Source organism: Ammospiza caudacuta, chromosome 5 (genome assembly GCF_027887145.1).
Source record: "Ammospiza caudacuta isolate bAmmCau1 chromosome 5, bAmmCau1.pri, whole genome shotgun sequence".
NCBI lineage: Eukaryota > Metazoa > Chordata > Aves > Passeriformes > Passerellidae > Ammospiza > Ammospiza caudacuta.
The window spans coordinates 12172132-12244220 of NC_080597.1; the positions used below are offsets into that span (position 1 = coordinate 12172132).

The window sequence follows — 72089 nt, forward strand, 5'->3', positions numbered from 1 at the left end:
CGAATGCAGCATGGACTACAAGCTCATGGGAAGGAAGGAGAGGATTTTTGGGACTCTCCTTGTGGCTGGGGGCTGGAGGAGCACCTGGTGGGTTCAGAGGAGTGATGCTGCAGTCCTGCTGCCCGGGGTGGTGGGCGCTGGGCAGAGCAGGGCAAGCAGGAGATGCCATCTGGCTCCCATCCCAGCCAGCGGGGCTGTGCTGCCATGGAGGGAGCTGAGGTTAACAGGTTCATATTGTTAACACTATATTTCACATGGTTTTCTCAACAACCACCCTCGTGATCTCCCCCAGAAGGTGGAGAAAGCACAAGTCAGAAGTGCCTCTCCAAATCAGCTTGCCAACTTCTAGGATATACAACAACCCATATCCCATCCTTAGACATGTGCATTTAAGTCCAACATATCCTACAGAAACCTAAATAGAGAAGCATAGAAAGAATTTAGACCTACACTTGGAAGAAAAAGAAACAAGGGACAATACTAAATATATATCTAGGCTTTTTCCTTCTATTGAGAAATAGTTTTCTATTTATTTAACAAAATTAAACTTTGTTCAATATTTTTTTCCATAGAAATATAGACTGAAAAGAAGTGCTTTATATCTGATGTGCAACAGGACTATCTAAAAATTAAAAATTCCATATCAAAGTTTACTCTATACACACACCCTCTGAGCTTCAGAACAAAATGGCATTTTGTGGAAACCTGCAGGCCACCATTAAATTAAAAATCTGTAAAAACACATCACCTCCATGTCTGACTACATACAGCAGACATTTTTATTTACCAAGTCAGGCAGCTGAGGCTCATCTTTCCTACCTGTATTAGTAAAATCAGCATTTGCAATACTAGCTCATACCCCAGGGATGTGCTGAAGACTTCTAAAATAGTCTGAGCTGTCAGAAAGTGACAAAAATCCATGGTGGATGTAAGAGAAATCATTCTGCTTGCCTTGAGACTGGGCTCATTTCTTTGGATGCTTTGGCACATCCTCACATGTGACCTGATGCGGAGTGCACCAAAATCAACAGCAGTGGTCCTGCTGGATTTCAGTGTTGGGCTGGCCAAGTACAGAGTGCTCTCAGAGGAAATTACGTATTAAAAAGACCTACAGAGTGACTTTGCTGGATCCATTTAATGCTCTATTGTCATGATATTAAGAAAATATTTTTGTTTTAATCAATACAAGAACTATTGGCGTATAAAGTAGCAAGTGATTAGCCCAAAAGAAAGCTCCTTTTGAAAGCATGCTAGAATTCTTGTATATTTGGAATAGGGTGATAAATAGATTTTTTAGCAATCCAAAATATATAAATAAATGTGTATTGTTAACACTTACACCTTAAGAGGATGAATTAAATCACTTTTATTGTGCTATATTATTCCAATAACTATTAAAACTACATTAGATACATTTACCATTTTGTGTTTTTCTTCAGCCCAAAAATGGAGGTGGAATATTCTAATTCTAGTCAGAAAAAGTCACATATAAGGGAATATGCCTTTTTGGCAGCATTTTTGTGTTTTGCTGCCACAGATATTTTTTGCTGAAAGGCTTTTTTACTTCTTTTTTTTGCATCAGCATTATTTTCAGTGCATGAGTAGATAGGTACTCTAGTACCATTTTTTATTTTTTGCCCTGCTAGAGATTAAATAAGAATGTTCTATCTTGAGAGAAAAAGTCAATTTTTAACAACAGTACATGAAAAAAAAAAGGGAAAGAAAAATTTAAAAACTATGTTGATATAATTTGAATGAAATCTCTTTTCTCAGCACAGATTGCTCATCATCAAGCCCTCTTTGGGTAGAACTGCTCTTTGACTTCATGGACTGCCCTGTGCCTGGTGGGCAGGCAGAATAAGAGCCAGGATTTGAGGGGTTAATCCTCAGAGCTTCTCTGAAACCTGGCTGTGACCTACAACTGTTTGTCTGCTACTGGCAAGTAGCTAAAGTGCAGTAGTGCCAGGCTCCCTTCCAGAGGAACACAGGAAAGGTCCAGCTGCGCAGATTTCGGCTGCTGGCTGAGATAAAGCTACACTTTCTCATTAGTGACTCTGATTCCATAGCCCAAAGTTACCTTTGTGGACTAAGAACTGAAAAGGTTGTAGCTTTAAATAAATTAATCAGGTTCTTGTGCTATAAGGGTAATTAAGATCATTAAACACTTATAATACATGAGGCTTGAAAGGAGTAGATGTAAGAGTGTGACATGCTCTTTGGAGAGTCCCCAAAGTCTCCTTTTTCATTTTCTTTGGTAGCCAAATCTCCATTTACATGGAGAAGAAAGACACACCCATCCACACATACCCATTTGACAAAAATAATTACAGCTGGCAATTCTCTGTCTTGTTCAGCTATGCAGTCATTTCCCTCATAGCTATTATTACACAATTAAGCCTCAGAAAACCGTGGTGAGGGAAGTAATGGTCCTCTGTTGATCACTCTGATTTTTAATAAGAGGCAGCCAATCCCAGGGTGAAATAGTCACAGTACACCCACTACTCTGTGACAATCTGGGACAAAGGAATAAGAATTCATTATTCTGCTGAACCTCCATGAATAGGAAGAACAGGAGGAGACGGAATTTGGCTGAAACCTCAGTTCCAGGACCCTATTCATGCACAAAGACCTGTGGGATATTAACGGAGAAATACACCATAATTATGACTTCATATTTTTGAGTCATCAGAGAATTAGCACCTGCGGCAGCCCAATGACTTCTCCACCATTTTGTGGTATTAGTTGAGGCTTGAGTTGAGAACAAAACCAGTACTTTGTGTACCACAGCAGCATTTCCAGAGCTGTTTCCTATTGCTTATTTAAGCACTCTTTGTCAGGAGCTTTGATCATGTGAAGAGGTGACATTATATAAAAATGTTTTTTCACCTGTTGGAGAGCTTCCAACCTATGTCAGGTGCAAATAAATAGGAGGCCCTGACAGCATCCAGAGAGGAATGTGTCAGAGCACATGTGGGAAATGTCCTTTTTTGCCTCAATTGTCCTGCTAGAAGAAGACCAGGTGGATGGGATGTGCCATGAGCAACTACCAGTGCTCTTTGCTCTGTGGATCCTCTGAGAGCAAGATCTGTGGGGCAGAGGGTTATTTTTATTTTAAAAACAGACTCAGGTTCTGAAATTGGCTCCTACTACCCTTGTGAGCTTGCAAATGGCTGTACAAGATTTGAAGTGGAGAATCACGTCAAAAATCCCTTTCTGTTTGGAATATTTGTTACTCATATATTTTTCTCTATTGAACAGACTCTTCAACCCCTTTTTATATTTTCCCCTTTGCCTTTTAACAGGTTTTTTGCTTTCTGGAGGTTTTTTTGTTTGTTTGTTTGTTTTGTTTGTTTGTTTAATTTTCCAGATAGCTCTCTTCTTACTCTATAGGCTTTTCCTGTCCTCTCTTGTCTCCTGTTATGGCTCAGATTTTAAATATCTTCTTGTTCAGTCCTCTTCACTTTTTGATCCTATTATCAGTCTCAACTCATAGCATATTGAAAAAAAGCAACTCGACCCTTTTTCTTTCTCCTCCTGCAGACTACTTTTATGGAAATGTATCTGCTTCACAAAAACATCCAACAGCCTGCAATTTCTCCTGAAATTAACCTAGAAAGTGTCCCCAAAAAAACCCAGATTCCTTTTTGTCAGTGCTAATCTTAAGTGCCTAAAATCCCTATCTGTGAGGTTGATGAATATTTGTTGGAACATTTCTGATATTTGGAATCACACAGGGCCTGGCAACTAGGAATCCTATACCTGCAGGAAAATATTGCTTTACAGTCAGAAGCACATCTTTCCTTTTTAAACTAAGAGGTCCCAGGGTATTAGGTCTTATATCTATACCATTATTCTACACAGAAAAGCAGTTTTGAGCATGCTCTAGAGCTTTATTTATTGTTCAGAAAGTTTTTATTCCCCACTCTTGTTTGAATTTTACTTTATTTTCCTCATGGATGGATGCATGGATTTACTTTACTTCAGGGTCTTGTATTTGTAAGGTATGAAAATATCCTGAACTGTTTAAAAGCAATCTCTCAAAGACACTTAAATGCTTGTATTTTGAAAGAGAGGAAATTTGTATAAAAGGCAGGTTGCTGCCATGAAAACATGTTTCTGGCACTCTTTCCTAATCAATGGCTTTGTGAACCCTAAAGTTGTGATGAAATAGCCCTGCCCTCATCCTTTCCTTGGTCTGTCTTCAGTCCTTTTTTTATGTCAGGCTTCCTGACTTCACCTCTCTAGGGGAGAGGCAGGATTTCACAATTCTTTAATTTTTGCTGGGCTTTGGGACACAGTGTCTGACTTAGCTGTGCCAACGCAGGCAGTCTGAATGGATGTGCAGCTTTTCTTTTAGAGAGCCTGTGAGTTCTCCACTTCATTAAAAATGGAATGCTATTTAAATATTTAATCTTAAATATGCAAACTTAAATATTTCAAATAAATGGAATTGAAAATAACAGTCTATATGCATATTTGTTCTGTCTCAAGCTTTCCCACCCATTCATGGGAGAGCAACCAAGCCTTTTTTCTCTGTGAACCACAGTACCATCTTGCATCCCCAGCCTGCTCAGACATAAATCTTGTGTGCTCTGATCTTTCCTGTGCCTTTTTCCCTATGCCTGCTTGGGATTTCTCCATTTTAGATGAGATGCATTTTTCAGACAGGCTATAGCATCAGCAGACTCTCCCAGGCCACCAAGATGGACATTAACATTTTATACAACTCATTTGTTCCTGAGAGACACTCTCCTGTCAAACATTTTCTGCCTGTTTTTCCCTAAAGTAGATTTTTTTGGAACTCACCTAGCTCGGGACCAATAGTCAACTCAACATATTGTATTCATAAATTATTACTGAGCAGTTCCACTTTCATCACAGCAGCTCTGTGACTACCTGCAGATCCAACTTCCAGAACATACTGCCTTGATTTATTTTTCAGGGAGCCATCATTCCTTTTCCACAGGAGGGAGCTTTGGTGTTCTGGCCACCCATTTAAGCTGTATTTATATGTATTGGTTATATTTTGACAATGTTGGTACTGAGGATCTTCAATAGCATCAGCATGGCTCAGCCACAGAGTGCTGTAAGAAATGTCCTCCCTTGGATCAGCAAGGCACAAACACTTGTCTTTAATACCAGCAAAGTGACTAGTCCCCATGATGGCACAGTCCCAAATTGATTTTTCCTGTTCTGCAAATTTAACATGCTTTGTGCCCTTCCAGGGACTGGGCCCCATGGAACACAAGAATCACAGTCTACACTTGGGTGGAAAAAAAAATTCACGTGGCAATAGCAGAGGCATTCTCCTCTCTGAGCCTGCAAAGAGGTTTCCCAGCAACAGCAACATTGTAGAGGTGCTATCAGATAAAACATCAAATCACAGCCCTGAGCACCTGCTATCATCAAGCATCCCTTAGCACTCAGCACAAGATTGAAGGTGTTAGTTCCATTTTCCTGACCAGATTGCCCTGTGAAATTCAAATCCCACCTGCAGATTCACTTTCTCTTAGATTTCTAGCTCCTGGTTTCCTTCATGCTGTTAAAAAACCTGCCATTTTCCAGGGTTAAGGAAAAGTGCCTTGTGCAGGAGATATTTGTTCATCTAAACGAGTAAACAAAAGACATTTAGAAGTTAAGGTATTATTTGCCTTGGAAAAGGCAAATGGCTGTGATCAGCACCTCAATAAATTCCTATGCTTAATGCTGATGCTTCTTCAGGAATGTGCTTATTTTGTCCTGTTTTACAGCAGAGAAAGAAAGTACAAGTGGTAAAACTACTGGAATTATTTCAGTTTCAGGAGGAAGGTTTCAATTTCAGGGCATTTGCAGATGCATGGAACAGCTTTGTGTCTACTGCCACATTTTCCTTCATCATTTCCTAGCTCTTGGTCTGCTCTGTGCCATAATTTAGCTGTTTTCAGAGAGCTCAGCTTAGTCTGGCAAGACTCAGAAGCTAAATGAAAGTGAATCTTGAGCTAAACTGAGTGTCTGCTGTGGTGAGAATGAAAGAGAAAATGTCCCATCAAAACCTGCATTAATATTTCTCATATATATGGTATATTTTATCCATATTTTGGATGGTCCAACACATATTGCATGAGCTTTGCCCAGAAGTCACCTCACTGGTTAACATATACATCATATTTTAGCAGCTGTCAAATTTTCAAGCCTGTTCATTTGTAGAAATAATGTCATATGAACTTCTCAGGTCAAGGAACTGTCACTCAGTACAGATTTGTCAAGTGTTTATCATGAACTGAAATGTATTTCTGATTAGCTGTGAGGGTTCTGTTGTAACAGAAGTGCTAAATAACAGTGATTGTACATCCAGCAAGTGCAAGTACTTGTATGTGCAAACCTAGGTTTTTGCATGCTCAAATAAGGTGATTTTCAAATTTGGCAGGCACATTTATGGATTTCTGAAAAATGTAACATTTTCAGCAGCAGAAGAAATCTATTACTGAATTCTGAAATTTTGAATGTTTTCTCACTCAAAAAATACAGACAAATGATTTCAGATGTATAAAGCCTGTTAAATCAATGGAGTATAATAAAAAGTTAGTACATACAAAAGTTTATAAAAAAGAGATAGCAAAATAATCTTGTAACTAGACTATGATGTACATGTTGTACATCATCATGTTAAAAATTTTAAAAGGGATTGCATTGAATCCAATTGAAAAGCTGAGAAAAAGGAGAAAAAGATGGTTCAAATGAGTCTTGTAACTAAACTTTTTTCTTAATATTGCTCCAAAAATGCATCCACAAAAAGAAATTAGCTAGCTTCTTTTTCCCTGGAAAAAAAAAAATCAATCCAATGAAAACATTTATTGGTAGATCAAGATTTTCTTCAAAAATATTGGAAGTGGTGGTGATTCTTTAAGAAAAATGTATAATTTTGTTACTTAAGAATAAGTAGTCCAAAGAATTTCATTTATTGAAGAAAAAATTTTGCAGGGGATGTTGCTGTCCACTTTATCTCTGACCAATATTCTTATCCCTAAGACCAGCATAGACAAAAGATGGTGAGGAAGGAGCTGCTGGGAGGGTGAGGGGAAGGGCCATGTCAGCAGGACTGTAAAATGCTGGAATCCAAAGTTGAGGTCATGGAAGCAGAACATGACTTAAATCTTTCTGAGCTTGTGCTCAGCTGTGAAGTGTGAGAATATAAAGAAATCCAGGCCATGCAAACACAGTTCTTAAGTATGGTGCTATTTCCAGTAAACTGCTTCAAGCAAAATAACTTAGGTCTTTAGGAAAGGAAGATTTACTAACTGTTGTAAAAGTACTGCAATATATTTTAAGCCAGCCTTTTGCCACATTTGTTTTATCCCAAATCAGGGTAATGGATAAGATATGGGAGAAATGCGGATAAGCAGGGAAAAAAATCAGGATGGGAGAGAGAACTTCCAACCTCTCCAATTTTCCAAATTCAAATATTTAGAATTCTTTAATAAAGATATGCATCAAGCAACACATTCTTTGACTTAAACTGTGTAAGCTCTTCCTTGGTGCTTTTGTGATGTCACTGGGAGTAACTTGTGAACCAGGCTCTAAATCCAATAGATGGGTTATGCTAAGTACATATCCTGTCTTTTGAGATGGCTAAGGAAACAATGGAGAAAAAAATATCTTTTTCACTAGTTCTATTAATTACTGCTAGGAGAATAAAGATAAATACTTAAGGGATCATTTTTGAAGCTAGATGCCCAGACAATTTTGCAGCCTGATTTCTCCTAGATGCAGAGCACCCATCAATCAGGTTTAGACACAGAAGTCATTCACTGTTGTTATTAACAATACCAAAAATAACACAACAAGGGGGCACAAGCTGAGCCTTTGGTATTTGACAACAATTAAAATTTAAGAAAATGAATCTTGAAATACCTTACTACCTATGATGAAACACACAGGATACTCAGAGAACAGTAAAATAGGTAAAAAGATGTTGCTCATTGCTGAACACTTATGCTACATTTGATCGTGAATTTGTTCGCTTTTTGGATATTAGGTGCAAAAAAGTGCAAAGAATATTTAATTAACTGTTACAGTACCACATTACAAAAAGTATTCTCTAGGCCACAAAGGGCACTGTTGATATAATTTATATTAAGATAAATGTATACATAAAATAGTTTTTCAATCTCCATACATATATATATACACATATATATCTGTTTCTATATCAGCCTTGCAGAATCATGTTGAAAATTATCTAGGCCACAGAATTTTGTTAGCATAACAACAATGGGAGGGGAAAAAACCTCACAGAGGAGAGTTTGTTGTCCTATTAAAAAAATTACTCATCCAGAGCAAAAGGAGGAATGAAATTCTGCAAGGCTGCTCTGTATTTATGGTGATGAAAATACAATCTTAAGCAGGGAGGATCAGAGTTCAGCATTACCAATCCTCTCTGGGAGAAAACATTTCTGCCTAGAGGCCATGAAAAACAACCTGAAACAGGGATTAAAAAACTTGGGCTGGAGCCTTTGCTTTTTTCCCTTTTTTATTTCTTTTATTTTCTTTTTTCCCCCTTATTTGTAAAGACTGTCTGAGAGGTTGTTTTTTATGTTTATTCACTTGCTTGCTGTGTCCATAGGCACAGGAGGCAAGGTATAAAAGTGCCTCCTTCTTTGACTTAGATACACCTGTAATGTTAAGACCAGCCCTGCTTTTCTGGAGCAGTTTAAGACACTTAAAGGTATTTTTATCTGTCTTAGAGATCACTCAGTGGCATGGAGGAACTGGATCTTCAGGAACGTATTTTGTGTCAGCCAGGCTAAACCAACTCCAAATGATTCTTCAGAAGTTTGCCAAAACGACCTTTTCCCTTCATATCCAGATGAATTCTCAAAATACCTTTCATTATCATAAATCAATCTCTCTGTGTAGTTTTTCTCCTGCATGGCACTTCTGTAAAATGCTTCTTTTGGAAAACACTGTCTCCTCTGTTTTCTTCATATATATTGCAAAGATACAAAAAGTGCCACCTCCTAGCTTTTTCTAATTACAGTCCAGCTTTCAAAACCTCAGACCCAATCATACTGTCTGTGCTACACTCTTCACAGAAAGAAAGAAAAAAAAATAAAGTAATTATCTTATTTATCTGATTGAGGTAAACTGCAGTGTTTGGAGATAAATCCACAAAATAATATGTAGTTCTCTTTTAGATTTAAAGTATCCGACTACAGCAAATAGATTTTTGCATTTGCTGTCACTGTGTATTCTAATAAATGAGTTTGCTTGCTTGTAAAATAGTCACATTTCGATTTCCCTCTCCATAGACTGACAGAAAACACATCTCAAATTCATATTTAGCATATGTGTCTAGAGGCATCCAGCCAGCAACCAGAAACTAAATTCCATGTGTGCTGTGCACTCAGTCAAAATAACTTCAAAGAAATCTAAGTCTGTCACATTAAATCAAGAATCACAGAAATGTCGTGAGGAACTGCAATATTTGGTCAATTTTGTGAAGAGATAAATCACATTAAATCAATTCCTTTACATCTGAGCCTTCTCTCCTCTGCAGTTTGACTTGTGTGGAGATGCAGCTGTCATCATGAGTGCTGGAAGGTTATAACTGCATAGATCCAGTTCTCATACCTGTTTCAGAAGGGCTGCACTAAAACCCACTGAAGTCAGTAGATCTGCCTCATTGGCTCCAGAGGGCTTTAAATCAGCCCTGCCTCCCTGCCCAAGGAATGAACTGATCTTCCAGCTACTCAAAACATGACAACAGTTGGTTTTTTTCGTGCAACGTTCAGTTTGAAGTGCTATCTTGCAAAGTCATAGAGATTTTAGCGCAATTTAGAAGGAATTTACTACATGAGCTGTATATGACTATTTACTCAAAAGAATTAGGTGTTAAAATGTGCAGTAACTTTGAATTACTTAAGGGATCTTTTTGTCTGGTTTCTTTGCCTCTGAAAAGATACAGGCCCCATCAAATCACTGCTTGAATATGACTCTGGATACATGCCAGAGATAAAACAGGTGAATGGATTTGCACAAGGAAGGGTTATATTTGACTCGAGTCAACTTCATTCACACTTTAACAAATTATTATAAACTGTCATATAAGACTTAGAATAGGAAAGATGCATTTTGATAAAAAAATATGGATACAGTTCATCTGCAGAATGCAAACCTTCCGTTGATGTAGATGTGAGCTAGGGGGGAGCTCTGGACACTGAGCAGGATGGATCCATTCTGGCTCCTAGGGCGTGAGCGGTGGTTTGGGCGAGGAACAGGATCCCTGGCTGTCAAAACTGGTTGCTCGGCCAGGTAGCTGCAAGAAAAGTGTTATTGTTACAAATGTCATCACATCTGGCTGTGCATCACACTCATTTCAGAGGATGAGAGTACTCAAAAAAGAATCCAGATCACATCCAGACCCTTTCTAGACTCTGGATCAAAGTCTCTGGTGTCAAAGTCTCCAGCAGAACTAATAATGGAAAGAAAATTTCTGAAGTGACCTTCTAAAAATGCTCTGACTCGTTTCACAGGAATGGGTTTATTTCACCAACAGGGGTGGCATCTCTCTCTCCTAACTTACATAGACTAGACAGAGCCATGAACCTCCAAAAGACACTTCCTTGACTCAGTTTTCTTGCCCCCACACTCTTCGTGGTGATTTACTGAACCCTTGATATGCTTCTGCTACCTCTCACAGGACATGCTGTGCAGCCATGCGCTACAGAGTGGGGGAATCACATGGCCTCAGGCAGCAAATCATTTTTCTACAGATTGCTTTTGTGATGGGCTAAACAGCCCCTCTGTGCCCCTGCTGCTTCCTAAGGCTTCAATATGTGTCTTTCTGAGTCCAGAGCTGTGAGGATTTTTGTGTACAGAGCACCAACAATGTGTGGCCACAGCAGATCACAGAGGGAGTCCAAGCCCAAGGACTTGTAGATATAATCATTCCTACATTTGAAAAAGCTTCCAGTAAGCATCTGTTGAATAACTCTGGAGGGAGCTGCTGGTATGTTGCCACAATTTAACCTAATTTGCAGGCCAGTTACAGATTAATGTTTTAGCAACAGCAGCTTATGCTAAAGATTTTTGAATAGGAAATGATTGCTTTTGAAATTTTTGCAAATGATCTCTTCTAAGTAGCTGTAAGCTCTTTATCTCTGGGAATTTAAAATGCCTAAATGCAATCTTACAATGCTATCAGAGCATCATGGAAACTGTTGAAATGGCCCTTTTAAATGATAGATAAACCCATACAAGTAGATTTAGGCTGTGCTAATGATCTTTTACCTGCTCTATTGGTGCTGCAATGATTTTCATGATTCTCAAAAGCCCATAAATGTGGGGGGCAAAACCATTCAATATCAAGGAGAAAATTTTGCTACTTCTTACCTCTAGTAGTGGGTGCCAGTGAGTTATTGGTTTACGTGGGTAAGCCAACATTTCATTCCAGTGATCTCTTCCAAGGCCTTCGGCATCAATTCCTGTCCGGCACACTCCAATGACCTCATTGTGCCCTACTCTGAGAATTGCAGAGTGAGAAATGATTAACTTTTAATAAAAATTAGTTTTAATAACATCTGATATACAATCCTCTTTACTGGCTTGGTGTGGCACAGAATACATGGCCAAAGTTTTCGCATCATTTATTACAGATATTAGTTGTAATGGTAGTAGAGTAATATTAAATTCTGTAATGGTAACATCAAAAACCTCCAGCCACGACCAGAGTGCTTCTAGCAGCTATAAAAATAGCAATGAAAACAATAATCCTTGCCATTAAAAGGTTGCAACCCAAAGGACACAAGGACAGAAAAGAAGCATAATACACAAAATTATCTGAAGGAAAACACGCTTGAATTTTGTGAGAGAGGAAGGTGAGGGAAAATGGTGGGCAATACATTTCCTGCTGCAAATGCTTCAGACATAATTTCATAACTATTTCTTAGCTCTAGCTGTTGTGATCTTTAGAAGTTCAGTCAAAATTGTGAAAGGTAAGAGTCATAGTCATAATAGGCTATACCTTAATACTTCGTGCTCCTCACAGTGCCACAAACTGGTTGAGGAACACCAGAAAGTAATTTTCTGTACCTTGACTCTGTGTACCTTAGAATAATGCTTTCCAATTTCCCCTTAGCAAGTTCTGGGAAGGGAGGAGCTGAGGAGGACTGGAAGTGTGCAAGCTGCTCTGCTCCTTCCCTGCTAATGGCACCACGGTGCCACTCTCACGTCTGAGTGAGAGAGTCTTCCTGGCAGAGCTTGGAGAACAACCAGAAATCTGATGGCAAGGGAAAACAATCTGAAGGGTGATGTTACTATATTGGACTTTCACTGTTTATTTGCCCTGCAATCTCAAGAGCTCATCACTAATAGCTCTTGAATGAAGCAGACTTGGCTTGGGCAGGATTCTGTCAGTCACAGTCTTGATCAACCTGCAGTCCTTGAGCCACTCTGATCAAGAGTCTTTTCCTGTCAGTTCTCAGTGAAGCCATAGATAATTAGCCTAAGACGTTATCAGTGAGTGCTGAACCCAAAGGTTCCATATTGAAGGTTACACATTGAAAGGTTATTTTACTGAATCAATCAAAGAAATAATTAACGACTTAGTTCAATAACATAATTCGCATTTAATTCCTTTTTAGTCATTGAAACTTTAGTTTCAAATACCTGCTATTTAAATAGAAATTAGAGGTGTGAGGAACTCTTTTAAACTAGAACACATACCTGATTTATAAAGTTTGTACATAGTGCAGCCCCCAGAATTGGGCAGGAATATATGTCAGGCCTAGTGGCCTGGAAGAAAATTGAGCCGTATTTCTTCCTTATCTCAGTCATTTATGACACAGATGAAAAGCCATGTGCTTTAAAAGGTGTGGAAGCTTTAAACTTCTTCATGAAAAAGCCCCAAGGTTTTATCTTTTGTGACACTGAAGCTGCTTGTAAGCTCAAGGCAGTAAGCAGTCATTTGCAGTGATCAGGAATTGTCTCTGGTCAGAAAGTGAACTGTGCTTACCTGTCATAATCCATCACTGCAATGGAGAGGCTGACCTGGTCCACGTTCTCTGGAGGGATATCAAAGATGATGGCCTCATTATAAACAGGATTCAGTGTGTTCTTCTTTGTGGTTGTTTTCCTCTTTTTCAGCCTCCGTCCCTCGCACATCAGCGACACTTTGACGTACGGATCTGAGTAACAGATAATCAGCTCATGCATTGGGACTCAAAACCATTCAAATGGTAGCATAAGGACAATATTTGTGGTAGGAATGTTATACTGCTAAGATAAGAGGTTGCAAAGATTTGAGTGACCCTGGAAAACACATCATGCTGTAAATGCAAAGGAAAGGTACAGCCATTCTGAACAGACACACTGGCTGCCAGTCCATCCAAACAGGGTCTGTGTTCATTCTCTGCTACTTCCATCCCACAGCCATGTTAGACACACAAAACCCAAGGAGCTCTTACTCATCCCCTTCCTGAAAGGACTCTGCCTTTTTTAAAAGAAATAGATTCACCTGATGCACCAGTTATATCCATTGCTTTGAGATTCCGACATTTGATGACTGTCAAAGTCATTCTCCCAGCAGTAGGCAAATAACAAAGGGAAAACATGATCTCACCCAAATCTATGCTTTCCTGAAAAAGAATAGCAATTATTAGAAACCTGATCATGCTACCCAAATTCAGTTCAGATCATGCAAAACTGTAATATTTTTTTTAACACAGAGAGAGGCTTCTTTTGCAGCCTCAGATGCTTCTGAAGAAACCACCACAAGCAATTTTCAAAAATTATTTCTGTAAAGTACAGGAGAAGTAACCACAAAATAATAGTTTAGAGACAAGATCTTCAATTACTAAACTGAGAAATTAAAACAAAATCAGAGACAAAACTTTCTGGATTCCTGATATTTTTGTGTTGAATTCACACAAATGAAAAGGTGCTGGAAGTAGAATGTCAAGTTCTGCTCTTGAAAACGCTCATAGTCCATCAGCGCAAATAGAAAGAAATCTGATGGAATATTTAGATCATGCACATTTACATGCCCTTTAGACTCTGGGATTTATGTAGGAGAATAATTTCTGCACAGATATGTGTATAGAAAGCTAGTCCTGTCAAAGTGCTTCAAAAAGAAGAACATGCTCGTAAAAGTTGCTCTCTTTACTGCTCTCAATGTGCTTTAAGAGGTTGTTCTGTTTCAGAAGAAAAGCAAAGTAAAGGAGTAGCACCTACAGCTTTTCTGGATCAACAACAACTTTTTGGAGGATAGTATATTCAGAAGGATGGATAGGTTCCATACAAATTTTAATAACAGTTTCTATATCGAGACCATGTGCTAAGTACTCATTAAATAAGATGTTGCCGTACAGTTTAGATACTACAATACTTGAGGTGAGTAACCTGAGGGAGTTTCTACCAGTTCTTATTTTTTCCTTTTCTCAGCTATGCAATTATCCTAGCACTGCAAAAGTTTAAGTTTCGAGATGTTTGTTATGTTCTAAATTTTTCCTGTTCTGAATTTTAACTACATCTACCTCCCGACCCTCCAAAAATTGCACATTAAGAACTTAGGATATGAGTTTGTAAGGGGCATGTAAGGAAGACACTCTGTAAGGCAGCCACTCTCAAGCATGCTCATGAGATCTTAAAGGACTTTTATTTTTGGACTAATACTAAAAAGCATATTTTTAGCATCTCAGCTTCAGTATTTTATCTGTCTAACCTACAGTTACCCTGAGAGCACAAATTTGTTTGAGAGCTGATGGATTTACTATACAGCTGTTCTAGCCTCAGAAGGGAAGGCAAACATAATATATTTTTAAATGAAACATATTAAAATAATGATTGCTGTGTCAATGAAAAATATATTGTTTACTGTTACAAGACAAGACTGGGCTACTTGTTCACATTCTTCAGCTGCTGTGAACAGTTTTATTGACTTCCTTCCGGCTAATACTCTGTCTAAATTGAAACAAGTATTTCACATCTTTCTTGAGTAAAGATGAACTTAATCACATGCTTCGGGGTGTGAGGTTTTTGTATTTTGTTTTGTTATTGTTTTTTTCCCCTGCATTGCAGACTAGATTGAAGAATACAGTTTTGGAATAGCTTTAAAGTCTCTGTTGCAGTGGTAATACAATATCGACTTTTGTGCAGGTTGGTCAATTCACAAGTTCAGTCGTTTTGCTGGGATTTTGTTCTGACAATTACTAGTTTGATAAGCATGTGAACATGCACTGTGGGCAAATTTCTTGCTTGTCAGAATTTCAGATTTCCCAGAATTTCAAAATGATTGGGCCCATTCAGTTCACACAGGACAAATACAGCTATTTGACCTCCACCTTTCTTTGCCAAAAAGAGTGCAGAATTTTGTGTCAGAGACTAAATTACCAAACCAAATTTTCTATTTCAGAAAACAAATAAAACTTGAACAACTGAATGGCAATTATTTCCACTCATTTGTTACAGTGGCAAGTGATGTATTAAATTTTACAGTTCTGACATATGTGAACACTGTTTCAAGCAGAGCTTCTCCTACTGGCATTGCTCTCTGAATTTAGAGTCTGGTGGTTGTTTCTCATGTCCATATATCAAACAGATCTCACTATTTTGTTTGAAAAGAAAATGGAGTCCCCTGAGTTTTAGTGCTTCAAAGTAACCTCAGGTCTGTGTAGAGAAAGGTGATGAAGATGGGTTGGATCATGAAACGCTATGGGTAGCTCATAAAAAGATCTAATTTTTTCTTCTTCAAAGAGATGGTTTGTGTAGGTGAATAGAGAAAAAATAATTTTTGAAGATAGAAGTATGAACTTGAGTGTTCTATTATTTCTTTTTGAAGAGGATTTGGGCAGACACTCAAAGGTTTGTGCGAGCTCAGCTGATATAAGCAGAACACAGCCTATGTACTAATATTTTAAAATACTTTGAAAGAAGCATTGCTCAAAATGCTTGCCAAACTCACTCTGTTGTTACTTTGCATTTTTGAGGGGCAGAGAAAAGCAGTTTCTGCCCTGAGGATCTGCCAAGACTGGTGATCTTTTTTCATACAAGAGTGTGAATGTGTGAAGTTCTATATGTTCATTGGAAGAATTAAGATTAAAATGGTACCTACATAATTATAGTATAAGAAACTGGGTATTGAAAATTGTCTGAGATATCTCATTTTCATACACACACTTTTATTGTCAATTTGAGCACTAGAAATTCATAAATTTGGATCTGAAAACACAGATTCAGACCTAGATTATAAACATAATGACTTTGGTTTTTTATGGTTTTTTTTAAACTTCTCATGACAGTTTTGTTAATCACATTAATTATCATGAGTAACATTTTAAAATTCCCTGGATCCTTAAACATTATTAATTTTAGTTGAGATTTAAATATAGATTCAATTTAATTTAGAATCGCAGTGCTATGGAAAATTGATAAGTTTTTTCACTTTGTAATTCACTAGATAATTAAGTTGACACAAGTAGTCTCACAGGAGCCCTTCAGTGCAAGCAAACCTGAAAAACCAAGGCACAGACTGCCACCAACAACCACATCTGCATCACAGTGTGCCTCAAACAAAACACTACTCACAGGACACAATCCAGTGGTTGTGATTTGTGCATATTTTAAAATAATCCTCAGATTGCCTTACATGTATCACATATTTTATGAAAATTGCCCATGACTTAAGTCCCATGACAGTTCATCTCTTTCATAGACTTATTTTGATTTTTTCTTTTTCTTCTTGAACTAAATTTGGGTTTCAATTAACAGCCAGCTTCATGGATTCTTGTAATGATTGACTCCCACTGGCTTCCAATAACAGGTACAGAAAAAACAGCATTGAGCACAGCTGCACTTATGCAAATGGCAGTTGACACCTCAAATCTCTCCTTCACTTATTTCCCTGTGAAATATTTCCCTTCCCAGCCACTACACAGCAATAAGGACCTGAAACAGTGCCCAGAACTCTACTTTCAAAGCCACCCTTTTACCTCTACCCCATCCATTTTCTGGTTTGGTGGGTCTAGAACAAAATAAAACAAACTAAAAAAAATGGTCTCACATGCACATATCAGTTTTTCTGATGAACTTTGTGGGTTTTGAGCTACAGAATGCAGATTTTTAAAATTAGCATAATTCTCATCCCACGTTAGTAACCACGTGAATGAATGTGCTAATAATATTTTTCCATTACTTCCATTAGGATGGATCCATTAGGATCTGTCCACATTCTCTGCTTTGTGGGCTCCTGGGAAATCAGTCCAGGAGTTGGCGCAGTCAGAAATAAAAAAATTCTTATTCTATTCTATTTGTTATCATACCCAATGGAAACCAGTGCTCTCATTTCCACACATATGCCTGTAAAAATTGCAGCACTTCTACAGAGGCTGTGCTCCCCACTCACAATATGGATAAAAGGGAAGGGATATGAAGAGAAGTTTGGAGAACTTGTAGGGGAGCATCAATTAAACTGATCGAGGTTTTTGAACTGCTGTTGCTGGAAAAAGCTTTGCTGCCAATTAATTTTCTCAGCAGTCTCCACAAAATTCAATAAAAGAGACAACTTTTAACTAGGAACCCCCACAAGTTCAGTGGGGAAGGTGGTTATGTATCCTTCCATGTTCAGGGTGGTTCTACTCAGGTAAAAACACTCTGAAATTGAACAGGAAAACTGTTTATTGCCTATACTGATACTTTCTATGACTTTCATAGTCTCCCTCTTCTGTGCCAACATCTTAACTGATTACCAATGACAGCAGGGGTGAAAAGCTTATAGGGACCTGATATATGAGCAAAGGTGTCATTACTGAGTCACAAGGGAACTTTAGACCATTTTTTCACTGATGTTTGTTTCCTATTAATTTCCATTAATTTTTCAAGCTTTGAAATTCAAACAAAATCTTAAAACAGCAGCTTGCTCTCTATTCTTACAATGAACTATGTAAATGCTGCAGGAACTGGAAAATTTACATGATTTTGTTGTTACTTGTCTGTCAATTATTTCCATGGTTAAAACAATAAGTATCTGCATAATTAGTAGTGCAGTAGAAATTAGATTCCCTCAAAAAAATTACTTGTTGCTACTTTATTTATCATTCATATTATAATAATCCACAGTAACAATTCAGTTCTTAATTTTAATATATGGAACTACTTTCCTATTAATTGTAATTGGAATGATGTTAAAAAGACTGCATGTAAGAGGAGCACAACAAAAATACTAATGGCAGCATGAATTCCATTTGTACTTGATTTCTAACCAAATTAATTGCAAATTTCATTCTCAATTTTCCTGCTATATTTTGAGTAAGTCACTGTAATAAATAACAATAGTAATTTTCTAGCTACCTAAGAAGGTATTCAAGCATTTGCTTCTCTAGACTTTTAGCTGTTTCCTTTAGTAATACTGAAAACTGTTCTTCTGTATAGTATGTAAATTTAAAGAAAATTTAAATTTAAATTTAAAGAAAAATGCGTTGGCAGAGTTAGACCTTTGGATTACTCAAATATTGCAGGAGGATAATTCCCCCATAGCACAGATTTCTCTTTCTCTGTTTAGAAACATATTATATATATTTCTGCTTTGCAGTAAAAAAACTACTGACATTAAACTTCAAGAATCAGGGATAAAAGTATAAAAATGAATGTTGGGAGTTGGATGGATGGAGAAAGAAGACTCGCGCCCTGAGAAAATTAGCTAAGAATGTAGTAAGGCATTCCTGCTTTTGAGGCATATAGCAAGAGTTCAAAGGGTGATAGTACAGAACAGAAGAGAAATCTACCAGTCTGTTTTCTCATTTATGCATTTAGAATCCAATGGCACCCTTGCTATCACAGAAATTATTAAAAGTTCTGTGAGGCTCAGGCTGCAGAGCTAATTCTGCCACCTCCCGAGGGGATTTCCCTTTGGAAACCTTGTCCCCACCGCTAATATTTATTTTCATCTCCTGTTATTCTTTGCATATCAAACCCAGCTCTTGCCTTCCTCTCAGCACCAGCTCCTGATTGAGCTGTTGCCCTGGGAAATGAATCAATTAAGTTTGTGTTTGTTCTTGCCTCTGTGGGGGACAGTATGGAAGCTGTGGGGCCTGTGCTCTATAATGGCTGTGTCCTCTGCTTGGCTCAGCCTGTCACCCTGGTTGCTCTGGGTAAGCTCTGCTGCTGGTTGCAGCCCTGATGGCAGAGGGAGAATTCCTTGAGGCTGCAGAATGCCCTGGAAGCCTCCTGGGCGCTCCTTGTGCTGCTCCCTCTGTACAGAACCATCTGTCTGGTGCACTGGGGGGTTGCCCATTCCTGCCTCAGAACAGCTGAGAGCAGAGGGCTTCTGTGAACCAGCTGCGACAGGAGAATGAACCAAATTGTCTGTGGTCCCCCACAGAAAGATGTTTCTCTAGAGCTGCAGTGCAATGCCTGCAAAATATCTTTGCAGTTGCAGAGATATTAAAATCCCTTGAGGAAACCATGCCCTTCATTCACCTAATATTTATTGCCTTTAGGGTAGAGTGAAATAGCAGTTTGCCTGTAGAAAATCAAAATATTAAAATAATTTTTCATTTCAAATGAAAAGAAAACATTAAATAATAATAATAGAAACCTTCTCTGCCTTCAGTAACTGGACAGAAACCCACCCTTTCTCCATTGCCTTTTCTAGTTATCAACCAGACCTAAAGCAGTTCCAATCGTAAATGAAGGTCTCCAAAAGGTTTAAAGAATGCTCCAGAGTATTCTCTCACCTGCTCAGCAGCAGCATTGGTCACATGGATCCCTTTCATCACTGGCCCTGAGCAGAAATGCAAGTGCCAGCCGTTCTTGCCTTGGAAGGGGCTGTTCCCATTTGCAGAGATGATCAGTGCTCCTACACTGACAAGCCCTGAGTCTTTTAAGGACTTTTAAGAACCTCCTTAAAGGTTTTTTAAGGACTTTTAGGAACCTGTTTAAGGTTTTTTAAGACTTTTAGGAACCTGTTTGAGGTTCTGTTGAACCCTTCAGTTGCATTTCCAGAGACATTCACAAGTCTCAGCACGTTCTGATGAAGATGGGTAGCTGTAGGGCTTGGCCCACCACATTGCTGGTGATGAAACATTTCCTCATAGTGCTGCTCTTTGAACACAAGGAAAAAGGACAATCCTTGAAATGTGGCCTCAAGGCTGGGCTACAAAAAAAGTCTCTGCCAGCTCTCTACCACAACTGCCTTACTCAGAAAAAGGTCTAAAGCTTTGTCCACTTACAAAACAGGGGAGATGGAGAAAATGAAGCAAAGATTATGCTCTGGGTGAAATTCAGAGGTGATCTTCATTCTTGTTTGATGAGGAAATCAGAAGAATCTATTTCCATAACAGAGGCCACCAGCCAGCAGAATTACCTGTGTTATTTCCTGCTCTGGCAAGAGTTTGATATAAATGAGCTGAGACAAATGTTACTGTCCTACTTATTTAAAAATATATATATTTAAGCACTTCTGTCTTTCCCAGAGATGCCAATAATTATATTCCAATTGCTTTAGAAACAGCAGTTGTGCACATGAAGACTATGTCCTTACAAAATCTGCTTTTGCATTCCACTTCACAAATGAGCAAACTGCAGCACTGAAATGCCTGGTGTTGGGGAACTAAATAATAATCAATTTCCATCTGTCTACATGAGATAATTCAAGAGGGTACAAGTACATGACAATTTGATGACTAAGATCCCCAAGAGACTACCACTGTTGGAAATGGGAATGGCTTTCCTCTAAATTCTGAGCTTTATTTTTTTCCCAATTGCATGGTTTCCTATAATTGGTTGCTCTAACAGATTTCACAGGATACCTTCAGAAAAAAAAAGCTTTCCGACAGTCACTTGCCAATTTTTTTAGGCAACAGCATTAGAGGAAGTTTCCAAAGCAGATGATAAGTATTTTTAAAAGTATAATAATAACCTAATAAATGTTTACATGCAGAAATTGTTGGATCACAAGCAGTGGACTTCTTTCCAAGAAAATTTTAAAGTGCTTGTTAATTAGAAGTGCTTGTTAGCAATTCCAAACAGAGAGATTACTTTTTTTTAAAGTATGCACTCTAGTTTGATAAAGAAATTTATGCAAACTTGCAAACACCTGACAAAAACAGAAGCTTCATGTGTTGATTAAACAATCCATTTGATATTATTTGTTTGCCTCTAATGTAATGAATTAATTTTCTCAAGTGTAGTGAGAATTACAGTATTGCAATATAATGAACAACCTTCACAGGAAGTCCAAAACTGACGCTTGATTATTTTTTTTTAATTAATCAGGTGAACAGAAGCAAATGATGGATTATTAATTGAAAATTCAATCACCTATTCAAGCAAAATTTGGGGACACATCAGATGTCTAAGATACTCCTCCTACACTACTGATTTCACTCTCAATTTACATTAATAATCTAACTTTAGCACTTAAAACAGGTACGTGCTACATATTATAAAATGTGGTATGTTTTCAATATAGAAACAACAACAACACAGAAATACAACAGAGAAGCAATGGTATGAATGAAGAAATGAAGGCAAAACCCCAAACTACAAAATGTGAATAAATATCAGCATCTGAAAACAATGAGAATAAAAATTAGTGTGTGTGGGGGGGGCAATCCTGCACTTCTAGAAAAAAAAATTAAATTATTATTAGGAGCAAATGAAGTGTATTAAAAATGTAGATTCACAGAATCATTGGGTTTAGAGCCAAAAGGACTCAATGCAACCATCCAGTCTGATTTTCCCAGACTGCATTTCCTGTACCCAATAAAAACTCCTTATGGTTGGACAAGAAATCTTTTAAAAATTATGTTAGCTACTGACTAATTGCACAACAAAGAATCCCCTGATCTCCTGTGGCAATTTCCTTCATAGGCAAAATGTTGCAATTCGTCTTCTTGGTAAATCTCTCTAGTAGCGTTTAATAGTGCAGAGTTTGGTGTTATAAGAATAGATTCTTTTCAGACTGGTAATAGGAATGGTTTTAACCCTCATTTTAACTTCTGAGTAGAAAACTCTTGACTGTAGAAGAGATGTAAAAATTCACAGCTGAGGAGAGTCTGCTTCCATTGTTTTTTGTAAGTTTTGGACTAATTATTTGATCTGTCACTTCTATTATTTTCCACATCTATCATTTAGCAACAGCACAAGCAGACCACTGGGTGTAGGTATCACATCTGAACAGCGACAAAAAACTTCTCAGAACATACAACAAAACAGAGCAAGGGTGAAGAAGTAAAAGCAGGATAGAAATATATTTGCAGAATGGCACCTTGGCTCCTGGGCTCTAGGGGGTGGGTATGGCCTTTTCCACTCACGCAGCCTGCTTGATTTGCAAGGATTCTTTATGAACACCAAAGCACATTTGCTTGGATTAGAATGATTTTCCACCAACTGTAGAACCAGCTGGATCTTTCTTTTTCAAGTTTTATCAAAGTCCAGTTGACTCTGGCCATCACTAGTCATTTAACTACTAGTTAGTGACTTTGGTAAACTTTATATCTGGTGTTCAAGACAGTGAGTCCTCACTGATTAACATCTCACACAGTGTTTATTCCTTTGAAGGTTTGTCTCTCTCAACTTACAGCTTCTGAAATGGCAAAACTAGAAGCCTGTATCCCTATTTAATAAAACAGTTCAAGTAAAACACAAGGCAGGACATTGCACACACAGTTACTGAACATCTTCTGGAAGGCTTAATTTTTCTAGGAAAAAAAATCAATTGCCAAGTTCTTACATAATTTTCTGAGAATAGGATAAGGTTTGTGAAAGCTGATGAGGTTACTCAGCACTAGAACATATCTCAATTTTATGTGCCTGTTATTGATGGTTTAAGTAGAGACAACCTTTTCACACACATGTAGTACTTTAAACTGACTGAAAGGCTGAAATCTAAAAACCTCATGCTTTCTTTTAAGCTTGACACAGAGAAAACACCAGCAGAGTGAGTTAGGCACTAAAACTGCATGTCTTAACCTTAACTCTTAGTGAGGAAGAAACTTGAACCAGGATCCAGTGCCAAGTTTAGCAACCATTTTCATCCATATGTGTTTTAGTGTCAGTCCCAAATGCATAACCTGGTATGGCGTTTCCATCTGCTCAAAACCAGTGATGAACAGTCCAGAGATCATTATTTGCTGAAACCATTCTAGTTATCAGTTGAAAATCTCATAGACGCACCTGCTGCCAGTGACCAGTGCTTTTAAGTAATTACTAAAGTATTAAACACAATATCAAAGCTAGAAGAAATTTTGTAAATGGTTATGTGGACTATTATTCCAAGACCTTAAACGTAGATTCAGTTTTAAGCTTGAGAACACAATTCTTAAATTTACCTGAAATCTGAGCTTGGTCAAACTAAGCATACACAGATTTCTGGAGGTGTGCTGAAGGCTGTTCAGAGCAATTTGATAGGCCCAGCAGTCGAAATAAATAGATGCTGTTGTGAATTCACTTTTGAATACTGACTCCACTATTTGACATTCTTTGATATTTCTCTTTCCTCAGGGATCACAGTGCTCATGCTCAAACTGGTGAGGACATTTAGTGCTCCTTGTCCTTCTAATCATGCAGACCTTGCCCTGTCCAGCAGGTATGAACATCAGGAAAGCCTCTGGTGAAAAAGGCTTGGGAAGTCTCTGGCTGCAGGGAAGGGACAGTGTGAAGCTCCTGTCACTGATGTGTAGCCCAGCTCTGTCCTCCATTCACCCCCATGTGGAAACCCGGCCCGTGCTGAAACCCTGGGATGAGTCACACTGTTTGGATACGCCCACAGAACCAAGGATGGCAAAACTTCTATAGAAATAGCATGCTAGTTGAAAAGAAACTGAAACCAAAACCAAAAAAACACCTTACACCTCACTATTTTGACTGTTGGTTTTGGTTTTTTTTTTCCCCTTTCAAATTCCCATCAGGGAGGATGAGTTTGGAATTTAAGGTTAATAAAGCAATATCTGGAGACTGCTGTTCTCTGGTAGCCTGTCATTCATCCTGCCACCTGTGCACAGACCTCCTTTTCTTGCTTGCAACAATAAAAATGTTAATTTCTATTTCCTAATTCTTCTTGCTTGTGCCTCTTGAGTTTTCCTAGCAACCATCAGCAATGCAGATACAACTACTGGGGACCCTAAGCACAGTGCAGTCAGCAAAAAACATTTTACACTTCAAGAATTTTCAGCCTCTTTTCCTTACCAAGGTTTCTAACCTATGAAAATTTCCTAACAAGAGCAGGATAGGATGGGCCCTTCTTCTTAATAGATGGTCACTTTGCAGGACAAGGTGTTTTGCTAACAGGAAAATGTTATTAGTTCTGGCTAAGCAATGACTTTCATGATGTAGCATTTAATTAACAAATGTGATTTATATACAGACAGTGAGCCATAAAGATGACAGCATGCTCCCAGAAGATTTTTTGGTAATTAAATTTTATATCTTCCCAAGCATTATTCTCTGTGCTCAAAGGAAAATATTGACAGCTCCTCTTTTTAAATGTTTTTTTTATTTTGGACTCTGCTGATAAACAGGGTGCATTGCCAAAAACTACAAAAGAGAAACGAAAATATGATGTTAATTCTTCTGTAACATTACTTACTGTGGTGGCACAGTGGATGTCTTTCCATACATTGGCTTCCCTGGAGAGATCTGAGACTTCAAAAAGGTTATCAAGAATAACTTCCCCAATCATGTCATGTCTAGAAAATCTGTCAAAATCATAAACACTGAAATGCAATTTCCTGTTGCTGAGTTGATCATAGGCTACAGGAAACTGAAAGGTTTCATCAAAGACTGGATTTAATGTCTTTCTGTGAACTCGTGTCTGAAACTTCTTTTTCCTATCTGGAAGCAGATAAATCTTCACGTAGGGGTCGGATGTTCCTGTGAAGTCTTTAGCAGGCAGATCTAAGGCTTTGACAATTGTGACGGCCAGAAGCTCATTCTCATAATCGTACCGGAGAGTGAAGTTTAGTTTTCCACATGTTTTCACATCTTCCTGTTGCCCATCAGAATCCACAGACTTCTGTTTGTAGAGTTCTGGTTTTATTCTCCCAATGCTGGTTGTGGTCTCTCCCCTCTGCAAAACTGGGTCTGTCCCCATGTTAAAATCAACACTGGACACCTGCATCTGCCTTGGCAAGTGCCTCCTGAAGGAATTGTGCCTGCACAAACACACACAGACACACAAAGCAAGCCATGGTTATCTCTGGGAAAAGACCATCTCTCAATAGAAAATATAAGAACAACTTAGTGAAAAGACTAAAATAATTAAAAAATAGTCCTCTCCACACCCCGTTCAGTGTTTTGCAAGAGTTCAAGCATCCTTGAGAGGAAATGAGCATTCAGAATTAATTTCTTGGCCCAGGAGACACCCACTGTCCCAGAAATAAATATATTTATAGCTTTGCTTTCAGACTGTGCAGTTGAAACTGAATTCATGTTCCTTCACAGAACAAGTTGACAGTTCCAACATTGCATGATCCCACTTTGCCAGGGCCTGAGTTAAGTATGGTCAAACAGGAAACAAAAAAGCACTTGCAGAATTTTCCTCAGTACTCTCTGCTTTTTTGGAGGCATTCCATGGTGGTTTTCCAATTAAATATTTACCAGCCTTCACACTGATGACTGTAAAAGGCACCTGAAAGGGAAATACAGAGCTGTGTCTGGAGGGTTTTAGCATAGTGCTTTGCCATCCTACAACATTTTATATACACTTGCTTGGTATCTGCTACACTGAGGTGCAGGCTGCTTTCTCCAGAAGCACTGGGAATATTTTGTTCTGCTTGCAAAGCATTTCAGAGTTTTGCCAACAATTTTCTGCCATTGCTTTTCCTTTTGTTCTCACGGTGTGCCATGCAGTGAATTAGAAAGCTGATTCCTGTGCCACTAGCAAGAAACAGTATGTTAAATTCCTTGCAATTCTGAATACAATGTGTACTTATGGGCTTATCTTGGCTCATGAATCTGAATGGAAAGATTTGCTGTTCCTACTAAGAGTGAAATCAAACCCCTGGCATGCCATACTACCTTAGAGTAGTATAAAAACACTGGACAAAAGGCTTCACAGCATTTATCAGCAGCAGATGCCATTATGACTACACTATCCAGTTTCTTTTTTAGGCATTTTCACATTTCCTTGGTACTTCCCTACCCCAACAATCTGTGCTGCAGAAGCTTACCACCTCCTCCTGTGAGCACACTTGGTTGCCATTAAAGAACAATCCAATTGTCAGAATTTCCTCTGCTTTTTTGCAATCAATTGCTTATTAATGCCACATGTAGCCTTGCCTTATTGCTTGGTTTCCCTGTGGTGTTGTGTTCTGAAAACAAGAGGTGTCACAGCTGTGTGTTTCTTTCTTTAAAACAGAAATGCAAATTGTCCATTTGAAAGCAACCAGGACTCATTTCATAGATACTATTTGTATTTTTGCTGTAAGTGAAGAGGTTGCAGAAGGCAAGGAGCACAAAACTGCTGCAGTTCAGCTGAGCAGAGACACAAGAGGGTAATCTGCAGCTATTAAATAATAGACAAGAACCTTTCCCCTTTCAGCTGTTTGAGCCCTGCTAGGTGCAGGGAGCAGTCCTAGCTCAACACAAGAACAGGGCAGGGAGAGCTACATAGTCTAGACTTGAAGTAGCTCAAAAAAACCCAGGTGTTTGGATGTCAAATTTAGATGAGCACTGCACCCCTCTTGTAACACACTTGGCCTTTCTTTCTCTACAGATAGACAAGTGGAAAGATTTTCTTCTCTCTTAAATGTTAAAACTCCCTGGATTCACAGTGTCTAATTTCCACATTGGAATGGAGTGGGGAATGAAAAGGCCCTGACTGGTCAGAAAAGTAGAATATTGTCATCAGGGAGTTTCACAGCTGTTCCTGTGCTTTTGCCTCCAAGAAGCACAAGAGCTCATGGGTGTGCCAAACATGGGGAAGGGGCTGAACTCAACCCAAAATGCAGGGCAATGAATTCCTGCGCAGGCAGCAGTTTAGGGACTATTTTTTAGTATCTTTGACCCCTAAGGAGGTCCAGGCAGATCTGTGTTAGTGCTGCTTCTGTCAGTGCTGAGGAAACCTGTGCAGAGAGGGCTCCCTGAGCGCTCCTCACACCTGCAGCTGTGCTACTGAGATGCCCAGATGATCACAGGGTCATGGAATAGTTTGAGTCAGAGAGGACCCTACAGATGATCCAGTTCCAATCCCCCTGCCATGGGGGATGGTGTTCAAACCCTGCTGTACACAAGCAGTGGCTAAAACTGCCTTTGCATGGGAAACAGTGAAGCTGATTATACAACATCTGTTTGACCAGAAACAGGTACATGACAAATTCTCTTCAGCTTCTCTTGCATTTTTGACAACCTGTGTTAATGCAAGCAAAAGCAATATATGACACCCCAAATCTATGATTTCTGAGGTGCAAGGTTTCTTTTAAATTTTTAGACTTCTTTTAAATTTTCAGACTTCATGCACTTCAGATCCTCTACTGAATTGTTGTGAGATGTCACCAAGTAAAAGAATGCATTTGTATGGCTGTTCCCTGTGGGAATCAGCAGCACTTTTGCTCTAGTAAGCCAAAGTCCTAATTACACTGTGCCTAGTATTTGTTCTGAGTCACAGCATTTCACCAAGACAGCTAATTGGTCTGCTAATTATTAAGATGTTTCATTGTTGTCATGGCAACATATTTATCTTCCTTTGTTCTGCAGTAACAAAGGGATTAATGACTGTGATAATGAAATACAAGGATGTCAGAAAACCAGGTTGTTAAAATGTGGCAGAGCTACCAACAAATGCAAATCCAGGTATGTCAACCTCTACTGACTCTTACATGCAGCACTCCTACAGTAGACTTGCTAGCAGAACAAATGCATTTTGAGTATTAGCAAATCTGTATGTAAATGTAATATAAAACTGTATTTCCATGGGCATAATGACACTATGAAGCTTATTTATAACTCAGTGAGACTGCCACATGTGTGACAAAAGGGAGGGATAGGGTGCTGGTTTATGATGTGACTTGAGATTTATGAGGATGACTTGGGTCTTGCTTTCCTAGATGCATTTGAGCAATCTTTTGGCCCAAATCCAGAAAAGAGCATGATCACTGGTGGTATTTAGCCAGAACAAAAGCTTCTCCTTGCAACCACTAAAATCAACAGATATATTTGTTTTTCTTTAACCCTAACAAACCCAAGCACCTCAGTTTTGCCTTCGTGCCTCTTGGGAACTGACTGGCTCAACATGTTCCTCTCCAGCTGACACTAAAGAGCAAAAAGCACGTTCTTGGAAAGTACAGGTGAATGTTTTAAGAATGGATTTCCATAGGAGCAATAAACTATATTGCAAAATACTATCACAAAGTAGGAGATAGGGTGGTTCTCAAAAACACAGAGCAAAGTTGTTTGCAAATGAGTACCACTGCTGCAGTTCTTCTAATGTAGTGGTTAATTGGCATCAAGGACTAAAGAGCTTTTAAGAAACAGGTCTTTTCATGTTATCAGGGACTATGAAAAATATGTAATATGTTATAACTAAACAGAAATATGTTTATAACTAAAATATGTTATAACTAAACAGAAAGGTATCATTTTCCCATGCTGTCTCTGTGCTAATGTACAATCTAAAAAATGTGATCAGGCACATTTGATTGTTGCTCTGATTGGCTTATTAAAATCCTCATGCTTCAATTACAACTGCTTAATATGGATTAATTTATTTTATTAAGAGCTGATGGCTGCATGAAGCCATCACAGAACTGGTTACAACCCTTTAATTTGCCCCATCTCAGGTGAGCTGAGTGCACAGGAGACAATCCAGAGAGCAAACACTCCTCTCAGACCCTTTGTTAAAGGAATACATTTAGGAGAGGGTGCATCTGAATCCCTCAGGAGTCCTGAGGACAACAAAGCAGCGCTGCATTGAAAATGGTGCAAGGGAAGTTGTGCTACCTCTGCATCTGCCTTTGCCTCCTTTATATTTAGAGGCTCCTTAGTCAAGAATATAAGAGCCAGATTTCAGTCATTTTGCTGGTACATTGTTGCCAGCTGGGCTTGACACAAAAAAAAAAGGAAAAAAAAAGAAAAAAAGGAGTAATTCAGAAACCTGGTCTAAATGTCCAGCCTCATTCTCATATATGATATTCTTGACAGCAGCAATTAATATGGGCTGTTAGGTTAGGACTCCCTTAAGGCAGGCAGGGTGTAGATAAAATGTTTACAAACAGAAAGATCACAATTTCTGGGTAATTTTTAAGGCACCTGCCATTCTAAACATGTTTTGTAAAAGGATGAAGAATTTTTCACCAAACTCTAAAAGAAGGTGATGTTTCCTAACACCCTGCTATTGATTGGCTGTGGTGGGACAATCAGTTACTCAAAGCACAGGAACTGTCCCTTTCAGAGGAGATTTAACCCTGATAATCTTGATAAGACAAAAAGAAACCTCCCTTACAAGGCTGCAGAAAGACTGGTATTGACAGCAAGTTTTATTTATGTAAAACTGTCCTTGGCTTCACAAATATTTTGTATTCAATTAGATCCCAGTCCAAATCGCTCCAGAGACCTGTGAGAATATTTTCACTGCCTGAAGTAGATCTGGAGCATATCCCTGGAACTTCTTTCTCCCCCTATAGTACAACTGGGACTATTCAAGTCCATTTGCCAGCCAGCTATTTCTTCTGTCTATTCAGGAGGTCAGACAGTCTGAAAACTTGGATTTGATGGATAAACTTTTTCAGTTAATACCCTTTTAGGCAGCAGTGAGCTGGGTAATGGACTTGCCATGCTAAACTGTACCGATCTTTGTTCCTCTGTGTTTAGAGCAACAGTTGCAAGTCCAGAATTATTGGAGTGTGGTGGGAATGTTCCTCAGTGTTTGGATGCTGTGCTCCTGTTCTGAGTAGATGGATACAGTAGCAGGAACCAGGCACAGCCAGGGTAATGTGGCTTAAAGCCAGCTGGACAGTCTCATAATTCAGGAGATGCTTGGGCTGCTAAAGCCAGTCAGTGACCTCCTCTGGCTGGAGTGCTCTCATTTTGGGAGCTTCATGTGCCTTCCCGCTGGCTGGTCTGTGAGGCTGGAACAGCTGAGAAAAAGCACTTGAGCACTCACTGCCACAATGAGCGCACTGAGCTGGCAAAACCTTGTCTTTAGGGCTCCCAGGAGGCCAGCAAAGTATGTGCCCACTCAGTGTAAAGCATGTGTCTTCTCCTCCTTTTGCCTCTAATTATTGTGAATGTGAGCCTTTTTTTGTTTGTGTGTTTCTTTGGTTTTAGTGGGTTTTCTCATACGGTTGGTTTGGGGATTTTTTTTAGTAATATATCTTTCTTTAGCAAACAGCATTTTGAGAAAAATGCTACTTCCTACACAGTACCTGTACTGTAACTTATGGCATTACACAATACTTCAGGTGCCTCTTTCAGCCCTAATTTTCCCAATCTTTGCTTATAAAAAAATCCCCTTTTTATTTCAGGATTTGATCTTTGCAGTTCATTGTTTGTTTCCATGCATTCAATTTCCTGACAGTGTTTGAAGAAAGTTCCATTTGAATCTATAGTTCCCTACACATCTTCACTGCTTTTCAGTATAAAGTGGCACCTGATGCAAAACTAAAGTTTGTTTCCTCCACTTTAATACCAAAGAAACCACTAAGGAATGCTGCATGCTTTTCATTTATTTGTAGACCTATATGGAATCTGTGCAGCTATAAGATCAGTCCATAAGGATCTGTATTTTTAGACTGGAATTTTAATTTCCTTCACAATCAGCAAACCATGTCTTCAGGAAATGTGCCATTAACAATGAGTCTATCACTCATTTGGTTGAAAGGGAAACTTTCATCTGCAAAAACAACTGATGCATCTATAAAAAACATCTCTGTGAAAATCTAGACTTGCAGTTCTTTAAAAAAGCACTGAAATATGTTTTCCTGTAATCAAAACCCAAAAGGGAAATGCTTAAAGTGGCAACAGCTATCTTTACAAAGTAGTAGAAAATGTAGATTTCCCTTTCATATGTTAAAATGATTATGTAACTGAAGGTACACTAAATGTTTCAGAATATTCTGCCCAAAGAACAATGTGGCTTCACATTCACATGACTGATGTTTTACCCATAACTTCTAAGAAACCTGTGAATAATCCAGCAATCCTGGAAATTTTCAGCAGTGTTCCTGCTCTCCTTGTTCCTGGGAGAGGTGCCACAGGTGTGGGTGCCCCTGACCTACCTCGATGAGGACGTGGGCTCTGTGATCTGCCTCTGCATCCTGGCATGTCTGATCAGGTGCTCCTTCAGCGCATTCTGCACCTCTGCTGGGATATCAGGGGAAGTGTGGCTGATCTTCAGCGCTGCCTCGAGCACCTTGGTCGTTGCTTTCCCATTTTCTTTGACTTCCTTTTTCTCGCTGTTCTCCAAAACCTCCGTGGGAGCGCTGGAGTTGCTCTGTGGGACATTGCTGGCGCTGGAGGTGAGGGGTTTGCTCCTCCAGCAGGGCCAGCACAGCTTCCAAAAGACAAAAAGCGAGACCACCAGCAGGGCGAGCCCGCAGAAGCTGACAACCACTGCTAAGAGACTGACTGAGACATCTGCAAGGAATTAGAAACAAAAAACATCGTGACAGACAACATGCAGAGAAAAAAAAATTAAAGATGACACAAGCAAGAAGATAGAAGCATTCTTTTTATTATGTCTGTGTAGAGCTTTACAGTCCTATTAAAAGTTGTGAGTTGTTGAGTTGTCTTTTTTTTTCTTTTTCATTTTGATATCTCGGCCTGCACCTTTAAGATTTTATTATTTTATTATTTTATTAATTTTTTTATTAATGAATAAATTAAATAAATAAATTATAAATAAACAATTCCTTTATTATTTTCTAATATCTGCTTCACAAACATTCCTTTAGCTGTTCAGGCCAAGGGCCAGTATGTGTACCTCTCACCACATACTCAGACATCCTTCTCAGGAATTTTCCTTTCTCAGGTAGTAAGGAAACAACCCCAAAGCCTCCCAGCCACTCTTGGCTAAGGATGTTGAGATCAGTAGATGTAAGTAATATTGACCTAGTTTGCTAAAGCAAAGTTATTATAATCAAATAACAAATATCCTCACTGAGATTTAAACCAAACACAAGAGAATTCTGTTCTCAAGTCTAGATTTCCTATTTTGAAAACAAGCACCTATATAGACAGCTTTCTCCTGATGGGTAATGTACACATGCCTTTGCTTACTAGCTTCAGATGGAGGACACAGATGCTGAAAACATCAACAACTTTAATTTCAGTCAGAGGTTGTTGATACTTAGTTCTTTAGAACATGTATTTAGAACATCAAGAACACATTGCTGGAAAAGTTAAGCCACAGTCAACATTTTCTATCAGTACACATGAAGAGAGATTACATCTGAACTGCTAAAGGTTGATGCACAAATTTCTTTGAGATTTGCCAAACTTCTGACTCTGTGCACCAACTGCTTCAGAAACATTTTAAACCCCAACATTTAGGTGTAAATAGGAACAAGATAAAGTCTGTCATAAATAAGAGATTTCTGTGGTTAAATCACCAGCCCTGGACTAAGGCTGTGTCAGACCGAGATAGCACAGATATATCAGTATCTACAATTCTGCTGTGGAATTGCAGCTGGCTTCAGAGAACACAGCAAAATGCCCCGAGATGTACAGAGATCATGCTGTACACTGAGCTACTCTGGCTGCCCTGTGTTTGACTTTTGCTGCCAAAACTGCTTAGAATATCCAATAGCCTGGCCAGAGATAGGAGAACACATTTCATAGCAACAAAATTCCATGGACGCACACGAGCTTTACAAGATGGTGGATCACCAGGACTGCCTGGTGATTAGTTGAGCCCTAATTAGGAGTTTTATTCTATGTGACATGCTTCCATTTGAGTTTTCCAGTATCCTGTAATACTATAACCAAAACATCCCTTTTCTTTTCAAAACAGTCTTTTATATGCCTTAAAATTATTCACTAAGCCCTGCTTAAATATCCCTCAAGTAATGGCTGCTGCCGTTTGTTACAACGGGTTTTGGCAGTTTAACAGCTAATACTTGATTGTATCCATAACTCCAGGCTACAGGCTACTAAACTGAATCACTGGAAAAGTGCAAAGAGGGTTTGAGCATATTTTTATAGATTTTCATGTGAGCATAAAGGTATGGATTAGCTCCATGAAACATTATGTACCTCACTAGTGCTTATGAGAATTGAAGACAGAAAGATGAAGCAGAATGATGAAGATGGAAAGCTGAAGGTGAAAATTTGGCAATGTTTTCTTTGTTAATATATAATATCCAGATGCATCTCTCAGTAACAAACAGAACTTACAGAACCAAACTGAACCAAACAGACCACTCTTCATGAAAATGCATGAGAAAAGCAAAAATGTATAGAAAATGTTGTAGTCTGGAGATCATAGCCTTCCAGCCAATTCCTAGTCAGGGATCAGGAATTACAATAGGTAAATGATCATTCTTAGAGGGTGGTTTGGATGTGCCCTTCTGTTTCAGCAGATGACAAGCATTAATAGCAATGAGAGAGGCTCTTGCATGACCTCAGTTCCAGGGAATGGTCTATAGTGGATTGATTGACAGATGCCAGAGGCCCATCAAAGCTGCTCTGTCAGTCCCCTCCTCAGATGGACAGGGGAAAAAATATAACAAAAAAGCTTGTAGGGTCAAGATAAGGGCAAGGAGAGATCACTCAGCAATTACTGTCATGGGCAAAACAGACTTAACTTGGGGAAATAAATTTATTACAAATCAAATCAATAAATCCAAGCCATAAAACACTTTTCTACACCTCTCCCTTCTTCTGGGGCTCAGCTTCACTCCTGCTTCCTCTGCTTCCCCCCTGCAGCAGCACAGGGGCAATGAGGCTGCATCAGCTCATCACACATTGTCTCTGCTGCTCCATCCTCTTCAGGACTCCTCACACTCCTGCCTTGCTGCTCTCCTGCAGTACGTGGTCCCTGGCACAGGAGCCAGTCCTGCACAAACTCCAGTGGGAATCCTTCCCATACACTGCTCCAGGGTGTCCCTTCAGCTGGCAGCAGACCTTGGGGAGCACACTGCTCCAGCACCAGCCCACTGCAGGGTCAGCACTCACTGTAGATATTTTTCCCCCTGACAATGGGGAGAGAATGATGCATCTGACTCCATCTTATCAGAAGAGTAATTAATTACTTTATAATATTTTATTATTCCATATTATATTACACTATATTACATTACATCTAAACTGAATCTGCCGAACACTCAACTGCACACAACAGCGCAGAATCTCGTGACTGTCAGCGGCACTTCCGACACACACACACGCTAGGCCCTGATAGGCCAAGGAAACAAAACACCATCATTTTGGGTAAACAATGTCCATATTGCACTCTACTTTTGCACAAACACAGGCACAGCAAATGATAATAATTGTTTTTCCTTTCTCTGAAGTTCAGAGAATGTGAAACCCAGAAATATTCTTGGGGAGAATTGTGCCTTGCTTTTCTCTGTGAAGAGAAATGTGGCGACAAGGAAAACTTGCCAGCAAAACTGCTCCAGTGAGGGATCCTCTCTCTTTCCACAGGTGCACAGGTCCTGCCGGGGGCTTTCTGCAGGGTCACAGCCTCCTTTGGGAATTCACCTGCCTTGGGGTTGGGATGGGCTGCCGCAGTGAAGACCTGCAGTGGGAGGCGCCTCGCTCTCACACCTGGAGTGCAGCATAACAGTTTCATGATATCTTATGAAAAATCCTTTCCTTAGGATTTTTTCTCCTGAGAAGCTGAGAGGCCTCACGAACAAAATGTAAACAATGATTATCTGCTGCTGCAGAATGCAACAGGTGCATCTGTGATTGGTCTCATGTGGTTGTTTCTAATTAATGGCCAATCACAGTCAGCTGGCTGGACTGCCTCAATCAGTCACAGGATTTTGTTATCATTCCTTTTCTATTCCTTGCTAGCCTTCTGATGAAATCCTTTCTTCTATTCTTTTAGTATAATTTTAATATAATATATACCATAAAATAATAAATCAGCCTTCTGAAACATGGAGTCAGATCCTTGTCTCTTCCCTCATCCCGGGACCCCTGCGAACACCATCACACTGGAGCTCCCCCTCCTCTCCTTCTTCACAGACCTTGATGTCTGCACAGTTGTTCCTCATAAATTCTCACTCCCCTCCTCCAGCTGATGATGCACAGCAGATTAATTTTTTTCTCCCTTCTTAAAAACATTTTTCTGCAACCCCTGTATCTGGAGGGCTCGGCCTAGGCCATCCTGGAGCCGGTTGGCCTTGGCTCTGTTGGACATGGGGGAATCTTCCAGAAGCTTCTCACAGAAACCCCCTCCTGCCACCAAAACCTGGCCAGGCAAACCCAATGCACAGTCAAAAGTGAATTTAATATATTCCTACAGAGGTAGGCCTCACTGAAGAATCTTCTTTGATAGATTGGACCAGACCAATTGTCAGGCAACCTGGCCAAATTTTTTTCTCTACAAAAAGTGGAACTCTTGAAAATGTTGATGGTCTACCAGAAATAAATAAAAATTAGGAAAAAAAAAAGAGAAGAAAACAAAAATTAAATTCAATTTTGGTTGATTTGCAATATTGCCAGCTCAGTTTAGGGACAGTTGGCATAATTGGGTTTTATTTTGAGAGGAAGACTTTTAGAACTGAAAATTGTAGGGTTTTTTTTCCATTTGGAAAATGTTGAAGGAGGATGTTTTAACAACTTTGAAACTGCTGGAAACATTTCAAAACCAGAAATATGAAAATTGATCCCTTCCAGCAGAGCTTCAATTTGATGAATAGATACTATCAGCTGAAAAACATTGCATCAAAGCATTTCTAGCCAATTCTAATTTAAGTTTTTCACTGCAAGACATTTTTCAAGCCTTCAAATAACTTCTTGTCTCCTTTCAACACCTACTCCTGTACTTCAACTTTCTCTAAGCTGTTTTTCTGGATTTCCATTAAGCCACTTCAAAGTTGAAAAAGCTCCCAAAATCTCTACAGAAAATATGTTTTATATCTTTAAAATAATCTCATGAAATATCTAAAGTTTTACAAGCAGAGATAAGGAACTAATTCTATAAACAGTTGTAGTCTCGTGTTTTTGCTATTTTATTAATAAATTTAACAGCCTCACATGTTGAATTTCATAGTGAAAAAATACAGGAAATATTTGAATTGCCAGAAAAATTACAAAAAATACTTCGTTACAAAAAACTGCTTAATTACATTTATTGCCACAATTGCTAAAAAACAGTCACTATGCCATGAAATAAAAATTTACATAAAAATCATAATGTTAAATGTCCTTCCTTCTGTCAGTCACTCAACTGAGAAATTATGAGAGATTTGTTGTTATGTGAAGAGTGAAATCATCTGAAGAGCAGTCAAACCCTGGATATGCCTCTTATATTAAGGTTTTATAGGATGTTTGGTTCAAGAATGCAGAACATTAAGATGAAGTTCTGCAGACTTGGAGCTTCTTCACATCCCTGCTAAGGAATCCTGATTGTGAAAAAAAATGGGTACTGAAGGATGGATTTGCCATCAGACCAGGGTTGCACTTCACATAAAAGTATTATTTTAAGATATAGAACTAGTGACAAATTCAAAGACTGACTAAGTTTTTAATGGCAAAGGAAATAATGCTGGTACAGCAATAATTGTCAACATTGTTAATAATGTTCTCACTGGTCCAAAAATACCCAAAACCGATCTTGAACAACTCTTTCTGAACTGGTAATTGCAGATTGCCTGCAATGATTTAGATTTGCACAGAACAGGACATCCCTCTGAAAATTCAGAAACATTGCAGAATTTTGCATTTCCCATTCTTGTTCTCATGCTTGGCATACTCAGGAATGTCAAGATCTTTTTGCCTCACACCATCCCCTTCTAGTCAGAGGGAGACCTTCCAATGGCTTCATTTCACTCTTGGTGAACTCCCTTTACTGATGTTTGTCCTAAATGTCATATTTCTAGTCTTGATAAAATTTAGTAACTGAAAGCATCCTGTTTCCTCATGGTTTTGTAATTAAAAGTACTCATTCAAGATATGAAATTTTTGGCAATTTTATATTTCTTATTTAAGTAAATCATGTCTATTGAGAAGCCTCAAAAATTCTCTGTATTTTTATAAACACCCTCTGATACATTTCTACCATAGAAGTCTTCTTGATAGTCAGTTTTTCGTATCAGGCAAGTACTTCAGAAATATCCCCATGTGTTACTTTTTTTTTTTTTTTTTCTTTTCTGTATGCTAGGTAATGTCATGAGTATTGGGTTTGGTACTATGGATTTCAAAAAGTTTTTGTTCGGAACTTGCCTCAGAAAAGTTCTGCCCATGGATCCGTTTGCAAACATGCACATTGGCAGACTTCCACTTCAAGACCAAATTAAGGTCACTTACATTTTAGACAACCTATGCCTCATGAGGCTGAATTTGTAAAAACATACTCCAGAAACCCATGGTACTGAATGGAGACAGAAACACATACAGTGCTGTGCTGTAGATGCCCAGGTGTGAGGGTCAGACACATCTGATATGAGCCACTTTAAAGAGAATGGATTCTTCCCAGAAAATGAGCAGGGGTGAAAGAAACACCTGGGGAAAGGAGGGATCTAGTCCCTTCTGGCCCATTTCTTTGTCTACATCTGCTCTTGGTTCCCTTAAATATTTAAAGGGCAATGTCTGCAACCTGTGTTCAAACATATTTTTCTTTAACTTTGAATTTGTTCTATTGTTCATCAAGCCATTCTTTCCATAATAAAGGAAGTCTTGTGTATGTAACACCAGGAGTCAGCTCAATCAGATAAACTAATGTCTCTGATTTTCTAGGATTTGAAGGGAAGCAGGGCCCTTATAAATTATAAAAGGTCTGGGGCCAATAAATCTCCCCTATCCCCATGTAGATCAAGTAGTTGGTTCAACACATCATTTCTGCTGTTAGGTTTCCTTGGGGAAATTTTAAGCACATAAAAACTTGCTGGTATTAATTTTCACTCTGCATTAGCAGATCTTCCACAATTAATCCTGTCTCATCCAAATCCCTTCAGATGGGGACACGATGCTCTAGCGTGCCTCAGAAAGTGGCAGGTGCAGAGTCTTGTATTTTCTCTCTCAATCTGAACCTGTCAAAACACCTGACTTAGATATCAAATGGCAAAAAAAGCCTTTCACTTAAAAGAGTAGGTGTGACCTCCTCTCCTGTTCCCATGGAGAAGCATCCTTAGAAGATCTTCCTCAGACTTTTACTCTGGCCTTATTGTGAATGTGTTCCCTCCCTGTTAATTCATTCTGGTGTCTGAATTTTTTCACTCAGCCACCACCATCTTCTGGCTGATAGATCACTTCTTAATGCTAGCAGAACTCTGTGATAGCTTTTTTTCCTGACAGGAAGGGAGCCAAATGAATTCAGGGATCACTGTGATTTACTACATGATCACAGCATGCAGAATTATTAATCTCTTGTCAAAATCAATTTATCTAAGCTATATTAGAGATGATGGGTCTCACTTTTGCCTGGCTGGGTCTGTAAATTTTTGGTCTTTACTCTCAAGGCTTTTTCTAGCCTACATGCTTTTCTGCTTGTTGACTCTCACTTAATCTCAACAGGAGGGACTCTCTGCTAGACCCACATCTTCCCATTTAGCTTTCCATTAAATGAAAAAAAAAAAAAACCAAACTACAGCCTTATGCCTGTGCAATTCTCACACTTTTAAGGATTTCTTTGTGTCTGCAAGAAGCCCTCACTATCCTCTTTCAGTCAGAACACACCATGAGCTCACTGGGCTGCTGCTCACCACAAGCACACCAAAAGCTGTGAGGAGGTTCCTGCAGCTCAAGTGTCACCTTTGAATTGTTATGGCTATGATTATTCTCACCCAGCATTATGTAACAAACACCTCACACATATGACAGGACCCAGGGAAACACTGTGTCTCTTCATCATCTTTATAGATTTGTTCTCCAGATGGTATAAATCTTTCTGTATTTCTCCCCTGTATTTCATTATGAAATGTGTATAGAGTAAGATTATTTTGTAAACTCCTTTTTTTTCCTGTGTATTGCTGCTGTCTGCATTGTTGTGACTACCTTCATATTTTCTGTAAATAAGTCTGGTCTCAGTGGTACTTTTACCCCCCTGGTTTTGCCTTTATGCTGCTGAATTAGATGTATTTCTGCCTTTCACAGCTTATTAATACTGATTTTGTAAGTCATGTTTTTTAGTTACCCTGCACTTTTTTTCCCACCAAGCCTTACTTCTCTGATAGCAACATTGATCTAACCAGGTGATGAACTGTATGGTAAATAATCTGGTCCGTCTGTTACCTGTTAAAATGTTTATTATTTGATTTTCTCACATTCCTCTGTAGCAGAGACACAGTTTCATTTCTCTGTAACATAATGCTCACTTGTTTCACGCAACAGTTACTTTATCACAAAGAAAAATGCTCCTTTCTTGTATGACAGCCTGATCACTGTAGCCTTCACATTTGTCCAAGCCATTTCTCATCCCCTTCATGCTTTGGCACAGCTGAGCAGAATTTACAAGCACTTTGTGGGGTAAATCTGTTCTTCCCCCTCCCCTAAATAGATACAGGCACAGCTCGCACTGCTTGTGGATGTGTGTGCACTGTGTGCATGAGCACAGCGTGTTCAAAGGAGCCAGGACTAAATGTAAACTAAATCAGCTGCCACCCAGCAGGCTGAGAGCTGTCAGAGAAGCTTCTGACAGCCAACAGGAGGCACATGGCAGCTACAGCAGGAGGACAAAAGGCATTGCTCTCCGTGGAAGAGTGAGCCTGTGTTACACGCTGGCCATGGGCAGGATGTGCTCCAGTGCTTTCTTGCTCCCTCTGTACTTTTATAGCAAACTGGCAGTCAGGGGTAGGGTTAAAAACTTGGTATGTTAAACTGTTATGTTAACAGAATAACTGTCAGTAGAATATTTACATGAATAACAAATGATCCCCTAGAAGCTGATGCTCTTTGCATGGTCAACTTTCAAAAATCAATTGTCTGAAACAAAGGAGCAAGAGTGAACATCACTCGCAGGATATTCAGTACCCATTCTAGTGGGCTAAAATATGCCCTCAATGTTTATAGCAGAGCTGGGTTTGCAGCTCTGTAACAAACATTTGTCACCCATGGGAACTGATAATGAGAGAGTAAAGTTTTGCATGACCAGCAGGCCTAAAAAAAGGCAAAGAGCACAAAGTACCCACCATTTGCAGAGGACATAAAATGAATTTTAAACATGTGTCCCTAGAGCAGAATGTCCAAACTCCTCTCATTATGCTGTATGCAATTGGCTTAATCTTCAGAAATGCTCACAACTGGGACCTTTGATGTGCTTGGTTCCACTGAAAATGAGGAGGGATGCTTAGCTGAAAAAAATTAATTAGAGTCCTTTTTTAATGAGATAACCTGAGCCAAGACACCAGTATAACCACACTGCTTATATGAGTTTGGGACAGTTATAGAAAATGAGTAATTTAATAAGTTTAGAGATAAATTTTGTTATGTGAAATCCTGCACATCCATCTCCCACTTATTTTCCACCTTAACTCTTATAATTGACATCTTAATTATTTTGCCCAAATGTACTGGAGGTGTAAAATAAAAACAAAACAGCTGCACATCTAATTGTGCATTTTGCCAAAAATGCTACAACTTTCAGAAGAAAGCTCACAGTCATCTAATCATACAGAGGTACTATAAACCTAAACATCTTCCTAATCTTTTCACTTGAGCATTCCCCTGAGATTAGCAAATAAATAGTTCTTGTCATTGCTGGGGCAGAAAATATAACAGCAGATGTCTATATACACTTGTCTAAAGTTCTTAGAAATTTACTAAATTTTCTGTCTCATGAAGATTATTTGCTATGAGTTCTGTAGATTGATTTTTCATTACACTAAATATGATCACCCCTTCTTGACCCAAGTAGTGAGCAGTAATTGAGGGTCCTAAGGTGTTGGTGCTGGCACTGAGAGGAAAAAACCTGTTGAATAATCTGTAATTTCTTTGATGTAAACCTGTCTGTTTCCTTATGGGCAAGAAACCTGAATATCTCTCCTTTCTGCTTTGTTGCTTCATTTTGTTACAGGCTGCCTTCCCAGAGCCATACTCACCATTTTTTCTTCTGACTATATCTCCAGCTTCCTCTTCTGTTCGTTTATCTTCTTTATGCTTATTTCTCTCATCTAGGCATATACACTATCAAAAAAAAACTCACTGCCCAGCGTTTCTGCTTCCTTCTGAGACTTCTTGGGTCATGGGGTCAATACTGTCTCATATTTTGCTTTGAGCCTGCGATGCATCTTCTGCCTCAAGTTGCTGATTCCTCTGAGAAGCTGGGCTGCTTTTCATGGTCTGGCTGAACAGAAGGCTATCCCCACACTCACTAACATAACCACACCAATGCAGTTCTAGCTGCATTTCACAGTGTTTTTGACTACCAGAACATGGTTTTATCCTTGTATTAAATAGAAATGGTCTCCTTTCCTTTTTACCATCTACTCTTTTACTTTCTGAAAGGTTGCTTGCACTGTTCTTTCCTTTTCAAATATGTGTCTCCTCATGGTTTACAGAATCACTGAATATTCTGAGTTGGAAGGATCCTTGGACCCACAAGGACCATCCCCAGGAACCACACCATGTGCCTGGAATCATTGTCCAAATGCTTCTTGAGCTCTGTCAGGCTTGGTGCTGCTTAGACTTCTCTCCTTTAGTGACATCTCATTAGTGATTTTTGGAATCAACCTTTGTGATACTTTTAGGTATCTTTCTGAGATGAGGAAAATGGAATGAACTTAACATTTCCACCTTGAATGAAGAGGATCCATGGTTGTTCAGTGCTCTGGACAACATTAGCTTTATTCATAGAGATTACAAGGAACTCTACGTGCATTTGAAGAGGAGATGTGGCATGGCTCACCTTTTAATGACACCACTTCTCTCAGCTTAAACTGTATTTAGAGTATTTATGCTCATAAAATTGATGAAAGTTATATTTATAGCTCATCTACTTAAGTGTTTACATGTTAAAATATTGTCAATTATCAGCAATGACAGTGTGTCTGGTCCTCCTCTGGAGACAGAGTATTACTATATGTTCATTAGCAGTGTTGTTAACGAGATAATGCTCAATATACTGTGCATCTCAGTAAAGCTGACACCCATCATCTAATATTGGTTTCCTTTTAAGGGGGAAAAAGTGAGATTCAGGAATTCAGCTGAGATGTGGCACCCAGTGGTTCCATCTCCTGTTAACTATATTTTTTTCCCTAATCCAACAACTGGAAGGTATTATAAATGGAAATCAAAGAAGATTGTTGACTTCAAGAAATGCTTAAAAAGAAGCTCATCTTATTATACATAATAATGCAGCATTGAACCAAGTGTTGAAGATTCTCGTTTTCCAAACAGCAGATCTTGGTTTACCTCATGGAATGTTTTGTGTCCTTCATATCCCACCTGTTTATACACCGCCTTTGCAGAGCCCAGTTTTCCAGGCTCCATAGGATAATGCTGTTTTCATTCAACCTTCTCCCATTCAGACTATGCAGACTAACACAGAGCATGATCAGAATATTCATGCTCCGTGCTGGGGGAAAGGCTGCAGCCCCCTCACCCCTCCTCGCCTTGCTGCCCTGACCCAGCAGCTGGGTTTGGCTGGGCTGACTAGGGCAGGGTCAGACAACAGTGATTTTGATCTGAGATACTACAAATAACCCCAAATTTGTGGTAAAATCTGTGGGTATTGAAAGAAAAGGAGACACCAACAAAAAGCCCATCAGCAGCGGCAGCGACAGCGCAGTTGGGGCACACGCTGAGAACCTGCTGCTTTACATGACCTGGTGTTAATTTATTTAATTTGCACTGTCACACTTGGCATTTGCTGGCCATAATGCAAGCTGTTCATTTGCTTCTATGGATAGACAGTAGAGGTTATCAATCCCATCTAGCAGAAATTAAGCACAGAACTTTGAGCAACTTTCAAGCCCTGTCCTAAAAATAAGTGCCGAGGAAAACGAGGTGTCCAGAGAGCACCACACAGGACAAGGTAAAAGTGCAGAGCTGGTTCCAAAAGGTGCAGAAAGTCCAGATATCAGGGAGCAAAGGCACCGCTATTAAGACTCAAAATCTTAGTTTCAATATGACAATTTTTCTGAATTTGGAACGTTTAAATTAACCCAAATTTTCTCCTCCCACCCTGCCCAAATTTTCCTGGGCAAGTGTCCCGGGCCGGACCGAAGCTCTGCCCTGACTCCACAGGTTCCCAGCGCCTGTCAGACGGCTCTCCTGCCTCCCCCAGCGATGAGCGGAGAGGATGCAAAGCCCTCCAACCCCACTCAGAAAGGGGAGACTGCGAGGCGGGACGTGCCGAGCTGCGCCCGATCCCTGCAGGCTGCCCGCCCTGCCCGGGCCCCAAACGCAGTGCGGGCAGCCAAACGCACAGGGACAGCGGGGACAAGAGAGGGGACAAGAGAGGGAGAGGGGGTGCAGACCACGCGTGGCGCGCCTGGGCACCGAACCACTGCCCACCCGTGACAAGGCACGGACTTAAGCCCTCTGTCCCCCTTCCCACCCGTGACAAGAGCACGGACCGCAGCCTGCTGCCCATCCGTGACAAGAGCACGGATCGCAGCTCTTTGTCCCCCTTCCCACCTGTGACAAGAGCATGGACCGCAGTTATATGCCCCGCTGCCCACCCGTGACAAGAGCACGGATCACAGCTCTGTGTCCTGCTGTCCACCCGTAACAAGTACACGGACCACCGCTCTTTGTCCCCCTGCCCACCAGTGACAAGAGCACGGACCGCAGCCCTCTGTCCCCCTTCCCACCAGTGACAAGAGCACGGACCGCAGCCCTCTGTCCCCCTTCCCACCCCTGACAAGAGCGCGGACCGCAGCTTTCTGTCTGCCTTCCCACCCGTGACAAGAGCACGGATCACAGTCCTCTGTCCCGCTTCCCACCCGTGACAAGAGCACGGACCTCTGCCCTCCCGCACGGCCCCGCTAACACATGCAGCAGCAGCAGCATCCCGGCTCCGGGCTTTCCGTACAGACAAACTCCCGTCGTGGGGAAGGAAAACCTCGCCGAAGCGGAGCTGCGGGCGGCAAACCAGAGAGCTGCGCGGGAACGGGGCCGTGTCCGGCGGCGATTTCCGTCCCCAGGGCACCTGTCCGTGCTCCCCGGCCCCACGCCCGCTGCCTCGCCCGCTGCCCCCGCGTTTGCCCCGCCGCGCTGCTCCCGGTGCCGGCGCTCCCCTCAGCGCTCCTCGGCGCGCTGCGAGAGGGAGCGGATTTTAAAGCGGGCTGCGTGCCTGCCCCCCTTCCGCCCCCTCGGCACGCAGGGAAAGCGGAGGGAAAAGTTGCGCTCTCCGGCCGCCCACGCCTGGCCGTCCGCCGCCGGTGCCGGTACCTGTGCCGCCGATGCCTTGCCGGGCGCTCTCCAGGGGGAAGATGCCGGCGCACTTCTCCCGCTCCACCTGCCCGCCCAGGCACAGCTCCGAGATGATCTGCAGAGCCTTGTGGCAGAGGCTGCCCACGCCGTCCTCCGCCGGGAAACTCATCTTGCGCTCCGGCCGCCGCCGCTAGGCCATGGCCGGAGCGGGACGGCTCCGCGCCCGACCCGCGCTGCCTCCGCGGGGAGCGGAGCGCGGCGGAGCGGCGGCGGCGGGAGCGGCGCGAGTGCTCCCAAGAAGTAGTGAAGGAGCGGGGGGAGGCAAAAAAAAAAAAAAAAAAAAAAAAAAAAGGGGGGGGGGAGGGAAAAAAAAATAAAAAGAGGGGGGAAAAAAAATCAACATCCACTTAGCAACGCCTTTTGTGGCTCCGGGCTCCGGCAGGCGGCTCGGCCAATGGCAGCCCGGCGCGGGGGGCGGGGGGCCCTCGCATCCCCCGGGAAACTTTTCCTGCCCCCGCCCCGCGGCCCCGCTCCGTGCGGTGCGGTGCGGAGCGGTGGGCGGAGCGCGGTCCCCGCCCGGCAGCAGCACCCCCGGGACAGCGGGGGGATAGCGGGGACAGTGGGGACAGCAGGGACAGCGGGGGGATAGCGGGGATAGCGAGGGGATAGCGGGGACAGCGGGAGGACAGCGGGGGGATAGCGGGGACAGCGGGGACAGCGGGGGGATAGCGGGGGGATAGCGGGGACAGCGGGGACAGCGGGGGGATAGCGGGGGGATAGCGGGGACAGCGGGGACAGCGGCGCGCTCCGGGCGCTGCTCCTCGACCGCTCACCAGCGGAGCCGGTTCCCCAGCGCTCCGCCGGTTCTTCCCCCCGCGTTTCTTCCGAGGTGACCTCGGCGAGGTGATCTTCGCTGCGTCGAGTAACTTCACTGACCAAATCACCGTCTCCGCTCCGCTTCCCCGCGATCGACATTGACTCTGTCGATTTCTTTGACTTCTAAAGGAGTTAGAGGAACCTTACTGTTGTCTGGTTTGTTTCCTCTACAAATTCTGTAAAGCTGGGTTATTTTATAGGTAAAAAAGTTGTAGCGATGGTGTGTGTTTGAATATACTTCTAAAAATCAGCGCAGTGTGTACCACTAGTGGTTGTTTCAGTTGCTGGCTATGGAGCTGAGCAAGACTTCGTCTGTTAACTTGTTCATCTGCTTACTGAAATTCTGACACAATTTTATGTTTCTGAGGGAAGATTCCTCTAGTTTGACTGCATAAATATGTCTTGCAATGCTTAATTCTAACTAGGCATAGATGGAAGGGTGTCTGCCAGCAGTTTACTTAGCAGCACTGCCTGTAATCTGCTGCTTGGGAGTCTTGGTTTCATAGGCATGAGAAGTTAACTTCTGTGCTGCTGTGGGTTCCCCCTGGATTTTGAATTTTTTATCTATTACCTGTAAATGAATATCTCTAGCAAACTGTCAAGTTTAACTGTTGAAAACTTTAAAGCTATCCTTTGATACCTGAATTACAGAATAAGAAAACAGATTATTATTCCAGTTTTAATTCTGAAATTCTATACTTTATATAGCATAGATACTTGTTAAAAACACAAGAAGATATTTCTAAACCCCAGCCTTTTGGTGGTTTGAAGGAGCATGCATTTACACAGATGAATTCATGCACATGCACTTTTCAAAATCTTAGGGAAGTAGTAGGCTGAGTTGTACAGAAACTGTAACATCAACACAAAATCTGTTCCACAGAGCTTTTTTTTTTTCAGAGATATAACACCTATTTCAGAAATATCAGATGCTACTAAAGAAATTGTTCCCCATTTAATGCCTTTCCTGAAACTAGCACTGTCAAAACCCTTTGTTAATGCTGCAAAATGTTCTGTCAAATCTTAACATGTTTAGACTGTAGCTAGGCAGGGCACAGAACTGTGGAGGTCTATTTGAAGACTCCTTTCACCCTCACAGGGAACTAAATCTGTATAATTATTAAAATAGACTTGCTAGCAATAAGAATGTATGTAGATATTTTCATTAGAGTGAAGGCAACTGCTGCCTACATCCAAACTTCAAAATATGAACATATTTACTGCCTTTGTGACATTTACAGTCCTGTTCCCAAAATTCTGTCATGCATCACCAACTAATAATTAAGCAGTCTGTTTATCTTTGAGACTTACCCAGAACTCCAGCAAAAGCTAACAGGAGACACACATACATAGAAAAGGTCTTAATCAGAAATTGGTATTAATGAGAGCAAGGACTGCATTTAAAGGCTGAGAGCTAAGCTCCTTCACTTTTGAACTTTTCTACAGACTGTGCCCATGGAGGAATCACACAGCCCATGAATGAAATTTTTTGCCCCTGATTATAGTGAAGTTCCACACACAGACCAGTTTGCTATCCTGCTTTTTTATTTGTGTAGTGAGACTTTGGTGCATTTCTCAACTGCTTGTCTTTGCACACAAGAACTTCATTTCAGTGAAAATCGCACCACCTTGGTGTTATAGATGTTATTGACATATACATAGATGCAGAAAAGCACAAAAAGATGTATTCTACAGTAAATAATAATAAAAAAGGCTCCTGCTTTTGAAGATTTTCAGGTAGGTATCTGGAACTGGATACCAACTCATCTCTCTTAAAAGCATTTTAAAAAATGCTTTTAGGTATATAGCAAACACCAGCCACCCTAATTAGTACTACTGTACCTTTATCAGAGGCATCTAAATTATCTAAATCCTGTTGTTCAGTAAGCAGCATGGATATAAACTTAAATTAATCAATAGGATAGTTTTTCTCATTCTAAGTACCATGAGATTAGTTTCACCAGGAGATTAATGATTCTTCTGGTGAGATATGCTGACTAACTTGTCCTAAACCAGTTCCAGAAACAACTTTTATTTTTGGAGTCAAGTTATTGATGAAGTAAATGTTTTTCTATTGAGAATTTTAGTCTTAAATATAAATTCAGATTACCAATCACGGCGTTTTTTTCCCTCCAATATGTTCTTTCAGTGGAAAACAACTTTTTCTGCATATGGAAGGACATAACAGCTTGTTTTCGAGCTACAACTCCCACTGCTTTGATTTTCAATAGCCTGGCAATTTTTAAATTAATATGCAGCTGCATCCTGTGCCCTGGTATCCACCAAGACCATTAATTTTCCCTGTGGGAGGGGTCTCACACGGTGTTTTAGGACACAGGAACCTCTTGCCTAGTGGGTTCCAGGCAGGGCCATCAGAGCAGGCCATACAAGCTCCTGCTGTTCTGATGCTGGTCATTACCAGCTTCACACTGCCTTGACAGCTTCCTCTTGGCTAAGGGAGAAAATTCCTCTTTTTCTCCAAATCAATTGCATGTATTCACATCCTGATGTTGTCCATGAAGTGTCCAACCACAGGTAAGGGTACTATGCTCTGGACAGGAAAAACAGGGCAAAACGCTCGGTTTTGTGAGAAGCATCCTTTAATGGGCATACTTCACTGGGGGGTTTTGAAGATTAGGCAACATAGGTAGCCTATATATAAACACAGATAAAAATTTTGGCCTTGATCTCTTGATTTGGAATCCAATAAGGATGCCAAAAAAACCAAACAACCAAAACAACAAACCAACAAACATTGGGACTGGGGGAAAAGAGACATTTCAACGTTCAGGTTTTAAGAAGCTGCGAGTTGAAGAAAAGATGGAAACTATAGGTTGCAAACACAGTTTGCCTTTGCAATAGTTACAAATGTTTTTGTAACAGTTACATTTTTTCTCTGATAACATCTCTGTAAATTCCTTGTAAACAGCAAAATAAACCCTGAAATATTAAAGATTGCTTTATCTACATATTTTTAATCCTCTACTTCTTAGTAAGAAGTGAAGGAAATAAAAAGGCACACAGCAGTCCAGGAGCCAGTCAAAGCTGAATGTTCCTAACCTGCAAATTAGAAAGGAAGACTGCCATGAGCACTTATAAACAGGGACCCTTCCTTAGTTTAAGCAGTAATACAAAAACCATCCAATTTAATTTTTTTTTCTACCATTCTTATATTTTTTTCTTCTTGCTTCCACAGTTTCATAATATGTGGTACTACAGAGTCCTCCTCTGAGTTGCTTCTTCCAACTTTTAATTTACTAATTTACTGTGAATAAAACTCATAATCATAAAGAGAGCTCCCCATATTTTGTCCAAACAGATGCTTCTTCAATTTTCAGAAATACGGAGCAAATACTGTTACTTTATTTTTTTTTCCACTTGATTTGGTGCAGTTGGTACTTTAGACTACAAATCTGAGCAAGGACAGTCCTTCAGGACCTGCACAAACAGATGAAGCCACTTCTGAGAGCCAGCAGCTAACAGTGTTGGCAGTTTTGTGAAAACACTTTTTAAAAGATGTATAGCTTGGAACAATTTATGAAGATTTACTATAAGTCCTGCAGAATAATTGGTTAGGGAGAGAGGACAAAGTGATTACTACTGTATTTTATTTCAAATTGTGCTTTTTATGTGATGCATGGCATTGACAAATTCTTGGTGTTTTGGAGCCCTGCATCCACTGTGAGTTGTTGTTTGCTTTTTAGCAGGTAATTACATAAAATCCCTTTTTTCACTGCAAAACCCTAAGCATGGAGTGTGGTGTTTTTTATGGCTGTTTGAGCAGGAGGAATGGCAGAGCAGCCAGCAGATCCCTAGAGCTCGTCCTGGCTCATGGGGAGGATGGATAAAGTTTGGTCCTCACTTGATGTGTCCAGACTGTTGGGAAGAGGTTAGAAGGGTAAATTTAAGACAGTTTCCACCTCTGATACTTTTTTTTTTCTTTTTTTTTATTTCTTTTTTTTTTTTTTTTTTAAGTACATGAAGTATTTTTGGGTCCAATCAACCTTTTATATCTGCCATTTCTCACCTGAAGGGCTTCCTTGCCTCCTCTCTGTGGCTGTCTCCACACAGCCTCTCATTTATCATTTTCCCAGAATTTTTGAAGCAGAAGAAAAGCAAGGTCACAGAGAAGCAATGTGTTGGAGCATGTGTGTGTGACATGGTGCCTCAAAAGGACATGTTCTATTGGATCATAGCATGTTAACAATCTCTGTTGCCATTTTTCTTCCTACTGCCTTCCCTTCTTTCTCTTTGTTGCACTTATTGAGGAATGAGGTTGTCACTGGAATTAGCAAGGTTTCTTCAGCTTCAGGACAAGATATCACACTGAAATAATGATTTGCAAAGTTGGTTGGTTTGAAGAACCCATAGAATAATAGGAAAAAAAATTTTTCTTTTCTCAGCATACTTTTCAAGGTTTTTCCTGAAAGCCAACTTTGTTAAAATACTCTCTGGTAATACAAGCCAACCCTAAGCTTTGGTGAAATAAGGTATTTTTTGCTGCTAGAATTGTTCAATGCAGCCAGGTTTTGCTGATTAATTTGGGTTATTCCTCTGCACCTAATGAATTTCTGTCTCTGTGTGCCTTCTAGTGATACAGCTGTGAGCATGCTCCTTAATGATTTTCAAGCTCTTTTATCAACCTAAACACAGACACAAGGAGTTTGTTTGGTGAATATAATTTTTGTTCCAGTTTTGTTCCTCTCTACTTGATTTTCATGGTTGAGTGCCTCCTATAACAGCTCCAAATTTATTCTGCTTAAAAATATTTAATTTAAAAATCCTGATAAATTAAGGGTATTGTGGCCCATTTGGTTGTGTCCTGCTCTCACAGCAACACTATTCAGTGAATGTGTGATTAGGTCCTAATGCAACAGCACAAAACTCACTGAATTAATTTGTGGTAGCGCAGCTACAGCAAAAACATTTGTTTTGAAGGGCAACACTTTTGCTGCAATACATTAAATTCATATCCCAAGATAATTAGAATGAAATAGATCCACTATTATGGAATAAACATCTGTTCACCTACACTATCAATAGCCACTGTAGAGATGTACATGTAGGTAATAAAATTATTACATCCATATAAATCATTAAGTTCCACATAAAAGAAACAAATAATTATTACTCAGTATTGTCAAAAGAGTGAAGCTCCATGATTTTAGAAGATAGCATCTCTGCCTCGACATTCATTCATGATAAATGAGCCTCATTTCAGCATTTGTTGAGAGCAGGAGACCTTTATCCTGTGACATTGTTCTATTCCACTGTCATTATTTTTTAATTAGCTCTGTCATCACTAGTTTGAAGCTTGGTGCATGTTACTGGCCAAATTCAGCTTTGACTTAAGTGGGTACAGTGTCCTTTAATCACAATAGAAATTATGTTCATTTGCGTCAGGACTCTGCTCGGTTCTCAGCTCTTAACCAGCGGATCATGGAACAAGGAACAACTTTCCTTGTTCACAACAGGCGCTGGAAAATGAGCACAGCAAAGTAACTTTTAGAGAGAGAAGGTGCCATTCACACATCTGGGGACGAGTGTCACCCTGCTCCCTTCCCATTCTGCTGCGGGACAGGCAGAGCTGCCTGCGGGTGTCTGACACGTCCTTGCACAGTGACAGGGGCTCTTGCAAGGTCTGACAGTGCCAGCAAGAGCACAGTAGTCCTTCACAATCCTCAACCAGAGCAGTCCCTTTAGGTAATTGAGAACTAATCTGATTCCCCTCGCTGTGCCTTTTGCACTTATAACTCCTGCTGCATAATATTTTGGCTGGGTCGAGGAACCTTAACAGTGTGCCCAGACATAAAGTGATATCTCATGTTCTGGTTCTCAGAGAGCCAGTTTCCCACCTGGATCATGGTAAATAAATTCTGTTGGGTTTAAAATGAGCTTTTCCATTCTCTAATAATTTGTCATTTAATTTGTTTTTCTGTGAGAGAAAGGAGCTAATCCCTGGTAATTCTAATTAACACAGCTCCGATTTTCCATAATCATTCAATACAGGGATTTCTTCCTAGCCCTGAATCGCTGCTTTTGTAAACAGTCAGGGGAATAAGTCAGACACAATACCCAAAGACAATGAATTAGTACCATGCAGAGAGCTGCTTGTGGGGTCTTCCATAAAAGCAGAGTGTGGTTGCTGCTAACTGGAGTCTTTGGAAGGGCTGGAAGAGCTATTTGGCAGTGGGCAAAGCTTCCCAGAAGGGATGGGAAGGGAGGACACAGGGCTGTTATGTGGCATCAGGTGTTTTCCTGCACAGGTTGACAAAATGGCCAAGTCTGCCACACCAGAAAAAGTGAGCTGCAAATTTTTGCCCTCAGCCTCAAGGAGGTGACATTTCCTGGTGGGGACCCACAACTGAGGCTTTGCAAAAGGCTTAAATAAATGGTAAGGATGCTGATGCCTTCCACCTCACCTCCAAGTCTGGTTACCCCTCTTGAGTTACTAATCATATCACAAAGTACAATATTTACAAATTTGTTGATCTGGTGTGTGAGCACTGGGGAGATTGACAGCAGCAGAACCTGCCTAAAGGTCACAGCAATTAATAATGTGAAGGCTGTATTAGGGGTATTTTATTTTAAGCACATTTCTTTTTTTTTAGTGTTTATGGAAAGAAAATATTTTTCAGCTTGTTTGAATATGCTGGCAGATTGCCCCCCAACATTGGTAAGAGTCCTGGGGTGCATATGGGGATGTTGGAAAGAGTAAGGATATACGGATATTTACCCATACATATAAAAATATGTATGGGTAAATACACATAACCCAAACATATAAAAATCATGTCTCAAATGTGGCTGAACCATGAATGTTTCATCAAGATTTCATATCATGGGTGTCTAACTTGTCATATAGTCATGGTGTATGTATATGAACAGTATTTAAATAAATACATTCTGGTGAGGCACACCATGAAAGAGGTGGAAGCAGTTTCAACCATTCATGGTAGGACATCTGAGTCTCTAAAACGTGATTCACTAACTTTCATGGGAAGGTTCTCCTGACAGCTGCTCTCTGTGTCCTTACAGGGAGGTGTTGTAGTGTTTCTTTAATTCCAGAAATGACTATCTGAGCAGGAACATAGTAGCACTGTAGAGGATGCTTTACCATTTCAAAAGAAAATCTATACCTGCAAAATGCTACATTTGTTTTTCAGAATTAGCTCTCACAGGTGCTTTTTCTATTAAAAATGTTTTTCCCAAATGGTTTACAATGCATATAGTCAAAGGCAGCAAATATAATGATAAAATAATATAATTATGCTTCCATAAAGTCATATATTACCTGACTGAGAGCAAAATACTGGCCTACTGCAATTACAGCATCTTCCATTTACTGTAAAATTCAGAAATCAAGACACAGTTTTAGGGGAGAATCACTGCCAAATAACTGTGAACATGGAGTGTTTCATATTCCTAACTGTGAATGATGCACTTAGGGAGAAAACTAGGAGATGAACTTTGAAAATGCAGGTTTTAAAGTAAAAGCAGAAAAACATAAAAGAGGCTTTTTTTTTGTAAACTTAAAAGCTTTTGCACAAATTCTGTGGCAGGCACTGTAGACAGCGATTTCTTCTGCCAAAAAGGATAAATATATTGCTACATTCTTTTCCACATCAAATTATCATTTGATTTAATGGAAAGAAGCTCACAAAGAAGCTACTTGTAGGTCTAGCTGTGAGACTGGTAATATATTCATATTTTGATGAAGATTTCATATTTTGCTCTATTTCAGAGCATCCTAAAATGTTTTTCGAATATACACTAATAGATAGTGAACCCATTGTGCCTGTCCATCAGCTTAAAATCAGGTAAAACTCAGAGCCCTCGAGTTCTGAAGGCCTTGGCCTATAAAAGAAGAGTGTAGAAGAATTTCTTTGTCTTTCCTGCATTTACCTATTTATAGTGTAGATGTATTATCTGCCATCTGCTCATAGCTTATGGACAGAAGTGGGCACTGCGCTGTGAATTATCTGAGCCCTCTTACTGGTTACCTTCAGATGAGATAAATTTTTCTTTTGGCATATCTACTCTCCATTGATTGGGAAGTGTTTGAGGATTCCCAGAATGAGGGAAGAGATGAGAATCTTGAGTCCATTTATTATTTTATGATATTATACTAAAAATGCTATACAAAAACTATACTAAAGAAACACAAAGGAGACATCAGAAGGCTAGAGAAGAACGATAATAAAAAACCCATGACTGATCAAAGTCCTGACACAGCTGGCTGTGATTGGTCATCAAGTTAAAACAATTCACATGGAACCAATCAAAGATGCTGTTGGTAAGCAACCTCAAAACCACATTCCAAGCAATCAGATAATTACTGTTTACATTTCATTTCTGAGGCTTCTCAGCTTCTCAGGAGAAAAACCCTGGCTAAGGGATTTTTCGTAAAATATGAGAGTGACAGGGGAGGGATGGCCAGCCCAAACAGGAACAGGAATTGCAGTGCAGGGCAGTAAGTCCACCTCTGAGATTGAGAAGTTCAGTCTTCTAAGACAGTGGCTCACACAGAAAGCATCCAGATGTTGCATTATTCTGTGAAACTATGGAAGTGAGAGGTTCTGGGGAAAGGAATTACCCTTTCACTAGCGTTATAGTTCGCACACAGACTGATCTCATGGGAGTTTTGGAATGTTTTTTTCATGATGAACATCATCTGAGATGGAAGCCATAGTCCAAAATACTTTTGGAGTCTTCTTGTAGAACCTTCTCCTTCAGCCACTCATCTTCTGGGAGGCCAGAACCCTTCCATTGGTCTCCTACATGAGAGCATGACTCATGAAACATCCATGGATCCAGCTGATATTGCTGTGTGGGTATGTGGAATTACTTTCAATGAACACAGGTGTGCCCTCTAGGAAGTGGTAAATCTCTTCAAAAAATGAGCTCAAACTTGTCTGGAGTGGAACATCCTCAATAAAAGAATAAAGTAAATGCGTTTTTCTGCACATTTGCAAATTCACTTATGTGTCTTTTATACAAATTCTGTGTGAGGAACTAACCTAAATAAAAACTATATTTGTAGCAAATTTTCTCAATTTTTCTACATCATCAACAAAATAACATTCTATCATTTCTAATTCTGAAGGTAATCTGAACTCATTGGAAAGAACAGCAAAGCTGGGAGCTAGTGAACTAATAATTTCATAACAATATTTTTTATGGCAGTGATGGTGAAAGCAGTTTTTGTGGAAGAAGCATCATGAGGATGTAAGGGAGACTGATATTTAAGAGATCCATTAAAAATTTAGAAAAAGTTGCAGTGTACAATATTTACATGATATTTGGTGAACAAATCTAAAGAAGATAGAGTCTGATATAGAAAAAAGACTGACCTGAGTAATAGTCAGCTACTTGAGTGAGAATTAACAGCAAGAAATTCTTCAGAGGGACTAAGGAAACATGTTGGAGAAGTTAAAATCAAAAAAATTGTAAATAAACCGAGGAAATAAAAGATAAATGAATGTTTAAAGTTATGCCGGCTCTGACTAGCAAAAAATCCCCCCAGAAAAGCAGAAAACTTTGCATTAAGATAAGACAGGAACTGAAGAAGAAAAGCAGGCTGCAACAGGAGGTGAGACTGACGCCCAAATGTTAGTGAGCAGTGCATTGAGTGCAGAGACAATTGGTGAAGGTGGCCAATAAGGTTCAGAAGCACTGAGCTGTGATCCAGGAGCAGGTGACACATCATGTTTATTGCAGTGGGATGGAGAGAGCTTTATTGGCAGGGGATCTCCAGCTCATGCACTTGGGTTGGCAGTACCAGATAACAATCCCTTACCCACATTTACTAACCAATACCATGAGGAAGCATTATATCTTGCTGGTTTTATCAAACAGAAAATCATGCAGTTTTAAAAATTATTATTTTTTTACTTCAACAAAAAAATCTGCATGTCCTTTGGCTGGGAGTAATCAAAGAGGACTCTGTTTTTAAAAAATATATGCCAATAGGCTATAAAAGACTAAAAAATATAATAATGCAGCACTTTAAAAGTATGAGTTTTGTATAATCTCTGTTGAGCAAAGCCATGATAATTCATGGTGGATGGGAAGCTTGTTGAACAGTAAGCATTCAACTAGCATTCAAGATGAACATTTCATTTTAGCTGTTTAGAGAGACAGAGATTTGCATTTTTATATATGTGTATATGCATAAAATACATATATGCATCTAAAGTTGGTTTCTTTGTGTCCAAACTCCAGCCCCCTACTGCTTTTTCTTCCTCTAATTTGTTGTTGTCCTACAGTAGCAGAACGGTCCTGAATTTGTCTGTGTACCTGATTAATATTGTACAGTACCTACTCAGGGCCAATCCACTTGTATTAATGAGCAGATTCTTGTTGAGTTCCAGGGGTTTTGGTGCAAACTCTCAAGAGATGCCTGTTACTCAACAAATGCACTGGATTCCTGCTGTTATACAATCTTAGATAATAATAAAAGAATATGTTCAGAGAGTTGAAAGCAAAAGGCACAAATACACCATATTTGAATATACACATAAACACATTCACATAATGCATTTATCTCTGAAGCAGTAAATTTGCTCTGAAGCCTTTCATGTATCAATACGTGTCTTTTAAGAATGTACAACTCTCTACTGTTTTTTGTTAGCATTACATCTTTGGGTACTAAATAATTAAGCACTTCGTCTCACTTTTCAGTAGAGGGCACTCAGAACAAATCATAGATCAAAATAATGTATAAAAGACACTAAACATGATGCAAAGTATTCATTAAAAACTCTCCTGTGTCTTAAACAAGGCTACTATATATTTACATCTGTTTCATCTGATAAGCAACTCTATGAAAAGATAAAACTTTTCAAAACTTGAGCTGTCTCTTGTGCACATTCTTATGTTCTTCACAGTGTGATATAAGCAAGCTATTAAACTTTGAGGAAAAGAAGTTTGTTCCATTTAATGGATTAACTAGCCAGGGTCTAATAAAAAATTTAACAACCTTGTAATGAACTGAGCCTGTCCTCTCTTTCTGGATATAATGAATAGTGAGTGTAGGTCTTGGTAATAGACATCATTCCCTTTTTTGGTATAGCTAATTTAAAATATGTAAAGTTGAAAACATGCAGGTTTTGTTTCCAGCAGAAACTGATCTGCATATGAGGAGAAAAGGGTTCTGATTCCTCACTAGCTTTATCTAACTTTTATACCAGTATAACCCTAATGAATGCAGCTATCGCATCATTATAAAAAGAGCACTGCTGTGTAAATCTGGATAAAACAATTTGATTATGTTGGCTTTCATGAAGAAAAATGCAGATTCAAATGAACTTAATTTTAAATAAAATTCAAGAAAAGAATCAACCTGTGTCACTTCGAAGACTTTTACAAGGGCATGCAACAAGTAACAAGGAAATATAACAAATATAAGGCATGAAAATTTTGATATTTTTCTTTGTTATATAAGAGCTCCATTTTGCTCAATAAATAGAAAGGGTAGCTGTATTTCCTGTGATTTTGGGTTGGGTTTTTTTTCTCCACACAAATATCTTAGGTTATGTATGTAGTTTCTAAAATGGATACTTTTTGAGTTAATACTTAGTAACATGAACCCACACTCATGTACACTCATGTACATGCACACTTATGTACAACACTTTGTACACACACAGTGTTCCATGAACACTTAATTTCTGTTCACAAAGACCATCTATGCTTACATGGAAATCATCTATTATGTCTGGATTAAACTCAGAAAATGTAGGTGTGTTCATCTGCATCTGCACTGAAAGAAACATCAATCACAGAATTTCTTCCAAAGATATTTTTACACATTTTTATACATTTTTTTAATCTACAGATTATGTACACAAAGACAGCAAATTTTCTCATGGCTTTCCCAGTGGGTGACTCAAATTTGATCTGCTGGAGAAGAAGGAAATTATTCCATCTGCATGCTAATTCTTCACATAACTTCTTGAAACCTGGCCATGCTGAGGTTAATCTCCAGCACACTATTTTTGAGACCAAGGGCGGAGGAGCACTGATATTTGGTGTGTCATTAATATGGCACTCCCCCTGCTATGATAGTGATAAGTTTCTATTAAACTAGCCCTGGTAATCATCCAGAACCAGGCACCAGTTCTTTGGGACTAACCACTGGGTATAAGCAGGAAAATTGCAAACTCGTTTTATTTCTGAGCTAAATTGTCACCAACATGTGAGGCTGCTTCTGTGGAGGTGAAAAGGTAGAAAACTAATCTACCATACTGCTAACTCTAAAAGTTTAGACAGTCCTGTCTTGCTGTGTGACATAATTCAAGGCTTTTACTGTTTCAAATGTGTAACCCTGGTGATTTAGGTATTGACTTTGAAGATCATAGTAGAAGAAAATTTATTATATTATCTCTCTTTCATGTCAGAAAAGTACATACTGTGAAATTAAAGTAACACATCATTTCTCATTAAAGGAAGCTAGTCTGTGCTTTGGATTGATTGGTGAGGAAAAAAAATCTTTATCAGAAATTAATTTAAATGTGTTTCATAAAATTATATGCTATGTTTGAAGACTGTGACTCAAAAGGAAATAAATATACATGGTCATGCTCTTTGAAACATCCATGTGTGCATAGTATTTTGTGTTTATGTGCAAGCATTTTTGGTTCTTACACTAATACTTAGGACTGCCTCAGAAATATAAGTGCTGGATAGAAACACTGAGTGATTTTTTCCATATTGCATGGAAGCACCTTGCAGTATAAATTCCGACAGCAAGCACAGGACACACAAGACACACCTGCAGCCGTGGCTGTGTTTCAGGTCATCTATTCCAGTCCTGCTGTTCCTTTGCTCTGTGCTTTATTTTGCATCTTGGGGTGCTCTCAGAGTTAGGAGTTGGATTCTTTTCTAAGGGAAAGAACCTTGAAGAAGAGATCCAGGAGTGTGCCTAACATCCTATATCCACTATTGATTAATCATCATTCATTCATTCATTCATTCATTCATTCATTCATCAGGGAACCACCTTAAACTTCATTAAAAATGTGAGAGCAGTATCAGGCTCTCAACACCAATGGTTTCATCCTGCACCACTCTTCTTATGTGCTCTACAACTTGTAATGCAGTCAGTGCCCAAACAACCCAAAATCCGTATACTTTAGATATCTTATTAATTTTCACTAGTATTCCTTGGTCCATAAACCATGCAGAAGCACTTTATCATGAGCATTCAAAAGCTGAAATCTGTGTTGTGTTGGTTGATTTAAAATGTGTATTCAGATCAGATGGGAAGCTTCATGTCCTGATTAACTAAGGATGGGAATGCAATATTTATGTTTATAAATTCAGTTTGTTTTCCACAAATATTCTCCAGTGGTCACTTAAAGTTCAGTGTTTTATATATTTCTGCCAAAAGGATATTTGCTGTAAAAGTCAAACACAAAAATGTTCTTGATTATAAGCATTGTAGAGCAAATTAATCTTAGAAATGATTTTACACTCTTTGCCCAGGACTAATTTGGTCTGCATTTCTTTCAACAGCAAACAACATAGCTTTTGATTGTTTTAATACACATTTATGATGTTAAAATATTAATAACTACAAGGAACTTAATTATTTTCACTTGAAAAATAAAATGTTAATGATGGCTGGAGGAATCATTGTTGTTTTGCATAACAGCATCTACTGTATCCACACAATAAAATACCAAAAGAGAAGACTTGTATCCATTTTTTTACTAACACAACACATTTTACATTGCTGAAAACATGATTTTTCAAACAAAAGTCTGTTCCTACTTAAATATATATGCCATTGACCTCATCCAAACACAGCTCTAAATGCTCTTATGTGGATTTTTATACCAAGATGCCACACCTGCATAGATAAATGAATAAAAGTGTGAATGCAGAAGAAACTGTAACTGCCAGCTACATTAAAAGATGTTTTTGAATGTGCACAAGCTTTGGTAAATGTCCCAGCAGAATGGGCTTTTTAGGCTTCTCAAGGAATTACGGAACTTGTGAACAGCGCTCATTATAAGGTTAAATTTTATTTTAATCTTAATTCTTAAACAAAATATGTTGGTGAAAGAGGAAAAATTTTAGTCTGCAAATTTTTCTCTAGGTGAGCTCTGTTGCTGGGTCTCTGTGTAAGCCACAGAAGATTGTCAGCACAAAGCCATCTGCAGAACAGGGGTCTTTGCACTGCTTTATCCATTCTGTATTCAGGAGATTTAGAGATTTAATGGCTCAGTTTTTATGGTAAGCATAAAGCAGAACAACACCAAGCTATGGCAAATTAACCATGTGTTGTTTGACACCTTTTATTTCCCATTGTTGAGATGGAACTTTTGTAGCACCAAATTTGTGCTCACATTTGCCTCAAGAAAATATATGCCTTGAGTTCTTGGGTAATGAATGAACATGTTCATTACTTACATGCATATATTTTTTAAATCTCATATTTTATAATTCTTTTTAGAGCTTGTCTTGAAATAACAGTTTATGGAAGAAAAATTTTTAGGAAATTTTTGCTGGTCAGAAACATTAGATTTCAAATCAGATATATCCCAACAAACATGTTATTTTCAATTTTATCTAACAGTAACATGGGAAACTTGTCCCGTTTCCTAATTTCTAGAACAGAATTAAACAGACATTCAAAAGCTTATGGTTTTTCCTGGCTCTGAAGAAGAGAGAATGAATTTTTTACTGTGAGGATGGTGAAGCACTGGAACAGGTTGCCCAGAGAGTTTTGGATGCCCCATTAGATGTTGTAGATGTTGTTTTTCTAGATTTCAGCAAGGCCTTCGACACTGTTTCCCGTAGCATACTCCTAGACAAACTCGCTGGCCGTGGTCTGGACAGGAATACCCTTTGCTGGGTTCAGAACTGGCCGGATGGCCGGGCCCAGAGAGTGGTGGTGAATGGTGTCACATCCAGCTGGCGACCAGTCACCAGTGGTGTCCCTCAGGGGTCTGTGTTGGGGCCAGTTCTGTTCAACATTTTTATTGACGATATGGATGAGGGCTTAGAGTCTTTTATTAGTAAATTCGCTGATGACACTAAATTGGGAAAGAGTGTAGATCTGCTAGAGGGGTGTAGGGCTCTCCAGAGAGACTTGGAATGGTTAGACGCATGGGCAGAATCAAACGGGATGAACTTCAATAAGTCCAAGTGCCGAGTCCTGCACTTCGGCCACAATAACCCCCTGTACCGATATAAGCTGGGGACGGTGTGGCTGGACAGTGCCCAGGTGGAAAGGGACCTGGGGGTGCTGGTTGACAGTCGATTGAATATGAGCCAGCAGTGTGCCCAGGTAGCCAAGAGGACCAATGCCATCCTGGCCAGTATCAGAAATGGAGTGGCCAGCAGGAGCAGAGAGGTCATTCTTCCCCTGTACTCGGCACTGGTGAGGCCTCACTTGGAGTACTGTATCCAGTTCTGGGCCCCTCACTTTAGGAGGGACGTTGAGTTACTTGAGCGTGTCCAGGGGAGGGCAACGAGACTGGTGAGGGGCTTGGAACACAAGCCATACGAAGAGCGACTGAGGGAGCTGGGGTTGTTCAGCCTGGAGAAAAGGAGACTCAGGGGCGACCTCATCGCTCTCTACAACTTCCTGAAGGGTGGCTGTGGTGAGCTGGGGGTCGGCCTCTTTCTCCGGGCGATGACAGATAGAACAAGAGGACACAGTCTCAAGCTGCGTCAAGCGAGATGTAAGTTAGAATTAAGAAGGAAATATTTCACAGAAAGAGTGGTCAGATACTGGAATCATTTACCCAGTGAGGTGGTGGAGTCATCATCCCTTGAAGAATTCAAAAAAAGACTGGATGTGGCACTTGCTGCCATGATCTAGTTGAACAGTTAGAACATTGGCTGGACTTGATGATCTTATAGGTCTCTTCTAGTCTTGAACTTCTGTGATTCTGTGATTCTGTGATTATTGGAAGTGTTCCAGGCCAGGCTGGATGGGGTTCTGAGCACCCTGTTCTGGTGGAAGGTGTCCTGCCCATGGCAGGGGGATTGGAACCAAGTGACTTTTAAGGCCCTTCCAACCCAAACTCTTCAATGATTCAATGGATTTGAGCCCACTGAGCATTTTTATGCCTCCAGAGTAGCTACTAGCCATTTGTAATCCTTGCTACGTCTGAATTATATTTTACTATGGTGTAAGATTGTACGTCTTTGCTGCCACAGATCAGTGCAAATATTTCAGCAGCAGAAAAGCCCCAAGTCCCACATTCTTTTGTGCCTATTCATATCAGGTTAATGATGCCAGCAGAGGCATGATAAGGATGACAAAGGAGGGCAGTCACAGTGCTGTCAAACTGTTTAATGCCAGCGTCCATCCAGCTCCTTATCTACCTTCAGACACCGGACAGCGTTTTGGAAAGAGTGCAAGAAACACAGAGAGTTCTTTGCACTTCCTTCAGAAAAAGGCTGCAAGATCCTTCTCTGTCCACCAGATTCTAACAACCTTCCTGATGTACAGCCAATTTAATGTGCTAATTGCTGCCAAAAAACCTCTCCCTCCTGAAATTTTCTTTCCTGATCTAGAGTCAGGGTTCTTCACACCAGTAGGTGCATACCTCTAATTAAAAAAAATAAAATAAAAAAATTCTGGCTTTCCAGAAGCTCATATTTTAGGCTCAGAATCAGAATCTATAATAAATTTATATATAATATATATTTTTCATATTTCCTAGATAAAACTTCAAATCCCATCATCAAAGCAATTTGATGCAGCCTTTTCCTGGTGCAGAGCAAGGTCACCCTGCTCTTGTGTGCTCACAGCCTTTGTTTCCCAGTCTGGGGGCACAGTGCAAACCCACCCTCAGTGCTGATGCTAAACAATGTCTGGAAGAATATGATTCATGGCCAGCCCCCTGCCATTTTTGCTGGAGGGCTAGAAGGCAGTAACTCAAAGAGAAGAGAATGAATTAAATATTTAGGCATTGTCATGCCTCAAACTAGTGCAGCAAGTTCTTTCAAAGCTCACCTGTCCTTTCTGCTGCTAAGAATTGTAGCCAAATTCCTGCTACTGGCTCTGGGTTGATGAGGCAACAAGATTATTATGTACACAGGCAAGATAGAATGAGATTTTCCTTTTACAGGCAGTAGCAAGATTTTCTACATGAGCTCCAGAATTCATTATTCTATTTGATACAGGAACAAAGTGCTATGCTTAAAAGAGTGAGAAATGAAATGTGCCCTTCTAGGTGAGCTACTTGTTATTCCTGGTGATCAGGTGGATGCCACGCACATCAGGCAGCAGAAGAGAGAAGAATGGTGTCCACCTGCATGGGTAAAACCATATTATAGGTGTAAGAGCATATTCTGAGCCAGGCAGTGCTCCTAGGAGGTTAATTATTCCCAAAGTCAGGACAATAAAGTTTTCAAGTCTTCTGTTCTTGAAACTTGTTCTTGCTTTATCTAGGGACTTCCAGCTCTATTAATATTGCATTCCTCCAATACCTTCAAAAGTGTGGACATATACAGGAGTCTTAGCATTGCTACTTCAGAAATGTGAAGAAAATAAAAACTCTTCTAAAAGTTTAAATTTCTTTTAGTGTCTGCTTTTTCACAGAAAATGTGCACCCCAAATAGAAAAAGATTTTCCTTACAATCTTTGTAAAGGAATAATTTGCATAATTTAAATTGGTGTTATTGCAGTTGATTCCCTTTTTTTGGTTAAGGTGGAACAAATAAGTGAGGATTGTTGATCCTTCACTGTAGGCCAAGTCCCAAAATAAGGAGAGTGTTGGTGTACTGAGCTTTGCAATGATCAGGACTCTTTGTAGATCTGTCTCCATTTGCAAAGTGTTATTGACAAGGAGAGGAAAAGCAAGTGAGCAGCTTTCGAGGGCTTCTTAAACCCCAATTAAACAATTTTTTTCACTCTGATGTAGCAAATTATTTCCTTGCCCATTTTTGGCACAACAAAGAAATCATGTAAGGGATTTTGCAGCTGGAATAAATACTAGAGGAGAGTGGCAACATGTTGGTTTCATGAGCTCTCTGGCTACTGACCTTAATGGCAGTATAGCAAAACAACTGAACCACCAATCATCGGTGGGTAGAAAAGAGAACACTTACAATATTTCTATTGTATTTGCAGGGTGCCCTGACAAAGGAAGGAATGATGGATTTGACTCCATGTTTTCAGAAGGCTAAGTTATTATTTTATGATGCTATATTATATTAAAGAATACTATACTAAACTATACTAAAGAATACAGAAAGGATGCTTACAGAAGGCTAAAAAGATAATAATGAAAACTGGTGGCTCTTTCCAGAATCCCAACACAGCTTGGCCCTGATTGGCCAATGAGTAAAAACAACTCACAGCAGAACCCAATGAAACAACCAACGGTTGGATAAACAATCTCCAAACACATTCCACGTGTGAGCACAACACAGGAGAAGAAAATGAGATAAGAATTGTTTTCCTTTATCTCTGAGACTTCCCAGCTTCCCAGGAGAAAGTCCTGGGTGAAGGGATTTTTCAGAGAATGTGAATGCCATGTACTGCAGTTAGGGAAGAGAGAGGAGTGTACCGAGGTGAATAAATCAGTTATAAATATGTAAGAGCAATCAAGTATGCAAGTAATAATCTAAGCCTGTCCTCACATTTCTGAAAGGCTGTTGAGTATGCTAATGCCAGGAACAGGGACTGCAACTGGCTTTGAGACCAGCTCCAAGGAGCCCAGCAGGGACCTTGGTGCCCTGGAACTTCTGATTTGGGACTAGAACTGCCTGTCCGAGGGCAGTGATATAAATCCTTGTGCAAAGTTTATGCAAATGTAAAAATTTTGCCCCAAAGTAAGGTCCATCCGAATGCAATATCTGCTAAATAACATTACAAAATCCATCTATCTATGAATCCATTAAACAGCATCAGCTTTCCACTGCTGATCTTCCACTCTAGGGTTTTCCACGAGACATGATTGTTCCATTCTGCAGGATTTCTACAGAGGCTGTTTCTGGTTACTCATAGGAGGCATCACATTCTGTAGCTCCTCAAGTACAGATTTGGCCCATTTTAAGAGCAGTTCTAGTGACAATGAGGTTGCCAGAATCTGCCAACACTTGCAGCACTTGACAGGAAATTACAGGACAACATACACTGAACAAATGGGAGAAAATGCAGGGTAAACTCAGATATTTCTCCCCCATGTCCTCAGCAGAGGAAAGGGAGTGATAGAGCAGCTCTGGTGGGCAGCTGGTACCCAGCCAGGGTCAACCCACCACATCAAGTTATGGATCAGTTTGCTTGTGACCAGCAGTGAGAAATGGAACTGTTACAGACTGGGCATGGTGGCAGATTGAAAGCTTCAATAGGAAGTATTTGGAAACAAAAGTAGAACTGGCAAAAATGCATTTAACCTAATTATATAATTTCTCTGTGAAGACCCAGTATGGCTGCATTCTGCTTCAGACATTTTTGGCAAGTGCAGGATGCAATTGCATATCTGGGCTAAATCCTTTTAACTGGAAATAGCAAATAATTATGCTCAGTCCATGCATGATGACAGGAAAAAGATGAGTTGGGAACTTTTCTGCATCTAAGGCTTTCTACAACTTATGAGTGGTCAGTACAGATCTGCCCAAAACCCCAGGTGCAGGTTTTAGATAATCTGTAATATGAAATCACTTGATTTGACATTGCTGTGATATTGCTGATGAAAAGATTATACATAAATGGTAATTCAAAATGTCTGTCACAATCAACTGAAACAAAAAATATTCACTCTGTTGCTATAGATTCTGTAAAATGATTAACAAAGTGACAGCTTTAAAAAATGTTCCTGTTAGATTTATAATGAAAGAACTGCTATGTGATCTGTATTTTGCTGGATAGGAAGGAATAGAATATAATGTATTATCAGAGATGGGAAAAGACAGACCTAAGAACTTGTATAGAGCATTAAACACAGAAATTAAATGAATTTTGGATGATGTTAAGCCTTCCTAACAGTTCAGAACAGGCATAACATGCCAGACTGACTTTTAATAAAGAAGTGATTCTTCTACTATTTCATTTCTTTGAAGCTGGAAAATTTTAAATCTTGAATTATAAATAGATTTTATAAACATGTAAATATTTTTCATTTAATTAAAAAGAGTACTTTCTGAAAATTTCAGAAAAATAGTGAAGAAACAAAGTGTGAACACAAAAACTACAGAGAACATTGTTGGGTGGTCAGGGACCTGGTCTTTGACTTTGCTGTGAATGATTGTGGTGAAACAAAGAACCTGGAATGTCAGGATAACCAATCATCTGGAGATTTCCCAGAAGATACCTAAATGCTGGAGATTTAAAAGTTCATCACAGCAAGGTGATCTTTCTGGCAGAAAAATTGCTCACCCTGAGACAATCTGCAGCAGCCAAGGAGAGTCCTTACTTTCTGCACTGTCTGCAAGCAAGAGCAGTCAAACATTTCCAACAGCCAGGAAGGCACATCAACCACATTAACCTCTGAAGGGCAGCCCAGCAAGCAAGGGCACCTCTTCAGGGTCTTGATTGGCTTTGAGAACCTCCTACAGGGATCCAAGGAAATTCTCTGGCAGGTTTGTGACTTGTTGCTGTCTTTTCAGTCAGTGCTGAGTGACACAGAGGGTCGGGATCGTCATCTTGCAAAGCTGGTTACCAATCTAACCAGTACAGGGAGAGCAGCCCTGTGCAGACCTTGTTTTATGTGTTCACAGATAAAACTCTTCCCCTGACAGTTCCAAGTCGAGGAAAGGAAGGCATTATTAGGCTGCCATTTGCTCTTGTATGATTTCTTTTCTCAAGAATGCCACACTTATCAGAAGAGTTCACATCAACCTGCTACTGCTTTTTGTGTACAGTGGTATGTAGGTGATGTCCCAAAATTCAGGTAATACTCAGTGGGTTAAATTTGGGTGGAAGTATAGTCTACAAAAGGTTACTAAAACAGAGTTAAATTTTCAATTTAGAAATTAATATTTTCAAAATTATATTTAAATTTATTGATATGTTTCCTGACCTTCAGAGTCTACCTGCTTTCCTGGATCTGTTCAGTACCATGCCCTAGTTTGGTTGGATTAGGATTTGTTTACTTTTTACTAAACAAAACTTTCAGTACTTTTTTAACTCTTTTGTTCAGAGAGGATTTTGATTTCATGTTTTTTCATTTGAAGCAATGATATTGTCAGTGTGTAGTGGGTTTTTTTTATGTACTTGGCAGTTCAGCACTTTTAAAATATCTTTGATAAAGGTTGTTTTCATTTTGTTTTGTTTCTGCATCAGTTACCCACTCATTTATTTTTTCTTCAAGAAGGTCCACAGATCTTTGTAGCATGCTGTGTGTTCATGAGGATGCAGAACTGAATTTTATGTTTGGTTACCTTTGCTGTACTTTGTCAGAATTTTATTTTGGGTCTTCATAAATTTGAAATAATTCTTTTGACTCAATATTTCGGTTTATGACAGTTTTAGTGAGATAAGAATTTGATTAATTACATCTTCCATGATTAGGATTTAGAGCCAACAAAGGAGAGGACTAAAGAAGTAATCACATCATTAATAATGAACAGCCTTGATCACAGTGAGGACTATTCCATTAAGGAACTCCATAGAAATGAGAATCATAGGGTATCCAAGGAAACAATAAAAAACTTGGAGCATGTCCTGGTTAGGTATGAACAGTGATCCTTGCACCTCTTTCCACTATGAGTGGTTATTAATTATTAAGCATGGAGGTTTTTTAGATTTCCTGATTCCCTGTTGAACAATTAAGGCCATGAATGAGTTAAGGCTCACTCAAATTGATTCAATGCACATCTTTCCATTAAGATCATGTAAGTGTAAAGGTTTAACTCCTTTCTCTTAGGAAATCACTGTTTTCTCTTTTTCTGTTATGAATATGAGAGTGTTCACATGCACCTGCACTGCCATGCTGAATATCACAGCTTCACAGACAGCTGCTCCAACTGAGGGAGCTGTCAGCATTTTCCTTTTCATTCCTGGCTTCTCCATTACAAGCTCAGAAACATCACACTGAATTTCTAAACAGAAGGATCAAAGCACAGCATTCAGGAATTTGGTGGCAGATTTGTAGGGCATAACCAAGGAGTGAGACCATTCTGGAGGGTGAATGCTCTGAAAACTGTTCAGTTGGACCTTTGATTTGAGTTCTGTGTTCAGCCCTGGCATGTTGTTTGGGGAACTGCTTGTGTGCTGCTTTTCTAGCCCACTGGAAAACATTTTTAAATCTCATCAATGATAGAATCTAAATTAAGTCTGGGATTTGGCTAGATTCCTCTAGATACTCTGCTACAAACCAAATCTTTGCAATCCCGGGATGGGTGAGCATTTGGGTGCTCAAGGTTATGATTCCCCAGGTTCAGCAGATAGCATGCAATCTGAGAAATAACTGGCACTTTAGAGGTAAAGACAGAAACACTTCACTCCTCCAATCTTCTTGCCTTTTATCCATTGAATGCCATTTTAGAAATGTAAGTGCTTCTCAGAATTTAAGCAGACAGAAGTTTAAATAAGGTGAACTTGTTCAACTTTCCCCTAAAATCTTAGCAACACTTTATACTGCTAGAAGCACAAAGAAAGGCCTTATTATTCCCTTGACAGGTAATTTTAATGCAGAGAAATAGAAATTATGAGTTTGAACTAATGATGGTTATCTTACAACTCGATTGGAGAATTTTCCTCCTATAAAATAGGCTAAGAATTCAGCCTTCTCTGTGCTCAGATTGTCAGGATCTGGAGAGGTCAAGGTCATGAACAGAGAATCACATCTCATTCAAACTGCCACCCACCTCCTCTTCTTTATTTATTTGATGTCTTTTGTGGTGGCTGCAGTTATGCTGCTCCTAAAAGTGACTACAAAGATGGAGAGGGAAAAAAATGGGAGTGGTGTCCCATTCTACTACACAGAATAGATGAGGGAATCTCTAAAGCACTTAACTCCCTAAAAAGCTCAGGAAATTATTTCCATTTGCTCAAGCAAGTGGAGCTGCAGCTCCTTCCTGAGCATGTGGGTGCTTCAGGAGTTCACACCAGGCTAAGCTGACTGTTCTTTCCTGAGTTTCATCAGTGGGCTGGGACATTGCACCAACCCACATCTCCTCACGGTGACCCAGTGTGTTTTTATTGCCTTAAATAAAACTAAATATTTAGGTACCATTTATGTTATGGTTGATCTGCAGAGACTGTTCCTTGACAAAAGGACATTTAAGATCAGTGTGTGGGCTGCAGACACATCTGAGTTACTGGTTGTGTTTTCACATTTACACTAATTTTCCATGAGCTTCTTCTGCCATTGCAAATGTCAGACTGTCATGCAGGAATGATACTGTAGAAATGTATGTTGGGATTTTATCAAATATAAAGAAAATATTAATTCTGCAACACTGTTATTTGGACTGTGCTTTTCAATTCATCATGCTTCAAGTACAAGCAATGTGTTACACTTAGCTTCAATATAAAAATAGCCAATATTTAAATTCTTTAAAACGTGTACTTTTGTAAAATCACTCAGAGTGAGTATGTAATTTCTCAACAGGCATGCTAAATAAATTAAGCACTCAAGGAATATTTTAAAACTCTTAAGACCTTTCCTGAAAATGTTGTTGGGGAAAATATGTTTTGGAAAATTCTCTCATCTTATGGTTACATTTCGGACATTCATGGAAATAAAATTCCAGTTGCATACTTGCGGAAAGTCCAGGATTAAAAAGACTTTACAGACAGATATATCAGCAACTGAGGCAAAGGAACCCTTTAGAGCTATTGAAGATCTGGCCTTGGCATTGACTACTTTCAATGTAAATGCTGACTTAATCTATCTGGAAAACTGAATCTGAGAGCAAACAAATTATAAACTGCTGCTCCCAGTCCCAGAGATTATCTAAAGGCATATATTACCTTCCTTAACATCTGTGAGAAACTGGAATGTTTTGTTTACTGCTTACTGTGTATATGTAGGGAAAGCAGCTTGCCTTGGTTTCTAAAATAGTTTAAATACTTCTGTGCTTTCAAAAATGGTACCAATTTAATTCACTCAAAAAAAGAAAGGCTCCTAAAACTGCCATAATTTTAATCAGATGTTCTGCTCTTTCCACGAGTGCACATGCACAAGTTCCAGAGCATTACTAGCAGGCTGGGCTATAAAATACCAGAAACTGTGTCCCTCCAAGCTGTCATTTTTCCTTCTGTCTTGCCATCAGTTTTCTGGAGGCAATGCAGGCTCATCAAAGCACTGAGAATGAAACAAGTAAATAAATAAGTAAAAGTGTAATACAGCAATACTCCTTTGACAGCAACCCTACAGGTACAGTGCCAAAACACAAATGGAATCAATCATTAATTACAAGTTTTGCTGGACTTAATGGAATCTGAAAACAATCTAAAGTGCACAGGGCATGGTAAGTGATGAATGTCAGGATAATGGGAAAGATTTAGCTTTCAGACATATCTACTGCACATTAATTCTGGTTTGTCTTTAGATCAAACAAAGAGGACAATTTCAGGGACCACAGGACATGCCCAACTCACATAAATCAATATACTGCCCATTGAGCAGATCTACTCCTGTATTATCTGTTCATCCTTAAGAGCAAAGTTTTGCCAAGAAAGAGCTGAAGGTAAAACTTTCTAAAAACACAGAAAGTGCAAAGAAATTGGTTGAACAGGACATGAGGCTGGAATCATTCAAAGTGTTCACTGACCAGAAAGCTGTTCTGAAGGAAGATCTTGCAGGCTGTATTGATGTAAATTTAATTTCTGGGTGGAGATTAATATCACTATTATTTATCTCATAAAGCCATAAATGACTTTTATTTCTAGCTGTATTCAAAACAAATTCAGCTGTCATTTTTCTAATACAAATCCATTTGAAATGGTAATGGGAAGAATTGCTTGAATTAATGGCCTTTTGGATGAAAAGGTGAGGCAAGATAAGGATACAAATAAATTACTAATTACTGCTATGCAGAATGGTGTTATAAACAGTATTTTTAAAGGAAGAACCAGAGCATCATAGATTCATTTTTAGACTGACATGTTCATCATGATCTGTAATAACTTCAAATACACTTCCTTTTAACCCATAATTGAATTTTTCCCCCTCAGAAATTGCCATGACACTCCTACTTAAATTAATTAGAGAATGGAATCAGTATTGTACAATCATAGAATTACAGAATGGTTTGAGCTGGAAGAGACCTTTAAAGGCCCCTGAATCCAGCCCCTGCAATGAGCAGGGACATATTCAAGGATTAGGTTGATCAGAGCCCTGTCCAACCTGACCCTGAATATTCAGGACTTATTTATTCAGATCCTCACCCTTTTACATATGCTGGTGGAGGAATTCTCACCCACTGGTGGGATTTTACATTTCTAGGGGAAATAATGTCTTTGCAGCATTAAATGTTCTCAGGAGAGAAAAAATATGAGATTGGGAAAGAAAGAATACAATTTAATCGTTTACAATGAAATCCTTGGTGTAATCACTTGGGGAAATATTAGTTTAAGCCAGGAGTGTTGAGGGGGTGTGTTATTCTCCCATTTCTTAAAAGCTTGACTGAAAAAATTAAAAGCTTTGTTACTTCATCCCTTGTGAGTGACAGAGAGATGCTATCAGGCATACCTTCTACCCTCACATAAGTGGAGTGAGTAGAGATAAACCTTGATGTGATTTACCAATAATTCATTAAGGATTGCAGAGGCTAAAATTCGTTTCCAACTGAGCTGGGTTACAGGTAAAGAAGGAATTCTGTATAGTGGCCTATGGAATGATATACTTGGAGGTCTGAAACACACAGATATCTATGAATATGTATGAATTAATTCATTAATAGCAAATTTTGTATACTGATTTCTGTTTTTTTTTATTCTGGACAGGTCCATGACTCTATGCAGAAACCAATTTTCCAAATGAATATGAATCTTGGGTTGTTAGCCAGGTTCTATATCACTATGGAATTAATTTTGATGATGCCTTTGAATGGAATTTTTAATTTTAGGAAACAGACCCTTTAAAAGTCACTTTAAATGAATGCAATTACCTAAAAAGAAACTCTTCCTCACTTGCTCCTTAATGGAGGACAATATTGTTGAAACCCTCCATAATTAATTAAAGGCTTGAGTACCTGGGCTATCTGTTTAAGAAAGAATAATGATGCCAATTTCTTTCTGCAGAGCTCCTTAAAATTTGCTCTTTAGCAATTCCCTATTTAGAAAGAAATTATAAATTTATTTATTATTTATTAAACAGAAATTTTATGAATTTAAAATATTCTTACAGAGAACTAGTGCTCCTAACTTACTTTGTTTTTCTCTAGGTAAAGGTGTTAGTATTATCATTCGTTTCATCTCCATTTGTCAGGGAAAGAAAATGTGTTTTCTAAATTTATAGTCAGCTGCTTTAGCTGACTATTTCAATCTTTGTGTTCTGTGGTTCTCAGTTGCAATTACAGGGAGTTGCTGAGAGGGAAATAATGAATATTTGAGTGCTATTCTTATTTTCCTCCTCGCCTAAGCTTAGGAACTAGAGAGTGACTCTGGGTGATGGCAACTAACAAGGTCCCTGTTAGTGCCAGACTGCCTATCAACCTGCTCTGGCTTTGCAGACACTGCTTTGCAGAGGCTGGATGGGGGAAGAGAGACCCAAAATCATGCATTTGTATTGCATGACTTTCCCAGATGGTGTGTGGAATGCTGCTGCATTATTTCCCCCCCCCCCCCCCCCCCCATTCCTTATAAAATGGCACTACTTGATATTTAAAATCTGCATTTTAGGTCATTTAGAATAATGCTTAGGACTCATTAGTTTATATTCTTCAAAACTTGATATTTTCTT

General features: G+C 39.5%; 1 protein-coding gene across 1 annotated transcript; it reads right to left on the reverse strand.

Moving 5' to 3' along the window:
* Window positions 1-10165: 10165 nt before the first annotated feature.
* On the reverse strand, window positions 10166-44560 carry SYT10 (synaptotagmin 10). The gene is made up of 7 exons (XM_058805550.1): window positions 44410-44560; window positions 31185-31542; window positions 24560-25124; window positions 13493-13613; window positions 12992-13163; window positions 11371-11500; window positions 10166-10294 (listed from the first exon to the last, which is right to left on the reverse strand). The coding sequence occupies exons 1-7, from the start codon at window positions 44558-44560 to the stop codon at window positions 10223-10225; spliced, it is 1569 nt and encodes a 522-aa protein (XP_058661533.1). The 3' UTR covers window positions 10166-10222.
* Between the last annotated feature and the right edge of the window lie 27529 nt (window positions 44561-72089).

Bases quoted from the DNA above. Each gene is read 5' to 3' on its own strand.
- SYT10 (XM_058805550.1), bottom strand. From the start codon at position 44,560: ATGAGTTTCCCGGCGGAGGACGGCGTGGGCAGCCTCTGCCACAAGGCT. The intron at 25,125-31,184 runs GTAGGTCAGGGG...GTGTTTGTGCAG, and splicing joins GAGCCCACGTCCTCATCGAG to GCACAATTCCTTCAGGAGGC. The intron at 13,164-13,492 runs GTGAATCTATTT...TCTGTTACTCAG, and splicing joins GGATATAACTGGTGCATCAG to ATCCGTACGTCAAAGTGTCG.